At 45.2% G+C, this 71,199-nt stretch overlaps 4 protein-coding genes and 1 pseudogene across 7 annotated transcripts; 4 read left to right on the top strand and 1 right to left on the bottom strand.

Moving 5' to 3' along the window:
- The first annotated feature begins 18,615 nt into the window (after positions 1 to 18,615).
- Positions 18,616 to 24,405, top strand: LOC136485884 (receptor-like serine/threonine-protein kinase SD1-8). Of its 2 annotated transcripts, none has more exons than XM_066482695.1 (11): positions 18,616 to 19,080; positions 19,166 to 19,254; positions 19,360 to 19,817; positions 21,172 to 21,224; positions 21,648 to 21,733; positions 21,980 to 22,102; positions 22,288 to 22,385; positions 22,738 to 22,945; positions 23,037 to 23,274; positions 23,372 to 23,516; positions 23,858 to 24,405. In XM_066482695.1, exons 3-11 carry the CDS (start codon positions 19,380 to 19,382, stop codon positions 24,185 to 24,187), a joined length of 1,719 nt encoding a protein of 572 aa, XP_066338792.1. In that variant the 5' UTR covers positions 18,616 to 19,080; positions 19,166 to 19,254; positions 19,360 to 19,379; the 3' UTR covers positions 24,188 to 24,405. The 2 variants fall into 2 exon arrangements, with proteins under 2 accessions (XP_066338792.1, XP_066338791.1); XM_066482694.1 differs by having other exon boundaries at positions 22,285 to 22,385.
- Positions 24,406 to 25,702: 1,297 nt separating this feature from the next.
- On the top strand, positions 25,703 to 31,297 carry LOC136487378 (putative G-type lectin S-receptor-like serine/threonine-protein kinase At1g61610). Of its 2 annotated transcripts, XM_066484538.1 has the most exons (9): positions 25,703 to 26,175; positions 26,284 to 27,298; positions 27,774 to 27,820; positions 28,338 to 28,423; positions 29,455 to 29,606; positions 29,879 to 30,089; positions 30,187 to 30,418; positions 30,527 to 30,583; positions 30,943 to 31,297. In XM_066484538.1, exons 2-9 carry the CDS (start codon positions 26,852 to 26,854, stop codon positions 31,136 to 31,138), a joined length of 1,428 nt encoding a protein of 475 aa, XP_066340635.1. In that variant the 5' UTR covers positions 25,703 to 26,175; positions 26,284 to 26,851; the 3' UTR covers positions 31,139 to 31,297. The 2 variants fall into 2 exon arrangements, with proteins under 2 accessions (XP_066340635.1, XP_066340636.1); XM_066484539.1 differs by lacking the exon at positions 30,527 to 30,583 and having other exon boundaries at positions 25,703 to 27,298; positions 30,943 to 31,072.
- A 631-nt stretch (positions 31,298 to 31,928) lies between these two features.
- Positions 31,929 to 35,009, top strand: LOC136485883 (scarecrow-like protein 14). 2 transcript variants are annotated; one of them, XM_066482693.1, is made up of 2 exons: positions 31,929 to 32,383; positions 32,853 to 35,009. In XM_066482693.1, exon 2 carries the CDS (start codon positions 32,876 to 32,878, stop codon positions 34,703 to 34,705), a length of 1,830 nt encoding a protein of 609 aa, XP_066338790.1. In that variant the 5' UTR covers positions 31,929 to 32,383; positions 32,853 to 32,875; the 3' UTR covers positions 34,706 to 35,009. The 2 variants fall into 2 exon arrangements, with proteins under 2 accessions (XP_066338790.1, XP_066338789.1); XM_066482692.1 differs by lacking the exon at positions 31,929 to 32,383 and having other exon boundaries at positions 32,680 to 35,009.
- Positions 35,010 to 38,315: 3,306 nt separating this feature from the next.
- Positions 38,316 to 58,893, top strand: LOC136489836 (scarecrow-like protein 9; annotated as a pseudogene).
- Positions 58,894 to 59,251: 358 nt separating this feature from the next.
- On the bottom strand, positions 59,252 to 67,294 carry LOC136489835 (uncharacterized). Its single transcript, XM_066486370.1, has 3 exons — positions 67,012 to 67,294; positions 60,423 to 60,593; positions 59,252 to 59,415 (listed from the first exon to the last, which is right to left on the bottom strand). Exons 1-3 carry the CDS (start codon positions 67,292 to 67,294, stop codon positions 59,252 to 59,254), a joined length of 618 nt encoding a protein of 205 aa, XP_066342467.1.
- Between the last annotated feature and the right edge of the window lie 3,905 nt (positions 67,295 to 71,199).

Here is a 71,199-nt window from a genome sequence, read left to right as displayed (position 1 = left end):
ATATTAATAAGTTTTCTAAATTTTAAAAATGACTTTGAGAAAAATATTTATTTTGAGACTGAGCGAACAGTGCAGCTCAACCGCTCGTGGATCGGAGCTGCTCACAGTGTTTTCGCGATTCCAGGCAGCGGTCCCATGCTGTCAGACTTCCACTGTTGCCAGGTCTCGCCTGCACGTGGCGGATCCAACGTGCACGCGTGTCACTAGAGCGGAGGCAGTGTGGTGTCGGTCTGTGCCGCTGCGTCACTGGCCAGATGGAGGTACGCGCGCTGGAAGATGGACCTTGACCGGGAACGCTCCCGCCATGAAAAGTGTCTTTTTTTTTTCTTCCTTTTTTTTAATAACAGGCCAGGGAAAGTGTTTGGGGCTGGGATTCACATGTGGTTCTTTTTTTTTACAATGACTTTGCTTCGTACTCCGTCCGTCTAAAAAAAACATACGTATGGGATTCGTGCCGGTCAAATTTGCTAAAGTTTAACCAAGTTTATAGTGATTAGTATTAACAATTATGTCTCAAATAAGATTTATTACGAAAATATATTTCATCATTAATCCATTGATACTTGTTTTGTATTATAAATGTTAGTATTTTTTGCATAATTTTGATCAAAGTTAAAATCAATTGACTTCTCGGGAAGCGAGAATTGCATTCTTTTTAGGACGAAGGGAGTAGTCTTTTTTTTTACAATATGCTTTGTAGGCTTTGAAGTTTGGATGCCTGTCCTACCGACCACATAATCTAATAAACATTATCCACCATAATTTTTGAAGTTTGATTAAAATTTTCTAAAAGCATCTTCAGCATAGTCTACTAAAAGCTTTACTACTACTAAAACAACTCATTTAGAAGATTTTTGTTTATCAACAAAATTGTACACAATACTCCTTGTGTCCTAAAAAAATGCAATTCTTGTTTCTAAGGAGTTAAATGATTTGAATTTTGACTAAAGTTATAAAATATATAGTCCAACATTTATAATCCAAATTGAGAACCATTAAACTAAATACAGAATGTATTTTTTATGATAAACTTATTTGGAGATATAAATGTTAACACTATTTATTATAAATTTGGTTAGATTTGAGCTTGTTTGATTGGCATGAATCTTATAATTATATTCTTTTTTGGACAATGTGAGTACTACTCTTTCTTTGTTTTTACCTTTTTAACATTATATTAAATAAAGACACACATATGACATCCCAGCCATAACACTTTCCCTGGCCCGTTAAGAAAAATACTTTTGTCCCCGCATCCTAAAAAAACAATGCTCGTTTTCGAAAGAGTCAGATGATTTAAATTTTGACTAAAGTTATAAAAAGTCTAACATTTATAATACAAAACAAGTACCACTAAATCAATTATAGAATGTATTGTTATAATAAGCTTATTTGGAAACATAACTGATAATACTATTTACTATAAATTTGGTTAAATTTGAGCTTATTTGATTGGCACGAATCTTATAATTATATATGTTTTTAACAGTGTGAGTATTACTCTTAACAAAAGTGTACAAAGTCTCCGTGACTTTAAAGTGGATCCTACATCTACTAAAATGTACAAAGTCTCCGCGACTTTAAAGTGGGTCCTACATCTACTAAAATGTAGTGTTGTTATATATGTGCATGAAGCCTTCGTGTTTTATAATGTGGGTTGCACTTTTTCTCCTATGCAACACTAATCTCTCACCTTGTTCTCTCTACGTTATTTTCTTGTTTATGAGAAAAATATAATGTGATATAAGCAGGAGATATGGGTTGACAGTTGCCACGTCAGATTTGTACATAGTTGGAGAGAGAGAAGAGTAAAGATATAAACGGGTTACAAACTTACCACAACACGAGCTCTAATAAACTTTTACCAGAGAATAGGTGAGTCATCAGTCATGTATTAAAATAATGTAATCTGTATCAAGATCTAACTGTATATTGTATAAGCGGACTATTAGATCAGCTTTGGTGATATGACACTAGCATATAGCCCATAACCGACTAAATTAAGCCATGCCCTTAGATCCACCGCTTTAGTGTATAATGCCACCTCTAAACTTTACCACCTACTCCTACCATTTCATATTATAAGACATTTTTTCTTTTCTAGATTCGTAAAATTTGCTATGCACTTAGATATACATTACATCTAGATACCTACAAAAGAATAAAAACATCATATAATTTAGAACAGATGGAGTAGAATTAAAGACCTCCACTTGATCTATACGCCATGGGTGACATAAAAGCTACAAATTCTATTTCTAATATCTTTTAGAACACTACCAATTTTTAGTAACCGATGATATATGTTATAAAATCTTTCTTTTACGAAGAACTTTTTTGTAAATCTGAAAAAGGCATACTATGCGGTAACCAAAGTATAACTGCAAATACTTTTTTTATATATATAAAACCCTCCTCATATATCGTCACACCCAAAATTTCTGATTTTGGGTTGTGCATAGAAAACACTAATTACAATAAATGTTTTAACATTTGGATAAAATTTCCCAAGATTAGTTATAGAAAAATGTGATTTTCAAATTTCTAAACTAATTTGGCAGGATTTTGCTTGCTGTGATGTTTGCTTGTTGCATGATCTTTGTGTTGCAGATACGCATATGCTAAAACCTATCACAGATTGTCCTCGCTGCGGTGCGAAGAAGTTGAGATACGGACGAAGGTGAGAGATGATCATCTGAGTTGAATCAAATCCATTGACCTAGAGATATTGTTTTTTCTCCCGTTGCAACGCACGGACATCTTTGCTAGTTCTAATACTAAAGAGTGAAATGTTTCTTGGTCTTTGTAGCTCAGAACGGTTCGAGATAAGGTTACGATACATTCAATCTCTCGTGCCTGTATAAGTTAGAGTAATGTGTCCAAACATATATATAGTGCGGAGCATAATTCTAAAAGGAATTGGAATACATAGTGTTTCCATGGTCCAACACTCTCCCATACCTATACAAGTGTCCATGCATGGTGTGGAGTCCCAGTGGCGTAGCGTTTTGTGGTTACGGAAGGGCTAGCGTCCAGACGGACAGCGCGTCCGGGTGCCATGCCACCTCCTTCGCATGCGCCAATGCCCAAGGCGTACACAGGGACCACCTAAGCCCGCTCCATCCGGACGCAGCTCTCGTGCCTCCTCCGTCACGCACGAACATGAGAGAGCCCGCTCCATTCGGCCTGCATGCATGCGAATGGCACGGGTCCCAGTCACCTGCCCCGTCTGCGTATATGCACGCTGCAGAGGCATCTTCCGCCCTTAGACACCCGCACGGTGACCCATGGCGGCGCTCCAGCAGTAGCAACAAGCGGCTGCGGCATGCCGCTGTCCGCCAGCCACTAGCTCCATTGCAACATATGCTCCCCCAGATCTACTTTTGAACATCTAGATGAAATGAAACACTTGAAACATACATGTGAAAACAAATAAAATACTTGAAACATACGTGTATAGCCATAGCAACATATGCAACATTCAGATCTACTTTTGCAACCTCTAGATAAAACACTTGCAACATACGTACGAAACACTTAAAAACATACGCTTGAAACAAGCACGTAATGCAACATAATATACTTCTACTACATCTAGATGAAACACATGAAACATACGTCTGAAACAACTAAAACACTTGAAACTTACACTTCAACATGAAACATGCGTTTGCAACATGCGTATATAGCCATTGCAACATTCGAAACAACCTAATGAAACACTTAAAATATACATCTGAAACACCTAAAAACTCTTGAAACACGGCATCATCGGCGACCATGGCCTACCTATTGAAAAACTATGGTAACTAGTAAGCTCGTGTCAGGGGAGACGTCGAGAACAACGACCCATCGTATGCCTCCGCCGCAGGGCTCTGTACCGTGTCCACACCATGATACGGGACGACGGCGACATGGTAGGGAAGATCGGCGAGGAGGACAGGGAGAGGATGGAGACCACCCTTGCGGAGGCGCTGGAGTAGCTGGAGGAGCAGGACGGCTCCTCGAGACAAACAACAGAGGAGGACTATGAGGAGAAGCTCAGGGAGGTGGAGAGGTGTGCAGTGTAACACCCCGGTGTTACGATCCTATTTAGCGCCGCGATTTAGGCCTAAGTAAAACTTTCGAAATGAGTTTCTCAAATTTTTGATTTAAAACATACGTGAAGCGATAAGCGAATCTTGTGTGACTTAGTTTCGCGGACTCGAATTAAGCGCTCAAGTTAAATTACGCCGGGCGTAGAAATATTTAGGAATGTCGAACGCCAATTCTGGCCAATCGATAACAAACGGATCGTTCTATTAGATTAAGCATGAAAAGCAACTTTTGTAAATAAAATAAAATCCATTAATAAATAGAACGATATACATATACATATATATATATATATATATATATATATAACTTTTGAATCAAATTTAAATTCGAGCTTGCTGAAATTTTCCTGTGCCTAGACGTTGCAAATTGACTAAAGCAGTAAACCGTTATAAAAATATATATATGCATATATGTATGTATATATATATATACACCCGTTACGACAATGACTCTAAATCAAAGTACGTACATGCATGCTATCGATTGTCTCATTTCACACACACGCACACACACACACATATATATATATATATATATATATATATATATATATATATAATATATATATATATACACACACATATGGGGGGATCACATCATTTTATGTGACTTCTGGCAGCGTCGCCTGGCTCATGACGAGGCTAAACTTAACATGTGTCCATAGAACTCCGTGAAAACCACACCAGTCATCATAATTAAACGCGTCCAATGCAGATCCACACGAGTCCATGCAGAACTCATATATATATATATATACGCACACATACAGTCTACATCTACCGAGCTGCTTCTACTGCTGCCGTCCGTGCTGCACGTTTTCTCGTGCTTGACAGCGAGTGGTCTTGTCCATTTTTTTATGGAAGCACAGCAATCCTGCAGCGGTGCAGTTCCTTTTACCCCACAGTTCTTGCGTCTGCCAGGCCACTGATGTCTCTGCGCCTGCGCGTTGTCACTGTCGTTCACTCTGCGCCAAGACAAGGCCAGGACGGGTCACAGCGACAGGGGTCACCTCCGTGTCTCTGCAGCTGCTCTCGCTCTGCGCCAGCGCCATCCTTTTCCTCCTTGTGAGCGCGCCCGAGCCCTGGAGTACTGCCGCGGCGGTCACGCAGTCTATTGTTTCCCTTTTCCCTTCGTGTATGCGTGCCTGGCTTTGCCTCGCCTCCTCTCCTCTATGCACAGCGGCGCCATTCTTCTTCTTCCCGCCCGCGCGCGCTCGAGCTCCGCGCTGGTCCGCGCCTTCCCCGCGAGCGAGCCTCGGCCTACGTTGGTCTGCTCCCTACAGCACGTGCCACCACGCCACACTGGACCGAGCCGTGAGCGCTACTCCTCCGCGCCCCTCCGCATCGCCACCGCCGTACGCGCCCGCACGACCACCGTGCCCGCCTTGGCTCCGCGTGGGTCTGCTGCTCCTTGGCACACCGGGCAGCAGCACCTTGCCTCCACCCGCGCCTCTCCACCAGAGCTCCACGCCGCTCTGGTACGGCCGCTCCACCGCGGCACCCGCTGGGCCGCGCTCGCAGTCGCCGCGCCTCGCGCCGCCGGTATCGGTCTTCACCTGCAGCTGCGCCGTCGCCTCCACTACGCGCCGAGCCGCTCAACCCGCTGGTGCTGATCGCCCCGTGAGCGAGCGTGCCCGTGCCTCTTCGCCCTCGCTGGACCATCAGCCCCGCAACGCTGGACCACGGCCGCCATGGATGCGCCCGTCGCCGCCGTGCCGTGCCCGCTCGGTGTCTCGGCGTTCGTGCAGCCCCACCTCACCGCGCTGCCCCACTGCGGCCGAGGCCGCTGGCATTTCCCCGCACCGCCTCGCGTCCCCTCCACCGCCGGGAGCCACGCTGTGCCGGTGGTCGGATTTTGGGCCGGCCGCGTCCGTCCCGGCGCTCCTCTGCTCCCTGCGTTTCGCTTCTGGATTTTGGAAGGAAGGTGAGGAAGGGGTATTAATCCAAGCAAAAACGTTATACGGGGTTTTTACTGCAATAATACCTGGCACATTGAACAGTACTCTGGACCTAGGACTGATTAGTGAAAAGCGTAGGGGCCATTTCGCGTATCTGCCATGCCTGTGGGCTTGACCGGCTAGGCCAGCCTACCGCCCTGCGCCTGGGCCATTGCGCGCCTTGCTGGGCCGCCTGCCGCGTTGGGCCACCGCCTGCCCCGTTGGGCTGGCTGGTCGCCTGCGTGCTGGGCTGTCCGCGCTTGGGCTGCCCTGACCGATTGGGTGGCACGCCGGGTGCCGTGCGCCTTGCTGGGCCACCGCGCGCCCGTCCGCTAGTCCCGCCTGGGCTGCTTGCTCGCGGGCCAGGCCGAGCTGGGCCGTTTTACTGACTCACGGCTTTCTTTAGTTGTAGAGTATTTGATAATTTAGCTTATCAAGTAAGCTTGTAAAATTCGTAGAAAATCATAGAAAAATCATAAAAATGCCAAACCAGTTTTGTTAGCCTCCTAAATTCGTGATCTACCTGCTAGTATGACTTGTTCACATAGTGGATAATATTCTTAGGAAGCTATATAATTAATTAGAGATAATTAATATTACGAAAAGGTAAACTTGTAGGAATTGGTATGATAAGTGGTAATATTGTTGAATCTGAAAATTTTTATAGTAGACTCCTAGCAGTATTAGTTACCCGTCGTAATTTTTGTAGCTCCGGAATAACTAGTTGCTAATTAGATAATGATGTCTTATTTTGAATAGTGATTAAAACGATAGAATAAAATATAGAAACACCGTCGATTTATGTAACTAAAATAGTTGTTGGGAAATAACGTCTTATTCGACAACATGGATACGTAGACCAGCGTTAGAACTAGCCCATTAACTCGAGAGGCGTACGTCGTATTTTACGAGTCACGATTGCAGTTGATTAATTACATCTTCGCATTTGCATCACATGCATATCATATAGGTACGATGACGAATCAACGGATCGATTGAAGGATGATTGGGAATCCGAAGATGGTGTAATGGTATTCTCTCTAGGAGGTGATGCAATGGGCTTGTTATCCAGCTGATGGTGGATGATTTGAAGATGCAGACACTAACTTTAAATATATATCTTACCCAGGCAAGCCCCGGTGCATAACCCTACTTTTCTGCAGTTTAAATTATATTTGTGCATTAAGTTTTAAGGAGTTGAATGAAACCCACTTGCATATATATATCTTTATCCTAGGAGTCTTACTAGTATGACAGGATCGTGTAGATTGCTATGCTACAGGACTCCGGTAGAAGTCGAGTGATTGCCTGTCACTCGCGAGATATAGGAAATATGTTACTTTATGATTATCACCTGGAATATATAAAATGGTGGAAAGGAAAATGGTGACCGGGTAGGGATGTGGTTTGGGTATTGGTGGGTGTAAGAAGTTGTGTCGCCGTGGAGGCGGGTCATAGCTTGGTTACACCGTTTTTCCCTGTCTGGTCGGTTAAGGACCGATCGTTGCATATGACTCTAGGCAGGTCACAGACTTATTATCCCGAGCACATACTTGTGTATGGGCGCTTGGAAGACTTGTTGCTCTCTTGTCGTGGATCCGGCTCTTTCCGGACAGACTATTAGGGTTTTATTTTGGTGGAGGAGGTCCTTGCACCGCATTGAGTCCGGGACTCAGGGGCGGGGGCTTGGAGTCCCAGTTTGGATGGGGACCTGGACACCCGGGACAGGAGAGTGATGGGTCGGTCCTGCTTGTGCCTGGGGTACAAGTGGGGCGTGTGTTTTCGGGGTACCTAGCTGGGGGCATTGATTCGCGAATCGCCGGGCTATCCGGTACGGCTTGTCTACGGTTTAGCATCGTAGTAAGAACTGAAAGATGAAAGATGGAAGATGGACAAAGGAAATCTGATTGCTTACCACTTGCTTGAAAGGAGCACAGGTGCTTACATAGAATGGTTAGTTAATGAACCAATGCGGCTATTAATAAAAATCAAACATAAGGACGCACGCTTAGTAATGCTTTCTGCAAATGCAACCCACAAACCAGATAGCCTTGCATATCCTTGGAGTCTTTTCTTTTCTCCTATCGGGTAAGTCTTGCTGAGTACAATTGAGTACTCAGGGTTTTATTCCCCCTGTTGCAGGTGACAGGTGGATGCTAGAGCTGACCTTTGTGTGTGGATTCCTCCTGGTGGGCTCAGCGAGGATTTCCTTTACGCTGCGATCGTAGTTGCTATTTATAACTCTCACCAAATGCTTTTATAAATAAAAGTTTCATAATATGTTGTCGTAGTGTATATATCAATACTTCATCATGTCATTAATAGATGTTTATTTCCGCTGTAACTCTATTCACATGTTTCTATTTCGCTGTTCAATTAAATTGTTTATAACTCTGATAATATGATTTCATTCCGCTGTTATATTCATAAATATTATACTCTGGTGTTGTATTAAAAGTGATGTAAGAAATGGTTACGAATGATGTAAGCTTTATTCTCTCATTTGTGATCCTGATGGCAAAAATGTGGATTTTTGGGTTCTCCTCTGGGGTGTGTCCGACGGAACCGAGTAATTTAGTGTTCTCCCTTGAGTGCTTAGTGTCTAATGGAAGATAAGCACTCCTATAAGGCATTAGATTAGACGGTTCTGCCACAGGTGGTATCAGAGCATAAATGAGGAAATAAAGCTTCGAAAACCTTTTCTACACTAAAATTTGACAACCCATTGTTGCAAAAAGTTAGGACGTTTATATGCGAAGTTATATAAGTAGCCCTATTACTATGGTTATGTATCCAGGATAGATGGCACTCTATTGACTTAGGTAGACTTAATCAAGTTTCTGCAGGTACACTGACTCGAGCATAGTTCGATAGTATCGACTAGTTACAGGGAGAGAACGATGTGCCAAAACTCTGAGAACGGTTGCCCTATATGTGGCAACAGTGCAAGGACGTATAGGACGTGCATTCATGCATATCCTGTTTGTGCATTATAGCGCTCGTATTGCTGGTAGATACGCCATCTATAGGTGTCACGCGTGTCGTATTGTGCACGTCTGACTCGTTCCTGTCCTAGAGTTAGGTCTGCACTATGGCTTCGTGTTTCGTGTTTGCCCGTGGGTCGCGCCAGTCGTGACCCACGTCTCCCCATACCCCTTTCTGCGCTCTTGTCGGACTTTTGCCCTGCAGTCGTACTAGTCAGTAATGGCATCGCACATCGCTCGCCTCGAACGCGCGGAATTTGGTCAATCTGCCATAGTGATCTCGCGCGGGAACCCTAGTGAACCGCGCCAGGATCACTGAATGCTCCGCCTTTATAAGTAGAGCCTGACTTAGCCATTGGTACCACCACTCGGTGCACTTTAGCTCGCTTAGCTTTTCCTTTGAGCCAGCTTTTCGCTCAGCCTTCCTTGCAACCACCGCCAAGATGGCAGGAGCCTGGGTTAGTACCTACTGCATGAATGTTGAGGGTTTTCCCAAAATCCTGCATGCCACCCTACAAAAGCTCGGAGTCAATGATCGCCCCGAGTATGAGGGCCGTGAGTATGAGGAGCATGGCACCGAGCGGTGTGAGGTTACCGTCTACATCAGGAAGAGTGAAGAGTTTCCCGACCTCACTGAAGCCTGGAGTGTGACCACAACCGGGTTTCACTTCGTCGACACCTACCAGGTTGTGGCCCGCAAAGCCTTGCGGTACCTCTGCCAGATCTATGAAGAACCCATTGCCCGTACCCCCATGCGGTTCTTTCCTCCTTTGGACAAGAATCGGCGGGCATGGAGGGCCTGCATGGAGGCTTTGCAAGGACGAGATGTGCAAGAGGACAGTCCCACTATGGTGCACTTGACCACGTACCTGCTCGCTCTGGATGAGCAGTACGACCATCAAGCCTTGGAGCTGAGGGTGTGCCTTCGGCGTGCCGAGGAAGCCGAGATCTTCAACCGGATGCTCCAGGTGCAGCTCACCGACGCGCATGCCAGCGCTGCAGCTGCTGAGAGCCGAGAGGCTACCATGGAGGAAGCTCTAAAGGGAGCCAAAGACCGGCATGTCCATCATCTGCGGGTGGCCTATCTTGTCACCAGGGCCGAACGGAGGACGTTGGCTGCTGGAAGGCAGGATGCCCTGATCTTGGAAGGGATCCCTATCCACCCGCCAGAGAGAAGAAGAACCGGTGTTGCAGCACCACCAGCACCTCCACCCTCGGAAGTGTCAGAAGAAGAACCCTTGATTCCTCTCGCTCAGCCGTTGCCCCATGGGGATGTGGACTAGTTGCCTTGGGGCGTTGTACCCGTAGTAGTAGTGCTTGTTGTCGCTGTCCCTCGGTATTGTATTCTTACCGTTGTTGTTCGTCCGTAGTTGTTGAGATCGTCCGACCGTAGGTAAATGCTATGTCGTGAAAGGGAGCCTGAGTGTCTATACGTTGTACCCGTATAAGATCATTGGAACATGCATTTTAATTATTTCACTGTGTTTACTGCGTTCATTTACTTTAAAGTCTCATTAGACGTGCTCCAAGTTTTCAAGGGCGATGTTAAGTGAGTTACAAGAGAAGTTGCCATTCAGGTACCAGCAGATCAGCCGTGATTGAATGTTATTGGGCACTGTATCGACTAATTGTGGATGCCCCAGTAGAACACTTGAAATTCTTTAAAGCAAATCCGTCGTTGGATTTGAATTTCCTTGTCCCTTGTTGTGAAGGGAACCTTTATTGTTTGAATTTTTCCTTGCAATACTTCCCTTACTTTGTGGTCTATGACCCCACTGCCTTCATGGCGTGTAAGTTGGTAATAGTTGCCTAGGTTAAAAGCTTATGGTGCCGCGACGAAACCGAGGGCTCTCTGTGGAACAGCTGCCACATGGGACGCTGCTCGGCACGCGCTGGTATCGAGGTTTTTGACCAAGTAACTTTACCAAGTTACACCGCCGTACCGTTTTGTTTAAAAAAATTTCTCCTTGGAAAGGTTCAGGTGTTCAAACTAGAAATCCACAACGGGTGATGCAGAAGTGTTCTTTCAGAGATGGTTTGGAGAGAGAAAGTCTGACATGGTCTCAATCTGCATGAAAGACGGATGTGGTCGAGTAAAGGAAAGAAAAAGAAGAGTAGTAAGGAAGGTTAACAGTGGATAGCCAGGGGTAATAGAAAAGTCAGAGTGGACGTCATGTCCCAACCATGTTTTTAGTTGACCGTGCTACGCATGTTGGGTCATTTCGCTGCGTGCCCTGCAAACGCCGCCTGTGTCAGGATCGGTAGTACCCTGTTTTCGCGTGGCCACAGCATTATGCCGCACTCGGCGTCCTTGTGCACTGTGCGCTTTTCCTTTTCCCGGCGTCCGGTCGGCTCTCGACTCTCACGCCTCGTCCTTCGTACCGGACCCCCCCCACTTCCCTCTCTTTTCTTCTTTTGGTGACATGACCGCCCGCACGCCTGCCTCGTCGAGCGAACTCCTCTACTCTCCTTTATTTCCTCCTCCGCCGCTCGCGTAGGAAGCACGCCATGTTTTCAACCTTATCTCCACAGCATGAACCGTTTGTGTATTCCATCCCCGCCGCATCCGCCTCCGGTGTGTGGCTTCCCATTTCCGTTCGCCTCTATAAATACCCTTGGTCCTTGCTCTTCTTCTTCATCCCCATTCCCCCGTATTCGGAGCATAGCTACGAGATCAAGTCGACGTTGTGAAGCTAGGTTCGGCTGTCTAAGGTGATGGTGTGATCTGAGAAGAAGAAGGGATCCAGTTCGTCGAAGAAGTTCAAGTTCCCTTGGTTAGTTGGCCTTAGGATTCATGATGTTTTACTTCTCAGTCGACTGTTTCTGGATTTGTTGGTGCTACGCTATGTTTTGGATAATCATTATCTTGTTGTTTCTCTATTGTCCTCGTCTATCTCGACTTCTGGAGTAGGACTCGATTGTACCAAGTTGCTCGTAACCATGTATCCCTAGATCCCCGTGTGGTTTAGTATTCGAAGTCGTGTAATCTTTCGTGTAATCCCTAATCTACGGAATGTAATCGCGTTTTCCCCTTCTGGTTCTTGCTTCGAATCTCGGGACGAGATTTTTTTTAAGGGGGGTTGGTTGTAACACCCCGGTGTTACGATCCTATTTAGCGCCGCGATTTAGGCCTAAGTAAAACTTTCGAAATGAGTTTCTCAAATTTTTGATTTAAAACATACGTGAAGCGATAAGCGAATCTTGTGTGACTTAGTTTCGCGGACTCGAATTAAGCGCTCAAGTTAAATTACGCCGGGCGTAGAAATATTTAGGAATGTCGAACGCCAATTCTGGCCAATCGATAACAAACGGATCGTTCTATTAGATTAAGCATGAAAAGCAACTTTTGTAAATAAAATAAAATCCATTAATAAATAGAACGATATACATATACATATATATATAGCTTTTGAATCAAATTTAAATTCAAGCTTGCTGAAATTTTTCTGTGCCTAAACGTTGCAAATTGACTAAAGCAGTAAACCGTTATAAAAATATATATTTGCATATATGTGTGTATATATATATATACACCCGTTACGACAATGACTCTAAATCAAAGTACGTACATGCATGCTATCGATTGTCTCATTTTACACACGCGCACACACACACACACACACACACACACACATATATATATATATATATATATATATATATATATATACACACACACATATGGGGGGATCACATCATTTTATGTGACTTCTGGCAGGGTCGCCTGGCTCATGACGAGGCTAAACTTAACATGTGTCCATAGAACTCCGTGAAAACCACACCGGTCATCATAATTAAACGCGTCCAATGCAGATCCACACGAGTCCATGCAGAACTCATATATATATATATATATATACGCACACATACAGTCTACATCTACCGAGCTGCTTCTACTGCTGCTGTCCGTGCTGCACGTTTTCTCGTGCTTGACAGCGAGTGGTCTTGTCCATTTTTTATGGAAGCACAGCAATCCTGCAGCGGTGCAGTTCCTTTTACCCCACAGTTCTTGCGTCTGCCAGGCCACTGATGTCTCTGCGCCTGCGCGTTGTCACTGTCGTTCACTCTGCGCCAAGACAAGGCCAGGACGGGTCACAGCGACAGGGGTCACCTCCGTGTCTCTGCAGCTGCTCTCGCTCTGCGCCAGCGCCATCCTTTTCCTCCTTGTGAGCACGCCCGAGCCCTGGAGTACTGCCGTGGCGGTCACGCAGTCTATTGTTTCCCTTTTCCCTTCGTGTATGCGTGCCTGGCTTTGCCTCGCCTCCTCTCCTCTATGCACAGCGGCGCCATTCTTCTTCTTCCCGCCCGCGCGCGCTCGAGCTCCGCGCTGGTCCGCGCCTTCCCCGCGAGCGAGCCTCGGCCTACGTTGGTCTGCTCCCTGCAGCACGCGCCACCACGCCACACTGGACCGAGCCGTGAGCGCTACTCCTCCGCGCCCCTCCGCATCGCCACCGCCGTACGCGCCCGCACGACCACCGTGCCCGCCTTGGCTCCGCGTGGGTCTGCTGCTCCTTGGCACACCAGGCAGCAGCACCTTGCCTCCACCCGCGCCTCTCCACCAGAGCTCCACGCCGCTCTGGTACGGCCGCTCCACCGCGGCACCCGCTGGGCCGCGCTCGCAGTCGCCGCGCCTCGCGCCGCCGGTATCGGTCTTCACCTGCAGCTGCGCCGTCGCCTCCACTACGCGCCGAGCCGCTCAACCCGCTGGTGCTGGTCGCCCCGTGAGCGAGCGTGCCCGTGCCTCTTCGCCCTCGCTGGACCATCAGCCCCGCAACGCTGGACCACGGCCGCCATGGATGCGCCCGTCGCCGCCGTGCCGTGCCCGCTCGGTGTCTCGGCGTTCGCGCAGCCCCACCTCACCGCGCTGCCCCACTGCGGCCGAGGCCGCTGGCATTTCCCCGCACCGCCTCGCGTCCCCTCCACCGCCGGGAGCCACGCTGTGCCGGTGGTCGGATTTTGGGCCGGCCGCGTCCGTCCCGGCGCTCCTCTGCTCCCTGCGTTTCGCTTCTAGATTTTGGAAGGAAGGTGAGGAAGGGGTATTAATCCAAGCAAAAACGTTATACGGGGTTTTTACTGCAATAATACCTGGCACATTGAACAGTACTCTGGACCTAGGACTGATTAGTGAAAAGCGTAGGGGCCATTTCGCGTATCTGCCATGCCTGTGGGCTTGACCGGCTAGGCCAGCCTACCGCCCTGTGCCTGGGCCATTGCGCGCCTTGCTAGGCCGCCTGCCGCGTTGGGCCACCGCCTGCCCCGTTGGGCTGGTGGTCGCCTGCGTGCTGGGCTGTCCGCGCTTGGGCTGCCCTGACCGATTGGGTGGCACGCCGGGTGCCGTGCGCCTTGCTGGGCCACCGCGCGCCCGTCCGCTAGTCCCGCCTGGGCTGCTTGCTCGCGGGCCAGGCCGAGCTGGGCCGTTTTACTGACTCACGGCTTTCTTTAGTTGTAGAGTATTTGATAATTTAGCTTATCAAGTAAGCTTGTAAAATTCGTAGAAAATCATAGAAAAATCATAAAAATGCCAAACCAGTTTTGTTAGCCTCCTAAATTCGTGATCTACCTGCTAGTATGACTTGTTCACATAGTGGATAATATTCTTAGGAAGCTATATAATTAATTAGAGATAATTAATATTACGAAAAGGTAAACTTGTAGGAATTGGTATGATAAGTGGTAATATTGTTGAATCTGAAAATTTTTATAGTAGACTCCTAGCAGTATTAGTTACCCGTCGTAATTTTTGTAGCTCCGGAATAACTAGTTGCTAATTAGATAATGATGTCTTATTTTGAATAGTGATTAAAACGATAGAATAAAATATAGAAACACCGTCGATTTATGTAACTAAAATAGTTGTTGGGAAATAACGTCTTATTCGACAACATGGATACGTAGACCAGCGTTAGAACTAGCCCATTAACTCGAGAGGCGTACGTCGTATTTTACGAGTCACGATTGCAGTTGATTAATTACATCTTCGCATTTGCATCACATGCATATCATATAGGTACGATGACGAATCAACGGATCGATTGAAGGATGATTGGGAATCCGAAGATGGTGTAATGGTATTCTCTCCAGGAGGTGATGCAATGGGCTTGTTATCCAGCTGATGGTGGATGATTTGAAGATGCAGACACTAACTTTAAATATATATCTTACCCAGGCAAGCCCCGGTGCATAACCCTACTTTTCTGCAGTTTAAATTATATTTGTGTATTAAGTTTTAAGGAGTTGAATGAAACCCACTTGCATATATATATATCTTTATCCTAGGAGTCTTACTAGTATGACAGGATCGTGTAGATTGCTATGCTACAGGACTCCGGTAGAAGTCGAGTGATTGCCTGTCACTCGCGAGATATAGGAAATATGTTACTTTATGATTATCACCTGGAATATATAAAATGGTGGAAAGGAAAATGGTGACCGGACAGGGATGTGGTTTGGGTATTGGTGGGTGTAAGAAGTTGTGTCGTCGCGGAGGCGGGTCATAGCTTGGTTACACCGTTTTCCCCTATCTGGTCGGTTAAGGACCGATCGTTGCATATGACTCTAGGCAGGTCACAGACTTATTATCCCGAGCACATACTTGTGTATGGGCGCTTGGAAGACTTGTTGCTCTCTTGTCGTGGATCCGGCTCTTTCCGGACCGACTGTTAGGGTTTTATTTTGGTGGAGGAGGTCCTTGCACCGCACTGAGTCCGGGACTCAGGGGCGGGGGCTTGGAGTCCCAGTTTGGACGGGAACCTGGACACCCGGGACAGGAGAGTGATGGGTCGGTCCTGCTTGTGCCTGGGGTACAAGCGGGGCGTGTGTTTTCGGGGTACCCAGCTGGGGGCATTGATTCGCGAATCGCCGGGCTATCCGGTATGGCTTGTCTACGGTTTAGCATCGTAGTAAGAACTGAAAGATGAAAGATGGAAGATGGACAAGGAAATCTGATTGCTTACCACTTGCTTGAAAGTAGCACAGGTGCTTACATAGAATGGTTAGTTAATGAACCAATGCGGCTATTAATAAAAATCAAACATAAGGACGCACGCTTAGTAATGCTTTCTGCAAATGCAACCCACAAACCAGATAGCCTTGCATATCCTTGGAGTCTTTTCTTTTCTCCTATCGGGTAAGTCTTGCTGAGTACAATTGAGTACTCAGGGTTTTATTCCCCCTGTTGCAGGTGACAGGTGGATGCTAGAGCTGACCTTTGTGTGTGGATTCCTCCTGGTGGGCTCAGCGAGGATTTCCTTTACGCTGCGATCGTAGTTGCTATTTATAACTCTCACCAAATGCTTTTATAAATAAAAGTTTCATAATATGTTGTCGTAGTGTATATATCAATACTTCATCATGTCATTAATAGATGTTTATTTCCGCTGTAACTCTATTCACATGTTTCTATTTCGCTGTTCAATTAAATTGTTTATAACTCTGATAATATGATTTCATTCCGCTGTTATATTCATAAATATTATACTCTGGTGTTGTATTAAAAGTGATGTAAGAAATGGTTACGAATGATGTAAGCTTTATTCTCTCATTTGTGATCCTGATGGCAAAAATGTGGATTTTCGGGTTCTCCCCTGGGGTGTGTCCGACGGAACCGAGTAATTTAGTGTTCTCCCTTGAGTGCTTAGTGTCTAATGGAAGATAAGCACTCCTGTGAGGCATTAGATTAGGCGGTTCTGCCACATGCAGCCCAAACATCAAGCATGTGGGGCAGCAGGGATGGGGCGTGGCGTAGGATGGGCGTCTGGCGCGCGGCGCGGTACGGGATTAGCTTTCGGTGAATGGAGAATGGATAAGTCAGCGAATGGATACGAGAGGGAAGGTGAGCGGTGGACTGCTTTTAGTGGGATGTGGGCTTGCATCCGGATGAGGTAAGTAGCATTATTGTTGTGGTTAGGGTGGCCCTTTCACCTTGTTCGCTTGTTGGTTTCAGCCAGGTTTATTCAATCAGCCAACCGTGTTTTCCTCTCACAAAAAACCAGCATCAGCCAGTCCAAATCAGCCCAGCTACCAACCAACGAACATGCCGATTGAACAAAAAAAAATTAACCACTATAAATGTACCATGTTGATACACAAATATATCAATTACGAAACACAATTAAGATAAAAGAAAACATAAGAACTTCATAAAAAAAGATGAGTACATCTTTCCCGACGTATGGATCTGAAATATTATATACCCATAGTAATTGACGGACAGTATGTCACTCCCTGTTCGCTTGGCTGATAAGCGAACAAGTGTGTCTTATGCACTTTCGATGTCCGACTGAAAAGTACTGTTCGCTGATTTTTTATGAGAGAAAAATATTGTACCATGACCGATAAACCAGACTGATAAGCGAACAAGTGTGTCTTATGCACTTTCGATGTCCGACTGAAAAGTACTGTTCGCTGATTTTTTATGAGAGAAAAATATTGTACCATGACCGATAAACCAGACTGATAAGCGAACAAGTGTGTCTTATGCACTTTCGATGTCCGTTCCAATTGCGGATCGCCGATCACCAATCCTGGCTCCTATTTTAATTAATCGCTGCACTACTCTCACATACTCGGATATGTCAAGTGTCCATGCAATGTATGGTGTGGATTAGAGTCCAATCTCAAAACTAATTGAAATGCATGACACGGTTATGATCATTGATAAATTAGTAAACCTCATATACCCATAGGAATTAGAGCAGCAAGCGTCTAAGCATAGTACAGAGTTTGATTCTCACTTCTCGGACAAATTGAAAAGCATGATATAATTGCTAACTAAATCTCCAAGCCACAAGTCATCCAGATAAACATTTCAATGCACAAGTATATTTGCCCATAATATATATAAAGAGTAAAATTGTCGAGGGGTATTATTTCGGTCCTCGAACTTTTTACTTGTAGTTTTGAGTTCTTAAACTTACTAGGTACTCCTTAGTTTTAAATTAAATCATTTTTTAAAGTTATCTTAAGTCAAATAATCATAAGTTTAACAAATACTTTTAGAAAATAAAACAAATATCTTGGGTCCATATCGTGTTACCAAACACGGTACCATCTTTTTGTTTTTGTTTTTACGAATTACACAAGTACAGATACAGACGTTTAACACGCACGCACACTGTACATGATAAAAAATTAACTAGGATATAGTTAGGGAGCAAGTGCGTGTAAAGTTTGAGCATGAACTGGAAATATTTGTTTATTTTTTTTGTAATGATGAGACGCAATCGTTCCACTTGTTTGAGGAAAAAAAGATCTCAAGTGGATGAACAGGAACGAATGTACCATTTTTATGAACAATGATAATTAAATTTAGCAACAAATCTCATAAAATTTACATATATGTAAGTACTTTGAATGGTTTAATCGTAGGCCTATTGCCTATGATAGGAGGTGCGTTCATTGGGTCATGGGTGCATGGTTATAGCGTTTGCATATCCTTACCTTTTTTATTTATTATGATGAGGGGATCCTTACCTTGGTTTGGGCTCTTAATTATTTGGGCCGGTCACATGTTGGCCCAATGAACCCACCGAAGGCCTACCTACTGTTTTTTATCCACAAGGCCGGAAACGGTCCTAGAAAATGGGGGACCGTTGCACAGCCGCGGGCATCGCCTCCTCCCTTCGCTCCTTCTCCCCTCCTCGCCGGCGCGGCGCGGGCATGCTGGCCACCTACACGGCATCCTCGCTGAGGCGCCGCGAGCCTCGCGGCGGGGACGACCCACCTCGCGGTGGACCCGGATGAGCCGCGCGGGTCCGTGGTGGGAGGGCAGAGCAGAGGAGATGTTTGAGGAAATGCCTCAGCGGAGAGCTCCGCGTGGTGGTGAATTAGAAATGCTGTGCGGTTGTGCCCATCAAACCTAATAATCTAGACGGGTTCCTGCACCTCGTGCGGTGATCGTGGCGCCTTGTTTACTCGCCGGGCCGCTAGGCGGCGCGGGTTGGAATCATGGATGACTGAATTCTCGTTGGAGAGTGCCTATGCGTTATCTACTCGGAAATTTCGTTCAACGCCTACCTGTTGACTTACAAGAATATACTCTTGAAGACTATGTATGATATACGAGTAAGTGACCAAACTCCTTTCTGTACTGGTTTCCTAATAAATTTTAGTATACTTTGTCACTGTCAATCGCTGCTTGTGTGTCCAGGAGCCTGGGCGATGCTGAATATTTAGGAATGGAGCGCATTGTAGCCTGCACCCACGGGTATCAGCTGAAGTAAAAGTGTGACGAAAAAGGTTAGTGCTTGGTTTGTTCCACCGAGCAGCTCCACGAACCTTTGTTGTTCTCTTGGATCAGATGGACTTTAGTCACCTAGCTACATTTTGTATACATGCGTGCAGGAACAGGCGTTGCATCCAAGATGGTCCTGTGGAATGGTCTAGGCCAAGCTGCCACTGTCGCACAACTGTCAGGACTTGACGCTGGTGGGCTGATCTGGATGATCATCCAGGCTGTGCAAACTGCTCAGCGGAACAGGGAGGAGTGCAGGCAGCTTGCAAACCATGTGATGATAATCAGCGACCTACTGCAGCTGCTTCAGCAGCCAGGAATGATGAGTTCCCCACAGATTAGTAGACCACTAGATGGATTGAAGGACACACTCCGGCAAGCGTACATGCTAGTCACATCCTGCCAGAGGAGCAGCACCATATACCGCTTCTTCATGGCTGGAAATCGGGCTCAACAGTTCCGCGATGTACGGAATAAAATTGATTCATATCTCCGTATCTTCCCTTTAATGAGCCACATCGACACCAGATATTTTATGAACAGATTTTGCAGAGGTGCCCAGCCCCAGGTAAAGATGCTGAATTAGTCATATGAAAGTGTATTGTTCCTATCGTTGCTCTTGATTTTACATCTCCATTTCAAAGCAGTAGAACGCATCTAGGACCCCTTTCTGGTAAATTAAGTATTTTGTAGAAACATAAAACCACGCACACCAATCATAACAGGGTCTAGAAACTAAATAAATGGTAATATAAAAGCTCATGACTTCATTAAAGTGAATGCTTATTGAAGTGATTCAGTTAAAGGCGTGAAAGGACAGTTTATAATTGTCTGAATATTTTTCCTATCCTATTAGATGAACCAAATTTTGATCTGTATCTAGTTGTTTGCATAGATGGCAGGATCACTCCTCATCAGAAAGTCTTTCTGGAGCTTTGGTCGAGTATGTAACGTATATATGACGTGGAAAAATAATTTCCTAACTATCCTATATTTTTGTTTCTTGATTGAACCAGTAGGGAAGCCCATGGTATATATTTTCTATCAATAAAAGAGAGGATAAAATATGTACAGGTGCAAAGGATGTAGACTCAGAAAAAGATCCTAAAAAAAAGTCAAGAACAACTACTACTGGACCAAACAACTAAAGTTCTTTCATGGATGGCTTTGCTCTGTTCACTAGCTAGGCTAACTCCTCTATGAAAGCTTTTCAACATTTCTGTAGAGTCAAGGTCCCAGCATTACAATTGGCAATTTATATTGGCTATACAGCATTGGTAGCTAGGTTATCTGCTCAGTAAATACAAACTAGTTGTGGGTTCATAGGGAAAGTTAACCATGTCATTTGTAAATTTACTAAGCAGGACGTACATTTAAGTTCTGAGACATGATTAACATAATGGTCTGATAGAGTGATTTCGAGCTGCCTCAACAAAACTCTACGTTATTCCAATGGAAAATCCTAGCTTTATGCTTGGGAATTGGGATCTACTTAACCATGGTTATCGGTATCTTGAATACTGTACGAGTACAAATAATCCCTACACTAATCCTTACTTGTCCTTTGAGGAACCAAGGCTATTTTAAAAAAATTCTTTTGACTGTTACCTTTATAATGATATTGTACTATTAAAGTCCTAAATCTGTAATAACATGAAAGTAACTTTTGTAATTAATCTATTATATGATCACTTTCATTTGAGATGTTAATGTTTTCACTCATATTAGTGATCAATTTTGTAAAGGAAAAGGATCGACTACATCATTCTAGAACAGCATCTATGCTCTTCTTGAAGTAGTATTATAATAGACTGAGCTTGCTATTTCAAACCACAAATGGGATCGACTACATCATTCTGGAACAACATCGATTCTCCATATGATGGTTCTAATCTCCTATGATTATGATCTCTTTATTTCAGGCTTCAGAAGAGGCTCTAGGGTCATTTACCAGTAATTTAAGTGCTGATGCTTGGTATGGTTTTATTATATGCATTTCCTCCTTGACATGACGCCACATTTGTGCATCTTATTCACATAGTTTACATTACATCATGTGTTGAGTGAGTACAAGGATCTTGCTCAAAGCAAAGCTAAAGGTGCCACTAATTTAATTTGTCTAATGTCATTTGTTGAACATTGTTTTTAGGAAGACTTTAATACTATAGAGAATATATTCGTTCTATGGATTAATTATGCATGTCAGAGGTCAAAAGTTTTCTGTAGAATCACGAGTACTGATCCTCTTGTTCAGCATGATTGTGGCCATTCTAGAATCACAGTTCATCTCTTACATAGATGGCCTTAATAGATTTGAACTGGAAAGTATGATTGCCATTTTTTTGTTTCAAATTACTCAATTTTTAGCTTTCACTAATGAGTTACAAACAATGTTCAGGTCCGAAGCAAGTGCTTTTGATGAAAATGAATCAGCAGAAGTTCGAGAAGGAACTGAGTCACTTTCAGTTGGGCAACAGCAAGAAGGTATTTCCATTGGCAATTTCTGTGGATGAATTAGGTCTTTAAAGTAAAATAGCATATTTTTAAATATTCTGTTTAAAACCATGAATTCTCTGATGTCATATTTGTCCAACTATGTTGGTTACAAAAATGATAAATGCTTTCTCCTCCAAGATATCAATCTTGTTGGTACAATGATGAAACTTAAATTATTTTACTGGTTTGTCATGTCTTCGATTGCCGTTCTCACCGGTGTAGGCCTATCTGTAGGTTATGGGAATGCTGAATTGTTGCCAAGTATAAGGAATCCATTTAGGTGGCTTGTTTGGTGGGTACAAAGGGAGGCATCAACAGCTCAGTCCATCAATCGTCTCATTGGTCATCAAGGAATAGGTAATATTCTAGAAAACTACTTAATTATCATTAGAATGAATTCCTATCATACATGTTATGCATGCTTTGAAGTAAAAGATGAGCTAGTTATGTAAAGAAGCTCGCAACCACTGCAATCCCCTATGTGGAAAAGTTTTCTGGTACTGACTACTGAGTATGGATCCTATGGCTCTTTTATCCAGCAGGCTTTACAGTTTTCAGCTTCTCTCAGCTGGCTGCCTCTACAAATAATTTCTCATCTAGCAATATCGTTGGAAGAATCAGCCATGGTAATGTTTACAAGGTAGGGTACATGCTTGGTTCTCTGGTGCAATCTGTAGCATCTGCAGGTCCTTAGTTGGGGATATACTTATAAGTTACCGCTCACATACCAATACTACCAAGATGGGAATAGCCCCTCCACAGTATAGCAACTGGCAACATACTCACATAGACAATGCACCTACTAGTTTGCCTTTGTTGATTATTTTATACATGTGCCACTTGTTTGTATTCTCTTCATTTTGAGTTAAAGATACTTCTGTTTTTTTAGCAACCGAAAAATTGCAATATTTTCCTCAGGTCAATACACCTGTATAAATATGAAGATTAGATATAGACAGGTGATGTTTAGACTTTTCTTTTCACCTTTTCAGGGTGTATTGTCAAATGGGGTTCATGTTGCAATTAAAACCAGACGAGAAGATACATCTGGTGTATCTGATTTTCAAAATGAGCTTCAGATTGTCCGAAATCTTCAGCATGCAAATATCATTAAACTTGTCGGTTGTTGCATTGAAGGAGACAATCGGATTATTGTCTATGAATATATGACAAGCGGAAATTTATCCCATAAAATTCACGGTACATTTCACCTTAATATTCCCTTTACTTGATACTCTTTTTTACTTTATTTTGCTTAATTTGCCCACTCTAAATGCTGTCATTGTCGCAGAGGTTAGAGCAGGTTGCTCACTCGCCTGGCCTGTACGGTTTCAGATAATTGAAGGAATTGCCCATGGCACAGTTTATCTACACCAGCACTCCCGAGCACGAGTAGTTCATCGGGATCTGAAACCAACCAATATTCTCTTAGATCATGATATGACTCCTGTAATTACTGATTTTGGCATAGCCGAAGTCTTAAATTCTGATGAAGATGAGAAAGCAACGGATGCAGTAGTAGGAACTTGGTAAGAAAAGCCTAATGCTCCTGTCCATCATGAATGCTCTTGTCTATCGTGACTAAGTGTTAGTGATTAAATGGTTTCAATCTTTTTGGTCTTTCAGTGGTTATATGGATCCTGAATATTTTTGCACGAATATTATCTCAACCAAGAGCGATGTTTATGCCTTCGGTGTAACTCTTCTTGAGATAATAACTGCACTACCCGCTACATATGGCTCAGAGAGGCAAGCATCCTTGGTTGGCTATGTAAGTAAAATTGTCGAAGTACTTGGTAACTGTAATCCTAGATTGTCCTATTGCTCCTAGACCATATCTAAATGTGCAGTAATAGTTATGCACTGCAAGCACTGATGCATGTTATTCTGCTTTACCATGTAGCAAAGCTCGTTGAGTGACTTAGGACATGCATCTGGTTTCCCTATATGCAATAGCTCACAGTACTGTGGAGCTCCACACCCAACAGCATTCCCTTGTTTTAAAGACACCCCAAATTTTCTATTCAGATCTATTCTATGTTCTGCCTAATTTTGTCAGTGTTTTTTTAAATACTGGGATTTTTTAGTCATTTCAGATTATGACTTTTGCAGGCATGGAAATTATGGTCACTGGGCAGAGCAGTGGAGCTTATTGACCCCTCACTATCTGACGAATCTCGAATAGTTGAGATACTTCGATGCATTCAGATAGCACTGCTATGCGTCCAATTTAATCGTGCTGACAGGCCCACTATGTCAGATGTTCTCATGATGCTAAAATTTGAGAGTATGACCTTACCTGTGCCTAGGCCACATGAAGATCCATGGAGTTACAGAGTGAGGGGTTGGTCAGAAGATGACATTGAAACAGCAACAAGTACAAGCTATATAAGTGCAGTGTGCTTGACCGAAGAAGAAGAAAGCTCTTCATATTTCAGCTGATGTTCAAGTGACATGGATGCTGATGATACAATCATTTATCCCTGAGAAGAAGCAAAATATATAGCATAATAGCAACAATGTGGCTAGTTAACTGTTCCTCGCTGCCAGTCATGCAATGTGTTGTACTCAATATCTTTTGTGCAAGCACTCACTCTCTGTTGTAAAAATATGATAAGGATGCTGGATACTTTCTTTTTATTTTCTAGTGTCTCTGTTTGGACTCGATTAAATTCTAAAATTCATGGAGTAACCTCCTCATTAGAACGCCTCTAGTTTCTCTAGTTTGCAGTGTTGTTGAAGTGGAATGATGGATTAGGGAGTGGGACAATAGTAAATACTGAGCCTTCGATATCCACAACATCAGACAGGTTCTTCTCGATTTCTCATGGTACTCGGGGGCAATATTTGTCCTTCAGAAGATGTTGTGGACAAGATACTACGAAGTTTTGGAGGGACGACAGCTCCTTATGCTTTTATTACCATGCATGCTGTAGGTGGTGATTGCCCTGCTCGATATAGTTTAGCACCTGGTGTAATTTGTATGGAATTAGCATTAGCTGTGTGACTCTACAGTGGTAAGAGGAGGCCACGGCGCCACCACGCCTGTGCATGGCGTGGCGTCATCCGAGACTGACACGTGATACGGCGGGCGACGACTTCGGCTCGGCAGTGCTCGGGCAAGCCACACCTGGCTTGGAACTGCTTATCTTAGTAATCTAATCAGGATTTTTCATAATCTGTAGTCTAAAAACTTTAGAGCATGGTAGAACCGGGATGTTTGATAACCTTGATTATTATGGCAATTCTAAGTGTAAAAAAGGACCTTTGTGTCCTTCTTTCTCCTTTCCGCTATCCGACGAGGAAGGAAAAGAGACTGAGTGAGGTAGCCCCGAGCAGGCGAGAGGCGAGCGGCTGAGAAGGGCCACGGTTGAGTTTTGCAACCAAGCGCGTGCGCGAGAGAGCTGAGGGATGGAGGAGAGCCGAGCAAGCGACAGAGTGGTGATATGTATAGTGAGCGTAGATTGGAGGAGCCCGTGACGGAAAAAACACAGTCCAAACCTCACGGTACATGATTCCTGACTCCCAGTTCAATTTTAGATTATTTTTTTCTTCTTATTCTCACTTTTCGAGGAGAAGTCAAACGGTTTAAAGTGTGACAAAAATTATAAAAAACATAAATATAACATTTATGATATAAAATAAGTATTTTTAAATTAATTATGTAATATATTTTTATAATAAATTTAAATTGAAGACATAATTGTCAATATTATTTACTATAATTTTAATCGAATTTAAGCTAGTTTGACATAAATATCACAGTTATATAATTCTGTGGATGGAAGGAGTAGTTTTGATGGGATTCTGGATTATTTTGACGGAGAAACCGATTTGGAGCGGTTGCGGCTCCAACCAAGTGGTGGGGACGGCTGGACGCACCGTTTCTCTCAAACACCGTTGACCCCACTGGGTGCCAATCTGCCGTCCGATCAAGCGCGTGCGGCCCAGGTCGTCGCGTCGCAGGAGAGAGTTCTCTTCCTCCTCTGGCTTTCGCTCGCGGGACCTCCGCTCCGCCGCCTGCCCGTCGGCCCGCTCCTTTCTCTGGGGCTCGTCGCTGGCTCCTGCACGCGCCATGTCTGCCGCGCACGCGCGCTGCACCTACCTACGGTCTCTCGAGTGGCGGAACAGAGCCGGCGTGTGCTAGCCTGCAAGGTAGGCAGCACATCGCCGGAAGGGGAGAGCGCCAACAGTGGCCATGGAGACGCCGTGGCCGCGGCGTGGTGCTGGTGGAAAGCGAGCGCTTGGAGCGGATTTCGCTGGGGGGCGCGTTCATCTGGCGCGCTGCCTGTGCCCAGAACCCCAGACGGAGCAGGTGCCGGTGTACCTTGTACTAGTGTGTACAGGGGAACGGGCGTAAGGTGTTTGCGGAAATGCCACGGCCAGCGAGAGCCTTCATTCGCTCTCCCAGCGCCTCAGCATGCCGTCCAGTACGTACCTTCTTGTGCTCATGTAACTGGTTGTTCTGTTCGTCATGAAGTAAATCAACTTGGCCTGCCACGCTGCTGGTGTCAGTTTTATTGGAATTTGGTCCACAGCGCAGGTGTTGTGGAAATGCCCACGAACAGGAAATTGTCCTTCAGAGCGCAGGTGGTACCGGGGGTGGCAGGGCCCTGACCTCAACGTGTTTGAACAAATGCTGCAACGTGGCAGATTATCCATGGAGAAGAGACCCGTTGTTTCTGATGTCTTAGTGCAGCGGAGGTGGGCTCAATAAAGTCTTCCTGGGAAGACAACAAGCAATAATTGCTGTTTTGCAATAGCCTGTAGTCACACATTGGCTCGTGTCAACAGCTGCGAAGTGTGTAGTCACTGGAAAACTCCTAGCCTCATGTTCAGTGCATGAAGATGGAAGACCATGCAACCTAGTGGAAGACTCACTGGAAGCTACTGAGAAGTTTCGATACCGTGTTCTTTCCAAAGTGGCCCATATTGGCCTGTCAGAGTCACTGCAAATTTCGTGGAAATTAGTCCTCAAGAGTCAGGTAAAGTGGCTATTATCCCGTGATTTCTCTTCAAGAATGGAGCTCCGCTTCTTCTCAGGTTTAGCTGTTTGGAGTCTCTGAGGACTGAGGTAGATCAGGTAACAAACCAGCCCCCAAGAGCATGGCACTCTCGAATGGCGTGGGTCAGGTAGCCAGCATCGCGCAGCTCGCTGGTGTGGATGCGTACGGTCTGATCTCAATGACCGTGGAGGCCGCACAGACAGTTAAAAGGAACCGGGAGACCTGCCAGCTGCTGGCACGGCGTACAAAGATGATCGGAGATCTTCTGCAGCAGCTCCAGAGCACGCAGCTGATGCAGCACACAGAGACGAGGATCCCTGTGGAGCAGCTGGAGGAGACGCTTCGGCACATGTACTTGCTCATCACGTCATGTCGGGAGGGCAGCTACCTGCACAGCTGCTTTATGGGAGGGAGGCAGGCTGATCAACTCCGTGAGGTGCAGAACGAGATCACCTTCTACCTTCAGCTCTTCCCCCTTGTCAGCTTTGTTGACACCACCCGTACATGGGAGCGAATTCTGAACAGAGATCGTCCTTTGTGTACAGAGGTACGGATTTTTGACCTTGTCATGTTTCAAAATTCCATGCCTGCAACATGTTCAGATCAAAAAAAATTAAAAGTTGCTGTTCTAGTGTAACCATGTGCTCAGTGCAACTCTTAACTTTCAGTTTGGCTGATTTTTTTGGTCAATCAGAGAATAGCATTATGTGGAAACCTCTGAGATTAGTGATGGTTTACGCAACTCAAGCCTCTTGGTCACAAAACTGCATAAGGCTTAGTAGTTGTCTAAAAATCTAGTTCAAAGGAACTTAAATATAAGGAGCAGCATGTAGCCAATTTACATGCTTTTCATGGGGAAATATTTGCTAACATCGACCTCCCATTGTGACATACCATGTATTGTATAAAATTTAAGATTCAAAATGTCGTCGATAGCAGTTTTTCCTGGGGTATTTTCTAATTAAGGGAAAAGTTATGCTCCAAGGATCTTATTGCTTTTATTCTTAATTTTCGTTTGCAAGGAAACTGAAGGCGGGATACACACAGTGCGTTCGCAATATGACAGTAGGTATATTATATCAATGGTTTCCCTTTTTCATGTCACATTCTTGATGTATGATCCCCTTGTTTATTGGGATTTGGGACCGCTGTAAACCTGCCTCATGTTACCTCCATTTCATCACAGGTTTACACTGAACAATTCATAAATATCTTAGCTAGTACTCCACGAAATAAAATTTGTAGAGCAACATAGCTCTGCTCAAAATATGAATATGCTAAGGTTTGTAATATGAAATTTATGCACTGTCTATGCAGTATTTGTCGTGGTGTACAACTCTGGTGGAGATGATTAATTAGTCGAACTCGACCTATTACATAGTCAACATGTGTGATACTAGTTATGTGCTACATCAATCAACAAAACTTTCTTCTCATCCGCCCTGCCCAGTGCCCATAAATACAAATGAAACATATTGCCTCTGATTCTCTGAATAGAAGTCTTGATTGTTCATGAAAAAACAGCCACGTCTTGATGTCATTTATTCATATAACCTATCATTTCTGTATATTTGGTACTGTATCAGCCTCACAACTAAGGACCTCAAAGCATTTATATTTGAAGATTCAGGTTCTCATCCTGTCCTAAAATCTAGGGGACAGCAAAATCTAGGTATGCCCATGCACGTACCCCACAATTTCTTGTTTGTTTCTAACTGTGGCACTGTGCTATATATTTGCAGTGCAGATTTAAAAAGTGCAATTTTCACGTAAATATACATCAGCAATCCTGCAGCATCCTTCGGCAGAGAACATGTTTGAGAAAAAAAAAACTTCATCGAAGTTTTGATGCAGATTTTCATGAAACAACCTTGTTCAATATAGTAATAGTTAAACTATCTTCTCAAAAAAATTTAAGCCCATGAAGGGCGACTTTAGACAGATGATTGCCGTACTATTTTCTTCCAAAACCGTTTTCTTATGCACTCATAAATGATTGAGCCTCTCATTTTCTCGTAGGCTTGAACCTCCTGATACCATCAGGATCTTCATATTTTGTTTCCTCCTCTTTACTGGATGGAGGGTTGCAAAGTATTTTTGTCATTTGCGAAGTGCTAACATGCACATATTATGCAATTTTATCTAGCAGCTATGTTAACTTTGTTGTATTAAGTTCATGTCACACATATTGGGTCACTAAGATTTTATTTGTTCCTTACTCTCTAATACATCTATGTAACTCTGGAATACAAACATGTCAATTGCCAATATATTTGAATGTACATAATTTCGTCATATTTGTCACATATTGATGCCTTTTATTTTGATGAAAAGGTAGAATAGAGCATAACCTTTGATGTAATCAATGCAGATTTTGTGTCACCAGGGCATGGAAAAATTACTTTCTCGTTCTATCCAACAGTCTGTCAATTTCATTTTAAGAAATTATAGAAGTTAACCAGAATGAGGACCCCTTGATGTAGAAAATCCCCTCATCTGTTCTTCCATAACTCTGTTGAATATGCAGTTATGCACTTTTGATTTTAGACTTTAAGGGAAGCTTTGAATTATTACTCTACTTCAGTTATACTCTAGTTTGCATTATTACTAGGAGGATGATATCTGTAAGTTAGTCTTTACTCTTTCAAACACATATGACTGCTATTTATAATCAGTGACTTGGTGGGGTTTCCTGTAAACCAGGCCACGGCATGAACATGGGAGATGTAGCAAATACCATTTGTGATCGAGAAGAAGAGTTGCTGCATTTTAGTTTCTCTCAGATTTTGGTTGCTACAGACAATTTATCAGAAAGAAACTTGGTTGGAATTGGTGGATTTGGTCATGTTTACAAGGTAATGTTTTGAGACAATCTTTATGATCAAATGAGTTCTTGAACTGTTCAAGTATGACATCCAGGTCAAAAGAATTCTCAGAACACACCCTCCACGTGGTGATAGGGCCCCTCATGTGGCACCTTGCTCGTGTTTAATGATCAAAAGCATTTGCTCTCTTGGTTTACCATTCAGTAATACCAGTACTCCAGCAGCCTACAAGCTTGAAAAATTTATAGTCCCCTTATACATCTTTAGATTTGTTCTTCAACACTGGCATTTAATTTCTTTAGGGCAAACTGTTGAATGGTCTTGACATTGCTGTCAAAAGACGCAATAAATCTTCAACTCAAGGTCCAGAGCAGTTCAGAACTGAGATTGAAGGCATTCCAAATCTTCAGCATAAAAACATAATTGCTTTACTTGGTTGCTGTGTTGAAGGAGGAGAAACGATACTTGTCTATGAATACATGCCAAATAAAAGCTTGGCATCTGTCATTGCTGGCAAGTTCTCTAAGTCCCTTTCATTTTTTTTTGCTCATTGTGAAGCAATGGTACGCTCAATGATTGCTGTTGCAAATGTCTTTATGTCTTTTTGTAGATGAAACAAAAAGGGAGTTGCTAAATTGGTCTAAACGTTTTCAAATAATTGAGGCTATAGCTGATGGTCTTGCTTATTTACATGGGAATTCCCAGATGGGCATTGTCCACAGGGACAATCATCTGGATAACATCTTGTTGGATCAGGAAATGAACGCCAAAATTTCTGATTTTGGTCTGTCTATGAAGCTAGCTCCAAATGCAATTGAAGAGGTGGCCGTGTGTGGCACATAGTAAGATCTCATCTCAGGCATCTGATACAACAATTAAGTTAGAGAAGCAACTCTCCTTTACACTCCATGTTGGCATGATGAACTAATGAGCCTATCTTCATCTTTTAGTGGCTATGCAGCTCCTGAATATCTTGCTACCAGAGAGATCTCACAGAAGGCAGATGTGTATGGCTTCGGCATTATATTTCTTGAGTTAATAACTGGAAAGCTGATCAGGGCTTATAAACAGCAAATATCTAGGGCTGCTACTTCCTGATTTTGTGTGTATTTTTGTTAAAAAAGTGCGTTCCATTAAATAGGTTACCACGTTAGCGTCATCATTCACAACATGGTTATTGTCTTATTGATAGTGTAAAAATGTTCCTGCCAGATGTTTTTCTGAGTTGCCTTGAACTTCCTGGTCGCATCGTTATTATTCCGGACATCATTTCTTGTTTATAATTGCAGAACTGTGACTGAGCTGTATATACTTCAAAAGTTGCTACTAAAGACTCTAACATATACCAATTTGTGAATTATTTCAGGCACGCACATATCGGAAGAGGCTGCACAAGCTTATTGATCAATTACTATATGTTACAAAGCATGCCCGAGCTCAGATCACAGAATGTGTCAAGTTGGCGCTGTTGTGCACTAGCAGTTTTGAAAATCGACCTAATATGTCTGAAGTCGTTACCATGCTTCGCAACATCAAGGGCATGCAGCAATAGAGAAGGGTAGTGGAGTCACATTATCAGTTATATATAGTTCTGGAGGAACCATATGTAAAAATGACCATGCAAACTGTGAACTAATGTTTTCCTGTGCAGTTGATGTTTTTCCCATAGTCTTTTATGAAGATAATAATGATAGTATGTGAATTGTGACAATAGTATTGTAAACGCCACATATACAAAATTGCAACAAATAGAATCTCTTTTCGCATCGGTACATGCAGTGATGCAGAGGGAGATTGAGCCTGGCAACTGGCATGTTGGTTAAAGGCTCAACCAAAGCACACAGAGCTGATCCTAGGTCCCTTCCATGTCTTCTGTTTCCAGCCGAGCTTAATATGCATCTTGTGTACAAAATGTTGCAGAGAAGAGGAGATAGGAAGCTTTCTTTCACATTTGCAAAAAAGAAAAGAAAAGAAAACACCTACCGACGCTGTTTATTGCTTGCTTGATTACGTCCAAACTCAGCTCATGGAGGATGATCGCTGATTTTGGTTCACCGCCGGAAATTCTCATGGTCGTCCACAGTGGACACCTGGTCCGGTGGTGCCATGCTGATGCTGTTTGCTGTTGCAGAGGAGACCACGGCGTCACCACGCCCGTGTGTGGCGGAGGCTTCCGAGACGGACACGTGATGCGGCGGGCGACGACCGGAATTCAGCTCGGCAGCGCTCGGGCAAGCCACAGCCACGGCGGGGGGTGGACGCACGGTTTCTCTCAAACACCGTTGACCCTACTCGGTGCCTATCTGCCGTCCGATCGAGCGCGTGCGGCCTAGATCGTCGAGAGTTCTCAGTTCTCTTCCTCTTCTAGCTTTCGCTCGCGGGACCTCCGCTCCGCCGCCTGCCCGTCGGCCCGCTCCTTTCTCTGGGTCTCCTCGCTCGCTGGCTCCTGCAGCACGCGCCACGTCTACAACGCACGCGCTCTACACCTTACTACGGTCTCTCGAGAGGCGGAACAGAGCCGACGTGTGCGAGCCTGCAAGGTAGGCAGCACATCGCCGGAAGGGGAGAGCGCCAACAGTGGCCATGGAGACGCCGTGGCCGCGGCGTGGTGCTGGTGGAAAGCGAGCGCCTGGAGCGGTTCTTGCTGGGGGTGTGTTCTTCTGGAGTGCTGCCTGTGCCCAGAGCCCCGGAGCCCCAGAGCAGGTGCTGCCGTACCACCAGGGGAGCGGGCGTAAGTTGTTTGCGGAAATGCCGAGGCCAGCGAGAGCCTTCCTTCGCGCTGCGGGCGCCTCTAAGCTTGCCGTCCCGTACGTACCTTCTCTCACATTTGCAAAAAAATATATAAACACCTATTGAAGCTGTTTATTGCTTGCGTCCAAACTCCAAACTCAGCTGTTTTCCTGATCACTATTACTTTACGTTAGCCTGTAAAGCTTATTTAAATGTGCTTCGCATTGCACAACAGCATCTTCTTGCTTTGTTATTTTCAATAGGGGAAAACAAATGGGGATTGATTCGACGGTCTTTCCAAAGTAATAGCTAGCTTTTTTTTTTTTTTGAATATAAGTAATAGCTAGCTTTCGGAACCATTAGCCAAGCAACATTGGAAAAATCGCTAGCCATCATCTCCACACTATCCATGCAGCATTGGAGTTACAGGTAGCCATCATCTTTTGCATTCCGTAGGAACCACTGACCAAATTAAAAGTCCTCTGTTCATCTTGGCTTCTGATCCACTGATTGCACTACCATTGATCACCATGGCCACCACACCAGAGGTATTCTTCGGCAAGGGTCTCATGGAGCAGCCACCACCATCCCCACCTGTCTTCACCGACGACCTTCCCCAGGAGCCCAATGGCAGCAGCGAGGGCCAGCATCATGTCCCTAATGAGATGATGCTTTCTTACATCTCACACGTGCTCCTGGATGATGATATTGACGAGCAGCTCAATAATCACCCTGCGCTACTCCAGGTGCAGCAGCCCTTTGCTCAGATCCTGTCTTCCCCTTCCTCTGGCACTAACACTGGCAGCAGGGAGGGGTCCAACGATTTCTTGCATGAAGGCAATGTTGATGAAAGTGAGCTCAATCCGGCTTTATCCAAGGGCACAGATGCTGTGGGGGCGTTTTTCAAGGGCATGGAAGAGGCCAACGGGCTCTTGCCCAAAGACAACTTCAGAAGGGATGAGCTGGTGAATCAGACGGTCAGGGAAAGCAGCAGTCACAGCGGGGTGAAGAAGAGGCATAGCAGGGATGATCATCTACAAGTGGAGATAAGAACCAGCAAAGCTATGACAGTGATCAAGGAGCCAGAGGAGAACTCGGCCAACGAGATGCTTGATGAAATGATGTTGTATGGCTACAAGGAATGCATCAGGGACATGGACAACCTCCATGTCACCTGTGACAATAATGAAGTGGAAAAGAAAAACAGGAATAGTGGTAGCAAGGAGACGAGGGACAACAATGTGGTGGACATACGCAGGTTGATGATCTCTTGTGCACAGGAGGTGGCGGTGAACAATCACTCGACGGCACGAGAGCTGCTGAAGCAGATCATGCATCATGCATCAGAAACAGGGGACGCCACTCAAAGGCTGGCCCAATGTTTCACCAAGGGGCTAGAGGCACGGCTCGTGGGCACGGGGAGTCTGCTTTGGGAGTTGCAAATGGCAGAGCGACCGTCTGTTGTGGAGTTCATCAAGGCCTCCAACCTTTACGGTGAAGCCTGCTGCTTCAACAAGGTGGCACTTGCTTTCTCTGAGATGACCATCATGCAGGCCATGGTGGGTAAGAGTAGGCTACACATCATTGATTATGGTATGCAGTTTGGATACCAATGGGTAGGCTTGCTCCGCTCGTTGGTGAGTAGAGAAGGTGCCCTGCCAGAGGTGAAGATCACTGCCATAGGCCTCCCCAAGCCCAAATCCTACCCAACCGAGAAGATCGAGGAAATAGGGTGCCGGCTCGGCAGATGTGCCCATGAGTTTGGTCTGCCTTCGTTCAAGTTCCACACTATCAAGACAAACTGGGAGGACGCTTGCATCGAGGACCTGAACATAGAGGCCGATGAGGTGCTTGTCGTGAATGACCTCTTCAGTTTCAGCACCTTGATGGACGAGTGCATATCCTTTGATGGCCTAAGCCCCAGGGATATCGTCCTCAACAACATCAGCAAGATGCGACCACATGTGTTCATCCAGAGCGTCTACAATTGTTCATATGGTTCGTCCTTCCTGTCACGGTTTCGAGAGATGCTGTTCTACTACATGGCACTGTTTGACATATTTGATGCAACCATCCCAAGGGAGAGTAGATCTCGAATGGTGCTAGAGCAGATCGTGCTTGGACGCTCTGCGGTGAATGCCCTCAGCTGCGAAGGCGCGTACCTAGTGGAACGCCCTGAGAGGTACAGGCAATGGCAGACGCGAAACCAACGGGCTGGCCTGAGACAGCTACCACTGAGGACAAGCATTGTAGAGGTAGTGAAAGATATGGTCATGAAGCACCACCACAAGGACTTTCTGATCTCCCAGGATGGCCAATGGCTTTTGCAAGGATGGAGGGGGCGTGTCCACTTTGCTCACTCGACATGGGTTGCAGCAGATGCCTTTTCTAGAGTTTAGGTTCTTCCAATGCTGAATGATACAGCATGGTCTTCGGAAACTGCTTGTGATAGGAGAATTTGCTCACTCAGGCTACGACTGCTGGCATTTGTGGTTGCGTGTTGTTGTGGTTCTTTTTTTATAGCAGAAATGCTGCCCGACATGTATTAATATAGAAAAAGTAATTCTTGTATTTTTGCATTGTGGACTTACAGTAGACGTGATACTATAGAAAGGTCTAGCACCGTTGATTCCGAAGGCTTTTTACTTCCTTTTGTTGGAACCTACAATACACGAGTGCGAATAGAAATTGCCTTGACTACCATGAGCTCCCCAACTGACGGAAATCAATCTGTGGTGTCAGTTCTTCAAAAACAGATGGTACAACACATTTGTAAAACATGATGGTCAGAGGCCCCTTTCATGCTGTCTGTTTCGAGCAGACCTCAATATAAGCACATAGCTGATCTACAATATGAAAATGCTCTGCAGTGCAGTTGTTTGTGTAAATGCCGCAGGAGGCAGTCAGCTGTGTTACTGACGGTGCCAGGAAAATATAGTGAGCTCGAAGTGTTTGGGAAATGCCACAGCCTGAGCGACAGATGTTGCGCGAAGAGAAGAAATGCCTGGCAGTTTTTGCTTTACTCTGGTTCAGTTTCAGTCTCTGCTATGAACAGAATTTATACTCCATGGTGGTGTGATGGATTGATGACTCTGTCTTCATCCTCTAGAGTAGCCACACGAGGCTTTGCTGGGAGTGTTTCTTCAAAGGTGACAGACTAACAGCTCTCGGTTTCCTTGTTCAGTTAACACCATTCTTCTATGTCGGTCGTTCTGGGCGTGTCACCAGCTTCTCTAGCGTCTCCAGAATTTGGAGACTACAACGGTGTTCCAACAGACCCTTCACTGGATACAGAACTCCCCAGCTTTTGAACATCGCACTGATGGATGCAGTGGCGAAGCCAGAGATTTGGATTAGGGGGAACAAATGTCAATTGGGGTGGGGGGGCATTTACTCTTTAGTTATATGGCATTAACTAGATCATTAAGAGGTATAGTGGAAAAGCATCTAAGTTATGGAGTGCTGGGACCCCTCTAGCCCACTCACCGCCCCGGTCTTCACCCCTAAATGGATCGCCATAGTCGCTACTAGTGTAAGAAAACAACAGAAGAATGGACGGTGACGGACGGCGCACGATGAGACGGCTCACAATGGATCCTCCACGTTCAAGAGGATCGCCATTGCCACTCCTCTGTCATGTTCTACCATCTCACATACCACGGTGACACAAGGTGCACGATGTCAAAATCTAAACTTCGACTTGGACCGCGGACCAGATCATACTGGCAGCAAACACCATGCCCATCCCAACCTTTGTGCAACGACTAAGAATGCGCTTTTACAGTGACATCATCTCGCAGTCATAGCGCGAGCGCTGCTGATGGTGAGACTGGAGAAGAAGCTGACAAGCTAACATCCCCCCACACTCGTAACAGTCGATGTGTCGCGTATGTTGTGGGCTACTACAAAAATGATTTTGCGAGGCGGTGCCCTTTTATTAACCGAGGCGGTCACAAAATTCCAACCGCCTCGTAAAATGCCTGAGGATTTTTGGAGGCGGACATTTTTATTTACGGAGGCGGTCACAATTAACCACCTCGCAAAATGCATTTATGGAGGCAGACATTTTATTTACCGAGGCGGTCAAAAATGTCCGCCTCGGTTTTACGGAGGCGGTTACAAATGTACGCCTTGGTAAATCATTTACGGAGGCAGTCATTTATAAGGCGTCCACCACCGTAAATCAGGCCTAGCCCACTAACCCACAACAGCCCTCTACCATCTCGACTATATAAACAAACACTAAACCCTAGCTCACAATCATCCATAGGCATCCGCGCCCTCTGCCCCGAATGGCACTGCCAGTCACCTTCTCCCCACTACAACCGAGCGCACCCGCTCCCTCTCCCTCTCCTTTTCCCCTCCCCAAGCGGTGCCGCCACACTCTCCTTCTCTCCTCCCCGAGCGGCGAGTGGGGCTGTGAACCTTGGAGGGAGTGGGGCCATGCGCCCCGGCGATTGGAGGCCGTGCGCTTGGCAGCGACGGTGGACCCTGGCACCTCTCCGGCGTGGCCCTCTCCGGGAAGGGGCGGCTCCAGGCAAGGGCAGCACGGATCCGACGTGGGGCGTCGCCAATCTCCTCCTCCAGCGCGGCCATCTCCAGGCAGGGGCGGCGCGGATCTCCTCCTCCAGGGCAGATCCACTCTCCCGCACCCTCCCTCCCTTCCTTCTCTGGCGGATCCGGCGAGCGGCGGTGCAGATCCGACGAGTGGAGTGGCAGCGCGTGGATGGGCTCGGCGGGCCCATGGATGGGATCGCTAGGCTTGTCCATGAGTTTTCTTTTTTTTGTGTCTTTTATTTGATTTACCAAGGCGGGCATTTGAACCTCCTCGGGAAAGATTGATTTACTGAGACCTTTAGACCGAGGCGGTTGTGATGCCTGCCTCGGTTAACCCATTTCGCTCGCCTCCAAAAAAGTTTATGTAGTGGTGGTGGTTGGAGAAGAAGTCGATGAGTCCTAATGCAAGGCGTAGCCCTTTGTTCCGATGTCGAGGTAGCCGAGCATGAGGGTGCAGTAGCCGTAGTAAAAGAAGTTGTGATGTAGATGGCCGAGGTTGACGTAGTTGTGGTCAGGTTGCAGTGTCGATGGAGCTGCAGGCACACAAGAGGCGCCATGATGATGACAGAGACGCGTCGAGGTACTTGTCGTGGGAGGAGATGTTGCCAAAGTCAACACAGTCAGGGTCATCGTGGACGTAGAAGAAAGGCAACGACGCAATCGAGGCAGACGGAGTAGGAATGGGAGGATCGATGACAAGTCGATGTAGTCAAGCCTCCTGAGCGCTGAGGCGCGGGCTAGGTTTGCCAGGCCCAAATCGCGTCGGGGACGAAAACACGCGTCGGTGTTGCCAATACTGGGCGTACAAGTTAGAGGGCCCGAACCATTCATTAGATTAGGAGGGACTAGCAGAGAAGGTCTCGACGACAGTTGCGGTGCGTAGAACAGCGGTGTAGAAGGTGCCGACGCAGCACGCGGTTGTTGGAGCGAACGAAGTAGGAGGGATGAGACGATGGTGATGCTGAAAACGTGGTTTTGCTGGATGAAGAAGAAGCAGTGCGGGAGTAGACGCGTTGGCGAGTAGGGTTCAGTGACAACACGAGGGGGCGGCCGGCAAGCAGGGCTCAGCGATGACATGGGTGGCAGCAGTTCAATGACAAAGACACAATCAGCAGGATGAAGACCTTGTGCAGATGGATGACGCAACAATGATTGCGCTGAACAGTCATCGATGCACAAGGGACGGTGATGTAGATGCAACGACGAAGCGGACACACGAGCGGCGGTGTTGCAACCCAACGAGGCGTCACAGGCAGCAAGCCAGCAACCCTGTTGCCCGGAGAAGATGCGCGTATGACTCGACAATGGACGTCACGGGAGCCGGTTGAACCGTGCATAATCAGTTGTACGAACCGAGTACGTGCGAGGTGGAGCGATGATGGAAGAAGTCGGTAGAGGCATCCTGATCAGTTCGTGGCGATGATGAACCAACGATGTAGACGTGCAGACTGAATGACCAAGAAGCGGCGTAGGAAGGTGTCCCCTCGGCATCGCATGCCTCGGCCAGGCCGCACAGTCGAAGATGCAGATGCTAGTGAAGTCGATTCAGATGCCGGAGTAGTACACGTGAGCTCGACGGGCGGTGGGCGACTCAATCCCGATCAGTGATCGGGCAAACCAAAAAGATACAACAGCAGGGGATCGGGTGTACCCAACAATGCAGCACCTAGCCTAGCGGTAGCAGTGTGACACGATCGAGTAGCACGGGGCGCACGATGAGTCACGATTGCGCGGGGTCGAAGGCGCCGACATAGATTGGCTAGCCATCACCCTGGCGGCTCGGTGTTGGGGTCGACGTGGCCCGGGCCACCATCACGGCGGCGCGTGTGAGTTGATGCTCAGCGTCCTCCACAGCAAGCGCGAAGATGTCGACCAGGTGGCGTGCCATCGTGGGAAGGCCTGATCTGCTGCCTGACGACGATAGCAGCCGCATCAATAGGATCGGGCACCTAAATAGGGGCGCTACCCCCGAGTGCGCGAGGTGCGGAAGTGGCGGCGGCTAGGGTTAGGATCTAAACCTAGACAAATGATACCATGCAGAAGAATAGAATTGGCAGGATAGTTGGATGTATTGTATTGGGCCTCATGGGCTAATTATATGGGATATATAGGACTAACATCCCACTTGGTTAAACAATATGATAGTATTCCTATTTACTCTAACAGTAATAAAATGCGGAAACTAGGTCAAACCAACTTATTTTGACCTCTAATTTTGTTTATTTGAAAAGCGCTTCTTTGACCGTTCTACCGAATAGGCCACAGTATTGTAAACACCGCAGAGAGAGATCGTTGCAAGAAAAATATCTTTTGCATCGGAGCATGGCAGTGGGAAAGCGGTTCCTTTCATGGCGTCTGTCTCACAGCTGACCTGCGCTTTTACCCATCTTGTATACTAACTAATGTAGCAGAGCTCAATAGTCGCTTCTTGAATATTGGCATTTCATGTCCGTGCTTCATTTTCTTTCACATTTGCCAACAATTATAAACACCTAACTAAGCTGTTTATTGCTGGCGTTCAAACTCTGCTCCTCTATTTCTCTGTTTTCCTGTTCACTATTACTTTACGTTAGCTGTGAAGGCCTATTTAAATATATTTTGCATCAGACGACTGTATCTTCTTGTTTTGTCATTTTCACTAGGTAAAAGAAATGGGGCTTGTTACGATGATCTTTTCTAAAATATTTTTTCGATGTGCCCTGTGTATAGCTAGCTTTTGCAACCATTATCCAAGCAGCATTGGAAATATCGAGCCATGGTGTCCCCATCCAAGCAGCATTGGGGTTACAGTCAACCATCGTCTTTTGCACTCTGATCGTAGGCATCATTAACCAAAAGTCTTATGTTCTTCACATTATGATATAAATTAACGAAAAGGCTACCACGCTACCATTGATCACCATGGCCACCTCACCGGAGGAATTCTTCATCAAGGATCTTATGGAGCAGCCACCAGCATCCCCACCAGTCTTCCTTGACCTTCCCCAGAAGCCCAGTGTCAGCAATGAGGTCCGGCATCATGTCCCTAATAATGACATGATGCTCCCTTCCATCTCACGCATGCTCATGGAGGACCACATTAACGACACTACCCTAGATCTGGACATCACTGTCGGTTCAAAAACCTCTTTCATTGTCGGATTTTGAACCGACAGTGGCATACCGACAGTGATGTGGGGTTGACATCACTGTCGGTTCTTAAAAACCGACACTGATCTACATGAAACAGTGTCGGTTCCTGGCTCCACCCGACAGTGTCTAGTTGAAAACACTGCCGGTTTGTAGTCCCAACCGACAGTGATAGTTGCTTCAAGAGTGTCGGTTCTTGGCTCAAGCCAACTGTGTTGAGCAAGCCTACACTGTCGGTTCATGGCTCAAGCTGACAGTGTTGAGAAATCCAACACTGTCGGTTCATGGCTCAAGCCGGCAGTGTTGAGCAAGAAAACACTATCGGTTCATGGCTCAAGCCGACAGTGTTGAGCAAGAAAACACTGTCGGTTCATGGCTCAAGCCGGCAGTGTTGAGCAAGACAACACTGTCGGTTCATGGCTCAAGCTGGCAGTGTTGAGCAAGACAACACTGTCGGTTCATGGCTCAAGCCGGCAGTGTTGAGAAATCCAACACTGTCGGTTTGTTGATAACCGGCAGTGATGGTTACGACAATACTGCCGGTTCGTTGCTAACCGGCAGTGATGGCCCATTCACATTTTATTGTTTTATAATTGATTTTAATTTATATTTTTTCGTGGAATCGGGTTTCGCTTTATATACGCTACGTAGACTACAGGTCCATCAATATTAAACATTACAAATGTTACGGTTACAGTTCAAATGTTCTTATCCAGATCTCGATCCCTCAAAACAAAGAAGAAATGTTCTCGGACTTCACAGATTGTACAATGCTTCTCGGACTTCTTACAATAATCTGGCGAGCCGCTCTGGGCCATACTGGTCCTTGTACCTCACGGATTGTGCAATGGAAAATACTCCATCTTTTTCCAATACCTCGGCTAAGATGAACTTTGCGAGCTCACGGATTGCAGTGCGACGATCTCCATGTCTAATAGCCTTTGGTGGTTATATTTCTTGCGCTGTCGTTCAAAATAGATGATATCCAAAGAGGAACAGTAAATCATTTTGTTGAATTATTAACAGACATAAATGAAATGGGGATTATACACACCAACTTATCGGCTTCTTCCGATTTCCCACCGATGTAGCGAAGCATTGCCCACATTACATAAAACCCGCATTCATTGTTTCCCGCCGGTTGTGACATGTACTTCCCCTCCATTTCGACAACCTTGAATGGGACCGGCGTCCCACCGATATGTCTTCTTCGGACACTGAGCAACATTAAAGGGAAAAACATTAGAAAGCGGTATGTGTGATTAGAAAATAATATGTTATTAGGATCGCTTACTAATTCAGCACTGCCACCAGTGCATCCAGATAATGAAATGGTTTTTTCTTCGAGTCCCACACCTCGATCAGATTTTTGGCAAGATTGACACAAATGAAGGCGAAATGGTTGCTACAATCACAGAATCCTAATTATCGAATAATCTTAACGAAAAAAGAAGCATAAAATTAAAAGCCGAGAACACATACTCACAGTTGTGGGCTAGAAGTATGTGGGTTTTTTTTTCATCGTGAATTCATCGAAAACAGCAATCAATCTTTGTTTCAGGTCTTCCACGTCACATGCATAGAGGCCTAGACGTGTCCTCTCATTGACTCGCAAGGGGTCCAAGAAGCCTATGTAAGGATGGCAACGGATCGGGTTTGGTGCGGATATCCACGGGTTTCGGGTTCTGCGGGTTCGGATTTGGGGATGGTTTTTAACCCACGGTTTTCGGGTTCGGGGCCCCGAAACCAATCGGGTTTGGTTTCGGGTTTGGTTTTCCACCCGTGGATATCCAATGGATATCCGAAATAAATCATTTGGAATTAAAACTTATGTTTTATAATATACTAATAATAATTTGTTTACTTAGATTATTAAATTTATTTAAAGTTGACTCATGAAAATATTTATTATTTGTTGCCTCTTATTTATACATGTGAATATGTGTATATATATCCGCGGGTTTCGGGTATCCATTCGGGTTTCGGGTATCCGTTCGGGTTTCGGGTATCCGCGGGTTTGGTTTTGGTGATGGATTTCCACCCGAATTGGTTTTCGGGGCGGGTTCGGGTTTCGATTTCGGGTTTCGGTTTTGGGTGCACGGAGACTCCACCCGATCCGAACCCGACCCGTTGCCATCCTTAAGCCTATGTAATCCCATTTGCTTTTTACAATGAAAAATTTTTATATACACCTACATAAAATCATGGGAAGTGCTCAAAAGTTAACAATTTGTCTCGAGAGAGTAGTTAATTGTAATATCGCGCGTGTAGGGTACTTACATAGTCCACAGCGTCAACATTTGAACATCGAGATCATGTTTCTAGTATAGCTGGAACAAGCACTCCCACTCGACATCGAACTTCTCTTCTTCGGGATAATGGAAAACATGTGGCGAACGGATAATAACCTCAAAACCAAAGTCGTCCGTCTCTGTTGCTTGAGCCATGTAATATTCATGCAACTGGCGCATATATGTTGTCAGATTTTTATACTCGTCATCGGGAACCAAAAGATTGCCCCTTTCATACTTCATTGCCGGTGTTCCCGTCCCTTGTACATCATAATAGATGTTCGCGGCCTCTTCCATGGTTAATCCTGGGTTGTCTTCGACATACTTCTGTATGTTCCTTAAATCTTTATTATGTATTTCTTCGTCTCTTGTTGTAGCGTATTTATTCTGTGTTTGCCTTTCGAATTCGGACTTCAACATATACGAAGGCAGTGAGGCACAGAGATTGAAGAAACTAACACAATCTTCCTTCGAGATGTGTGCTGTAAATTTTTCTTTCATCAAGGTGGTAACGCTGCCACTGAACGACCTTTTTCTTTTCTGTTGGTCCACTTTGGGAGCATTAGCGACCGAATCCAAGGATCTTTTCTGCGATTGTGAGGATGTCCTTGATCTTGTTTTGGGCTGAGGTGGTGGAGGAGGAGGATGACGACGAGAATTCTATTTTCCCGGCGCTAATGAAGATGGAGGAGGGGGAGGAGGAGGAGGAGGAGTCTCTTTTCTCGGGGCTGATGAAGATGGAGTCGGACGAGGAGGAATAGAAGGAGACCTCTGTCTTCTCGGGGGTGATGGCTCCGGATGAGGAGGGGAGTGATCTCTGTTTGGAGATGGTGAGTGATCATCGCGGGTGGGCGAAGACTCGTAGTCGTCCTCATCATCAGAGGACAATTGATGGTCAAGCTTAATGAAGCGTTTGCGCCAGGCCACTTGAGATCCCTTGTTTTGACCAAGTTTCGGCCTGTCTTCCGCTACGGGGTACTCAATGGGTATCTTGTTAAACTTCTTATCAAGTATTCTGTCAATGGTGACGCGAGCGTACCCTAGTGGAATTGGGTGGCCATTAATTGTCCCATCTCCCACAGGCCAGGCCTGGCCGAGCGCCACCTTGTCCTTTGTCCATTCCTGATGGATGTACAACCTGACATTGATGGGTTCAGTGATGTCATCCACTGGATGAGGCACATTCGCCTCTTCTTCGTCGAGCGGGGTCGATCCGCAGTTGCTGCGACCCCTAAACTGTGGGCTAAAGGCACTAGGAGTAGGGTTTTGTGGTACTACTAACCCCTTGGACAGCAAAATTTGCTCGACTCACGCTTCAACGGTCGCCTCAATCCGTGCTTCCATTCTGTCTTCCATCTCTTTTAGTCTCCTCAAATACTCTGCCTCATGTTCCACTCTACCCCTCGAGCGGCTCCGGTAAGTGTTAGATTCTTAGGGGAATGCTAGTTTCCAAGGAACAACACCGGTTCCTCTAGTGCGACCAGGGTGCTCCTTGGTTCCGAGTGCTTGGGTGAGCACGTCTTTCTCCCTATTAGAAGTGCGAGTCCCTTGCCTCACCTCCTCAGTTACTTGGGAGATCCTCTGGATGAGTTCGCTCATGGGTTGATTTGAGGAGCTAAAGCTCCCGTCCTCGGCGTGCCGTACATTTCTCCCCATTAAGTATAATACCGATCTAGGCTCCCAATCGGCGGTCTCAACCTAAACGTCTTCCTCAGCAAGGTGATCCATCTTTTGAAGTTCTGCTTCAAATTCTGGCATCTTTTTGGCGTAGCCATGAGAGCCGAGATGATGAGGATTCATCGCTTTATGTGAATTCTCCTTATTCTTCCTGCTTAGTTCTAAGTACCCCTCGGATAACCTGTATTCCTTGAAATTCTACCAGAAGTCCTTCTGCTTGCTAAACTGTCCACCATCGAAATCTGGCTCTTTATTTTGGAGGACAAAATTCTTGTACAGTGTCCCCTTAAAATTCTTGAAGCATGTCCCCATGATTTCTTTTGCTTTTTTCTTAACTAACTTCCTATCATACTCGGCTGGGAAAGTGAAATACTCTGGGATCTTGACATCCTATATGTAATCCTTCTCGCTTTTGGGAACCCTCCACCGGTCATCATCTTTCCCAATCCACTTCCTATACTTAATCGGGATGAAGTCCCTAACAAGTAACCCGAGGATAGTTTTGTATTTGGTCAAAGCTATAGGTGGTGAGAGTGGATCCCCGAATTCATCAAACTCAGTAATGTGCCAGTGTGCATTCCTACCAACAGGAATCTTTGACACGCCTCGCTTGGATCTGGCCTTCCTAGTACGCGAACCCTCTGGCTCCTCGGCCGACGGAGGCTCCTGCTAGAGACACCAAGTAAGCTATGACCCTCTCAATTGATTAGCGTGTGTGGCTACATAGTGACATGATACCAAAGTTACCTGGCCATCTTGGTCATTTTGACCCAGATCGAGCAGGCTGGACGGGGTCCATGGCTGCTTGTTCTCACCGACCTGATTGACACCATCACCATTTGTCGAATCTTGTGGCTCTCCCGTCCCAGCGATATCAGCCGCTTCTTGTTGCCGATCAGTTCTTCAGCGACGGGATAACAGGCGACGATGAGTCATTGTTGTGACATGATCATGGTTAGTTTTGGCCGCGGACAACTACTAATAGCATATGTTCATATATATAATATGTTTAATGCAAAGTCTAATAATAAGTCCACATACAACAAAGTCAAATAATAGCATATGTTCACCTAGAACAAATTCATTGTTTGATTGACCACATACGACAAAGTCCACCTACTCTTCTATGAAACTAAGCCTACATCAACTTCCAAATAAGAAAAACGATGACCATAGCCAAAAATAAAAGCATGACATCTTTCCAAGACCAAGGAGCAATTATCCTAATCTTCACATCTCCGGCGGGTGGCTTCTCTTCGATCTCTAGTGCCAGCGGATGGCCATGGTTTACATTCATTGGATCATAGTAGGCTGGTTGGCCATGGTTTGCAAGGTAGGCCGGATGACTATAGTAGGCCCTCAAAGCTTCAACTTCTGTGTTGTATTTTTTTGTGCAAATTACCAGGGTAGCGATTGACTTGAGCATAGCAATCTTCCCAGGTTCGATAAATCTCAGACATGTGACCAACATGCACTACATACCATGCCATGGTTGCCTATACATTTAAGTAAATTAGGCATGTGGTAAGTGGTAATGGTAACTCACTGAACAAGAGTTATTATTCAAGTTATATGGTCTATGAAAATAGCATTATTTTTAAAACATACTAAAACTTATATAAGAAATAAATAATTTCTTGTAGTATATATAAGAAAATATTAGATGAAAGGTCAAAGCAAAACATCTACAACAGAAAGGAAATAGGCAAGTCATTGTAATTAACCAACATGACCAGTCAAATAAAGTAGGACCCTATCAAAACACCAGAAAGTTTCTACAAACATATTTCAAGGACCATATCAAGGTCAGATCCTAGCTAGGGATTCAATAAACCTAAGGATTGTAAAATTAATTAAGATGAGATTGTAGATAACACCAGAACCAGACTAGCTATTACGAAGTGAGATTAGATTGTAGATGGTAGTGAACCTGTTTTATCTGACTATGGACTAGCTATTACAAAGTGAGATTATCTCAAAAAACAGAGGTGATTTTAATAGCCTGCAGACATGAGGAATAAAAAATGTGTTTGGATCAGTGACATTGCATAGCCTGCAATGGATAGAGTTGCATACATTCTTCATCTTTAAAACTATTTAAAAAAAATTAAGTCCATTTCTTGTGCCTCCGAAAACAATAAAAAATAGCTGTCCATTTCATCAAACACTTAGCGGGCAGTGAGCCAGCACTCACCGTGGGGGTGGGAAAGCAGCTGTCCGCGCGCTCGTAAAGGCCTCGATGGTGCTCCGACGTGGGGCGGTGGACGGCGTGGGGAGTGCTCCAGCGTGGTGGGGAGTGCTCTGGCGTGGGGCGGTGCACAGGCGTCAGCATCGAAGAAGAGGAGCGCGTGGCTAGGAATGGCGGCGCGGGGGTCGGTGGACGGGTGCTCCGGCGTGGGACGGTGCACGGGTGTCGGCGTCGAAGAAGAGGAGCGCGGGGCTAGGAACGGCAGTGCGGGGGGCGATGGACGGGCGCTCCGTTGTGGAGCGGTGCACGGGCGTCGGCGTCGAAGAAGAGGAGCACTGGGAATGGTTAGCGCTGGGTTGAAATTTGGATAATTTCAACCCGCGGCGGCCTTTTATACCAGACCTCATCACTGCCGGTTCTAATTAGAAACCGATAGTGATGTGGGTACATCACTGCCGGTTGTAAGTTGGAACTGACAGTGATGGGGGTACATCACTGCCGAGCCATTCTTTAAACCGGCAGTGATTTCCGTGTAGCGGTTACAGCATAAGTAACTTATCATTTCCACTTCTTTCAAATACCTGCTACTGGCTCAACGGTTAAGACCCCGCAACTTAGCCCCCGATACCCGTGTTCGAATCCCAGGTGTCCCAATTTTTTGGTTTAATTTTATAATTTATTAAGCGGTCTAAAGGTTAAAAAGATAAAATAAATGTGTTGCATCCCTGAATCGAACCGAAGCCTACAACTTCCAGAGCAGCGGACAAACCATTGAGCTATCACCTGATTTCGGAAAGTTTGAAGGAATTTATTCCTTTGAGTGATTATCTGTCCCTGCTTTGCGCGTTGGCCCTTCAACTCCCCGGCCACGTTGGTCGCGCGGTTCCCATGAAGAGCCGCTATTTTCCTGGTCCTTAGACTGGTCGCGGCCCTTCAGCTCCCCATGAAGAGACGCCGCGTTTTCCCAAGAGTCCATCGGCTGCTCGCGCCGCCGGTTCCCAACACAGGTGCGCTCCATCTTCCCAACGTAGGCGCAATGGCGCGTTCAATGGTGGTTCCCAACGCAGGCGCGCTCCGTCTTCCGAGGGGTGCGAGTTATTGCACCGTGATCAGTTCCACCCACCGACACACCTATATAAGCCAGGCCCCCATGCACACAGTCGGCCGCCATTGCACCACCGCGCATCAAGAAAGCGAAGCACCCTTCCCACGCACACCTTGCCTCGGCCCTCGACCCACCGCCACAATGCCTCACCACTTGAAGACAACATGGGCGATGCTAAACCCATCGTCCTCACATCGGCCCCCGATGCCTCCACCGACATCATCATCGTCGTTCGAATCGGACCTCGAGGTGAACCTCGAGGACGATCCGGACCGTGAGACCGCATCAGAGGAGGAATCAGAACCTCTTCTGGTGGAGGAGGTCGTCTTCAACTCATTGGAGACGGCACGGAAGGAGGAGGAGGACCAGCACCTCCGCGCCATCACACAGAAGGACACCAACGACTGCATCCTGAAGCGCGTCATCGAGATATCTAAGGAGGAGGAGCGCCGCCGTGAGGAGGAGGAGGAGACCGAGCGGCGTCTCGTGATGGACGTGGAATGGCGCCAGCGTAGGGCTGAGCTAAAGAAGCGCGAAGAGGAGCACCGGCAGCAAGGGGACGACGCATGCAGCAACACCGGTAGTAATTAATAGCACTAGTGATTAATCGATGTCTTAGGTTGATGTAATAATTTACTGGTGCTGAAAAAAACCGTGTCGTCGAATCCTTTGTTTGATCATCATCACCTTGCATGACCTCGTTTTATTTGCTTACATATTGGATGTTGCATTGTATGACCTCGTTTTGCTTACATCGTCCCTTGGATTATATGTGGCGATGCATCTTGGTCGTTGTTTCGTTGTCATGAAGACCGTAGTATATGATATGCTACGTACCAGAGATCGAGGGGGCCAACAATACTGTTGCTCTTCTAGACATCACTGTCGGGCCATTCTTTAAACCGGCAGTGATTTCCGTGTAGCGGTTACAACATAAGTAACTTATCTTTTCCACTTCTTTCGAATACCTCCTACTAGATCAATGGTTAAGACCCCGCAACTTTGCCCCCGATACCCGTGTTCGAATCCCGGCGGCCCAATTTTTTGGTTTAATTTTATAATTTATTAAGCGGTCTAAAGGTCAAAAAGATAAAATAAATAAACCTTGGCACACATCCTATACTAGCGCAGCGGTTAAGTGTCTGAACTATGTAGCCCGAGACCCGAGCTCAAACCCGAGGGTTGGCACATTTATTTTTTATTTTTTTATATATCACTGCCGGTTTTCAAAATAAACCGACAGTGATAACAAGCATCACTATCGGTTTCTTCTCATCACTGCCGGTTTTTTGAAACCGACAGTGATGTTTATATATATTAAAAAAATTCTTTTATATACTGAATAAATAGAAGCATATGTATTCCTATGTCAAAATGGCTTGAATTTTTTTGGCAAGCGTGTACACCCAAATTAAGATCCCACACAGGATCTTAGGTTTTTCTAATCAATTTTATTAATTATATTTTTCTGTGTGCCAAATGAGACAAAAGAGGGTGAATTTCATCTTGGATCCAATAGATTTTTTCATCCACCTCCACAAAATTCTTATCCTTAGGGCACATTAGAGCCTGTGTAAAAGTTTGGCACCATTCTGGATCTTTTCGTGGGTAGACTCAGTTCAACCTATAATTAAACGGTGTCATTGCGCAGAAATTCAATTAAACCTCAGAAAGTAGCAAACCATCTCCGAAAAATCCCAAACTTGGCGTTTCCTTCACACGTGGCACGTGCAAGCTTAAGAAAATGTTTGAGACCAATACGACACCGGAATGCCTATGAACCACAGAAACCTTGATAACCTTTGTGTATAGTCATGGTTTGATGAAAGGGCACATGTACCTCTGTGAAGCATGTATACTCCGCCTATGTCGAAATGACTTGAAATTTTTTTGGCAAGCATGTACACCCAAATTAAGACCCCACACAGGATCTTAGGTTTTTCTATTCATTGTTTTATTTATTATATTTTTCTCTATGCCAAATGAGACAAAAGAGGGTGAATTTCATCTTGGACCCAATAGATTTTTTCATCCACCTCCACAAAATTCTTATCCCTAGGGCATATTAGAGCTTGTGTAAAAAGTTTGGCACCATTTCAGATCTTTTCATGGGTAGACTCAGTTCAACCTATAATTAAACGGTGTCGTCGCGCGAAAATTCAATTAAACCTCAGAAAGTAGCAAACCATCTCCGAAAAATCCCAAACTTGGTGTTTCCTTCACACGTGGCACGTGCAAGCCTAAGAAAAAGTTTGAGAACAATATGACACCGGAATGCCTATGAACCACAGAACCTTGATAACCTATGTGTATAGTCATGGTTCGATGAAAGGGCACATGTACCTCTGTGAAGCATGTATACTCCGCCTATGTCGAAATGGCTTGAAATTTTTTTCGCAAGCATGTACACCCAAATTAAGACCCCACATAGGATCTTAGGTTTTTCTGTTCATTTTTTAATTTATTATATTTTTCTCTGTGCCAAAAGAGACAAAAGAGGGTGAATTTCATCCTGGACCCAATAGATTTGTTCATCCACCTCCACAAAATTCTTATCCCTAGGGCACATTAGAGCCTGTGTAAAAGTTTGGCACCATTCTGGATCTTTTCGTGGCTAGACTCAGTTCACCCTATAATTAAACGGCGTCGTCGCGTGGAAATTCAATTAAACCTCAGAAAAGTAGCAAACCATCTCCGAAAAATCCCAAACTTGGTGTTTCCTTCACACGTGGCACGTGCAAGCCTAAGAAAAAGTTTGAGATCAATACGACACCGGAATGTTACATGAATTACATGCATGATAATAATTAAACACACAAAGCCGTACATATTAAAATTAGAACCCGATTAAACTATGACCTTAAAAACCTAGCTAAATAAACATTAATTACTATCGGAATCACTGTCGGGATCGATCAGGCCACGTATACTAACATGCCTCTGTAGCCATATATGGTAATTGTTGTCACGGATCATGTATCCGCTTGTATCAATGAAGTCCAATGCCCGTATGAGTGCACTCTCTCTTGCCTCACAATACCGAAAGAATGGTCGGTCATAGATGTAACCTACTGAACGACCACTGCCCCTGTTAGTAATCCTTATGCAGTACTGGCGTCCTTCTATAGTGACCTGGCCGAGGTTTCCATTGTAGAAGTCCCAATTGTACCCGAGTTGCTCCGTAGCTTGGTCTAGAACGGCCCACAAGCCACATGCAGCATAGGTAAGGTCCTGTAGTGCAATCTGCATGTGGAGAAAAAGAAAAAAATTAGGGAATGTTATTACAATAATAAACAACAAATAACCACGACTCAGGTATAAGTGACCATTTTACCACATCCGCATGGTTGTAGCTCGCAAACCATTCGCTTGCTTGCGGGACGGGGATATCACCAGCATTCAAAGCAAGTGCCTTGAAGTGCGAGAAATCAGGCACATCATAGCAAATACGTCGAAGTGCCTCTAAACAAATGCGCACGACACTTAATTGGGCGCTTATCATGTCCGGGCTCTGTATTCCCGTCCCGTGGATATGGTTCCGATGGTTTGAACCCCTCACAGGGATGAAAAAACTGAGTTTACACGTCCATAGCCGACCACTTGCATTAGATGCCGTGTTCTCGACGATGTCCGAGATAAAGAACTAGCTAAGTGCTATTCGCAGCCAATCTATTGGGGATATAGTCTGCGACATATATGCATGCAACAATGATATTAAACTAATTGCAGTTATTTGTTAGCATAAAAAAACAAAAGATGTTGGAAAATATTTCATACAATAGCGGGAATAGGGAACCGTGGAATGGCCACATTAGGAGCGAATGACTCATCGCCAGGGTGGAAACCTGGTTCTTGTGGTGGGGGAGGTCCGTTGTTCGTACCACCTGATCGATAAAATGCAAAAAAATGAACATAAAATATATGCACAAAAAATTCTTCCAAGTAAAATGTGGCAACATAATTAAATATAGATCGAATGCAAGGAATAAGAATATATATAAATGTAGAATGCAAAGAAACATGAATATAAATATAGATCAAATGAATATAGATAGAATATTGGAGAAGACAACATATCAATACCATTGAAAAATACAGGAGCCATGACCAAATCACGTAGAGAGAGAGAGTGGATGTCTTGAGAACTGAGAGTGAAATGTGAGAAATGAGACTGAGAGAGTTCGTGGGTGGGTGGGATCGATGTATGTGGCCGGTAGTTTGTTTTATATAGGGGGGCATGGACATCACTGCCGGTTTTTAAATAGAACCGATAGTGAAATGTACTATCACTGCCGGTTTTTAAATAGAACCGACAGTGAAGGTGACTATCATTGCCGGTTTCTAAATAGAACCGACAGTGAATGTGCATATATATAAATGATATATTTATTTAGATACTACAGTGGGAAAGTTTTAACAACAATGATATATTTATTTAGATAGTAATGAAATACATCAAAAAATTACAAAAAATTAGAAATAAGTTACATATACGATAACAAAGACCTTACACTAAAATTCCATATACGATAACAAAGACCTATTTGCATACAGGTCAATGTTACCATCAGTGTGTATCAACACATTATAATTTAACCACCTCAGTAGCATTCTTCGAGCACCAACTAGGGTCAAACAACAGCATCGAGGTGGTCTACGAGCTATACCGGTTGGAGATAATAAGTGGCATCGATGAATCCATGCCTCTGCTATACATGGCCTTTTTCTTGGTACAGTCCAGAGCACATCAGATTCAACTCGGCACCATAGCAGATGGCTCTATGAACCTCATGGCATCTCCAATCTTCGGCGTTGCTCTATCTTCAGAATATATATAACGATATCTGTGGTTTGTTGTGAGAGGAGAACATTGTATCATGGCTGATAAGGCCTGGCTAAAACTAACATGCATGGAGAGGCTAGCTCCTGGCCGAGGGCCATTTTATAGGGGCTAGCAGTCGTGGTACATTTTTATTTCTGAACTAAAGTTGTTGGGATAGGTGGGAGCAGTGTTCCAACGGTTGTGGTCATGGGAGCACTGTTGGCATGTGAGGAGCATCTACACATCACTATCGGTTTTAGTTTAAAAACCGACAGTGAATTGGGCCTTCTGTGTCGGTTTGAGCAACCGACTATGATAGAAGATATCACTACCAGTTTTAAAACCAAAACCGGCAGTGAAGGGCCCTGCCGCAACTTTAGGTAAAAAAATAAAAAAAACAGTATCGGTTTGGAGCCTGCCAAAAATATAAAAAAAGTTTGGCCCGCTTGAGATTCGAGCGCGGGTCACGGGGTCGAGAGTGCGCGGCCTTAACCACTGAGTTAGGATAGGGAGTTCGGTTTATTTTTTTTCTTTTATCCCATTGTAATGCACTACTAAATAATAAATGCAAAATCAAAAAAGTTTGGCCCGCCTGGGATTCGAGTGCGGGTCTCAGAGTATAGAGTGCGTGGCCTTAACCGCTGAGCTAGGATAGGGAGTTCGCTTAGTTTGCTTTTCTTTATTTATTTATTAATAGAAATAATGCAGTTAGTTTATATTCTAAAATAACACAAAAATTTGTGTCTTGATTATTTAATTCTATGATAATTAATTAATGGTCTATAATTATCAAATAATAGTGTTTGTGAACATCATCTTAATATTTGATTACATAGTCAATAATTAAATTATAGAGATGCGCACAAAATATAAATTAAATATTCAGTGCGAATTACTGATACAACGTCTGCATAATGATTACATAGTTAACAATAATCTAACTATCTTTAGGTGCATCAACAATGAGGGCCTCATTGTGATCAATTCGTACGTAAGCAGGTTCGTCACCCTTTTGAAGGATAGGTAGGGGTACGTTCGCCCCGAATGGAGGTATTTCCCGATAGCCCCTGTAGTCTTCTTCGTCCGTCACTCCATCGACACCGACAATCTTCCTTTTCCCTTCTAGGACTACTTTTAGCCTTCCTTTTGTCTTGTTGTCCCTTGCATAGAAGACTTATATAACATCTCTTGCAAGGACGAAGGGGTCGTCTCTGTATGCGGTCTTAGTGAGATCAACGGTAGTGAACCCTTCGCTGTTAGTGTTGATTTCCTCGAGCCGAACCCACTGGTAGCGAAAAAGAGCTACCTTCAACGGACCATAGGCTAGCTCCCATATCTCCTCTATGAAACCATAGTATGTCGCCTGCACGTTGCCGTTCTCGTCGTGAGCATCAAAACGAACACAATTTTGGTATGTGTTTTTTCCATCTTGCTTTTTTTGTGTAAAAAGTGAATCCATTGATCTCATACCCTTGGTACTTAAGATATGTACTCGAAGGTCTCTTGGCTAAGGCGTCCAGTTGATTACCCAACTTTATTCCAAGCAAGCGACGTCGCAACCAGCTGACAAATTCCTCCTTATGTTTTTTATCCAGTCAAGCCTATGACCTGCTCGGATACAGAGTTTGCAGCGATTGCCTGTGCTCATCAATGTATGGCATCACACCCTCGGCTTGCTGGAGAACAACGAACTATGCCCGTCTAAAAGAAATAGGGTCGTCTACTGTAACAGATTTCTCCCCGATTGTTCCTTTGCCACGTAGTCTTCCCTCATGGCGAGATTCTAGAACTCTGACCCTTTTGATGTCTAGATAATATGTGCAGAACTCAATGGCCTTCTCCGTTGACCATCCTTCAACCATGCACCCTTCTGGCCTAAATCTGTTCCTAACATACCTTCTGAAAACTTTCATCAATCTTTCGAAAGGAAACATCTGATGTAGGTACATTGGGCCAAGGGCTCTAATTTGGTCAACAAGATGAATGAGCAGATGCAATGAGATATCAAAGTAAGTCGGTGGGAAATACATCTCAAGCCTAACAAGAGTTTTGGCTATGTCCCGCTGCAGCTACTCTAGCGTGGACACATCAATGACCTTTTTTGAGACCGCGTTGAAGAACGAGCAAAGCTTTATGATTGGGGCGCGGACCTTTGGGGGGAGGATACCACGTAGGGCAATAGGGAGCAGTTGAGTCATAATGACATGACAGTCATGGGCCTTCATAGGGCCATAGTTGAACTTGAGTTCTCTCATGTTCACTAGCCTCTTCGGGTTTGCACAGTAGCTCGTCGGGGCTTTGAGTTCATTGAAGAAAGAAATAAGCGCACGCTTTTCTTCCTTCTTCAATGTCCATGACGCAACCGGAAGTTCGAACTGGCCATTCTCTAGCTCCATGGGATGCAGCTCCTTCCTGATTCCCAAGTGTTGCATATCTAGGCGTGTGGCTAGTGAATCCTTCGATGTCCCCATGGTGTCCATCAAGGTGTTAAGAGTGTTAGCGCACATGTTTTAGTGATGTGCATGGGATCAAGACAGTGGCGTACACTCAGAAATGGCCAGTAAGGTAGTTTCCAGAAAACCGATTTTTTTCTTCCAAACGCTCCCATCAGGCGCTGCTACTGCATTGCCCTCCTTCCCAAGGACAACCTCTAGTTTGTTGAGTTCTCGAAGTATCGTAGGCCCGTCTCGATATTTTAGAGCTAAGCGTTTCTCAACAGTACCGTTGAAATCTTTTTTGTTCTTGCGGTAAGGGTGATCCTTAGGTAGGAACCTATGGTGTCCCATATAAACTATCTTTGAGTTATTTGGTAGATTTACCGCATCGGTGTCATCCAAGCACTCGACACATAAAGTATAGCCTTTTGTCTTCTCTTCGGACAACGAACCTCGACCTGACAGGTCGGTGATTGTAGCAATAAGTACTCCCTAGATCGTGACATGTTCCTTTTTGTACTCATCCCAAACATCCGGCACACCCTTTTCAAACATCTCCACTAGTTCATCGATCACTGGTTCCAGAAACACAATCGATGTCATTCCTAGGCTGTCTTGGCCCTTGGATCAGTAGTGGCATCTGGATGTACGACCGCTTCATACAGACCCAAGGTGGAAGGTTGTATATACAGAGCGTCACTGGCCAGGTGCTATGATTGCTTCTAACCTGGTCGAAAGGATTCATCCCATCTGTGCTCAAAGCAAACCAAAGGTGCCTTACCTCTCCACCGATGTCCTTATAGAACATAGTATTGACAGTCCTCCAGTCATGCCCATCGGCGGGGTGCCTCATCATTGTATCTTTCTTACGCTCTCGCCATGCCAGCGCAACAGCTTGGCTGACTTTGCACATGCAAACACCTATGCACCCGGGAAGCTATAGGAAATACCAAACGACCTTTACGGGACCTCCTCTGGTCTTGGTACCCTCATCTGATGGGCCCTTCCTTATACTGTGGAGCTTCACACTTGGGACACTTGTCCAAGTCTTTGTATTTTTTCTCCACGGTACAATATGCAATCATTGGAACACGCGTGGATTTTTTCAACCTCGAGGCCGATGGGGCAGATCATTTGCTTGGCCAGCATGTCTTTTCTGGCAACTGTTTTTTCTAGGAGCATTTTCCTTATTATACCTAACAACTGATCGAAGCCTTTATCGCTCAATCCGTTTGTCGATTTGAACTCTAACAGCATGATGTCGGCTTCCAGTTTGCTTCATTGGACAATTCCTATACAATGGTGTTTTGTCATCTTGTCTCATTTTCTCTAGCTTTCTCAGCTGTCTTTCACTAAGACATCCGGTCTCTACATTACGTAGCAGCTGAGAAATGCCATCGTTATCCTCGGTGTCGTCCGCTAGCGTGTTCCTAAACACATTATTAACTGTGGCCATAGGTTCCGTGTTGACACCGGATTCCTCGTCAGCATCGTGGATGGCTACGTCACGCATGTCCACATCATCATCGTTTTCCTGCAGAACATTCACACCAACCTCGCCATGCATAGTCCATATCGTATAGTTTGGCATGAACCCCCTGGTAATCAAGTGCGATCGTAGAGACTCAATTTGACGAAAGTTCCTATGATTCTTGCAATCTTTGTATGGGCAGAAGACAGGGTTCCCATTCTCAACATGGGCTTTGGCATCGGTGATAAACTAGCTGACGCCATGCATGTACCGCTTGTCCGTTCGGGACAGACGCATCCACTCTCGATCCATCTCTGCACAAAAAAATACTAAGACAGTAATTACAAAGAATTAATAAGAAATCGAGCTTCATGAACAACAATTATAGCTCGAAAGTACCATTTTTGGAAAACATTATTGTACACTAATTATTGAAAAATTGAAATTGGTAGCCCCGGCCCTGTAATTTGAAAATCGTAGTAAAAAACAATTATTGCACAATATTGAAGAACAACTATTCTACTCTACTTTTAAGGACTAATTATAGCATCACATACTAACAATGATGATCTTGACCACCATGGAATAATTAGCTAGGAATTTAAATGTGTTCATAGACACCAACCTTTTGGATGATGGATTCACCATAATTTGTGCCTTGCACAAATGTCCAATTGGAAAAGTGCTCTCTAGAATGGAGAAAGAACTAGAATGAGAATCAAGCAATGCAGCCATCAAAACGAAGCTACTTAAGCAACAAATCAAAGGAGTGGAAGCTTGTTACTAACCTTAAAGCAAAAAGATCAAACCATTCTTCAAAATCCAAGCACTAGCTTCATGGTGAAGAGCAGCCGTAGCAATGGAGGGAAGGGTCCAAACGTGCGCCTCTGTTCTCGGGATGGAAGAGAGGAGGAAGGAGAGGACGGCTGCAACCTTTTTGTGTTGTAGGCTTATCATCGTCGGTTCTTGGCTAGAACTGACAGTGATAGAGCACAATCACTGTCGGCTCTTGGCTTAAACCGGCAGTGATGAGTGGCCGCCAAAACACTGCTGGTTCAAGCCACAAACCGGCAGTGATGTGGTCCTTCACTGCCGGTTTTTAGTCCAGCCCCAATCATTTTTTTATTTTCAAGCTCATAACCGGCAGTGAAGGTACATCACTGCCGGTTCTCACAAATCCGGCAGTGATGATGCCGCAGTGATGTGCAAATCTGGCGTAGTGCGATGAGCTCAATGACCACCCTGCGCTACTCCAGGTTCAGCAGCCCTTTGCTCAGATCCTCTCATCCCCTTCCCTTGGCACTAGCACCAACAACAGCGAGGGGCCCAGCGAATTCTTGCATGAGGGTCATGGTGACGAAAGCGCCCTCAATTCGCCCTTATCCAAGGGCAGCTGTGTGGTGGGGGCATACTTGAAGAGCATGGAAGAAGCCAACATGCTCCTGCCAAAGACCCACATCTTTAGAAGGGATGAGCTGGTGAATCAAATCAGGGAAAGCAACATTATTGATAGTAGGGTCAAGAAAAGGTGCAACAAGGATCACCTTCTAGAGGAGGAGGTAAGAACTACCAACAAAGCTGTGATGATGAACAATGAGCTAGAGGAGAAATGTGGGCAACGAGATGATTGACAAAATGATGTTGCATGCTTATGAGACCTGCATCAAGGGCATGGAGCGTGTCACCATTGACACTACTGAAGTGGAGAAGAGAAACAGGAATAGCGGGAGGATCAAAGCGTCGAGGAACAATGTGATCGACATACGCAGGTTGTTGATCTCTTGTGCGCAGGCTCTTGCAGTGGACGATCACATCAGAGCATGTGAGCTACTGAAGATGATCAAGCAACATGCTTCAGCATCAGGGGACGTCACCCAACGACTAGCTCATTGTTTCGCCGAGGGGCTAGAGGCACAGATACTGGGCACAGGGAGCCCGCTTTGGCGGTTGCCTATGTTAGAGTACCCCTCCACTATGGAGCTCCTTAAGGCCTACAACCTTTACTCTGAAGCTTGCTGCTTCGTTAACGTGATATTCATTTTTTTAGCAACGACCATCATGCAGATCATGGCAGGTAAGAGAAGGTTGCATATCGTGGATTATGGTACGCGTTTGGGGTTTCATTGGGCTGGCTTGCTCCACTTACTAGCGAGTAAAGAAGGCAACCTGCCACAGGTGAAGATCATTGCCATAGCTCGCCCCACGCCTATTTGCTACCCACGTGAGCAGATTGGGAAAGTAGGCAGCCGGGTTCATGAAATATGCCCATGAGCTTGGCTTGCCTTCATTCAAGTTCAACGCGATCATGAAAAACTGGGAGGATACTTCTATCATTGACTTGCACAAAGACGCTAATGAGGTGCTCGTTGTGATTGACCTCTTTAGTTTCAAGTTCTTAATGGAAGAGAGCATATTCTCTAATGCTCCAAGTCCTAGAGATACTGTCCTCAATAACATCAAGCAGATGAGGCCAGTTGTATTCATATAGAACATTATGAATCGTTCATATGGTTCCTCCTTTTTGTCACCGTTTCGAGAGATAGTCTTCCATTACATGGCACTGTTTGACATGTTGGATGCAACCATCCCAAGGGAGAGTAAATCTCGATTGGTGTTCGAGAAAGTCATTCTTGGATGTTACGCGTTTAATGGCATTTCTTGTGAAGGCATGGACATAGTGGAACGCCCTGAGAAATATGGACAATGGCAGAAAAGAAACCAACGAGCATGCCTAAGGCAGCTGCCACTGAAATCAAGCTTTGTGAGATAGTGAAAGACGTGGTCATGAAGCATTACCACAAAGATTTTATGATTTGCCAAGATGGCCAATGGCTTCTGCAAGGATGGAAGGGGCATGTCCTCTCTGCCCCCACACGACATGGGTTGCAAACGAAGACGCCTCTTCTGGATGAAGTTGAATGATGTCGCATGGCGTTCAACAGCTCTCTATTTAGCTAGACCAAAGACCTTTTGGCCCCCCCTTACAAGTTATGTTTGCTGGAAACAAAATAAGTCTCAAATATGAGGAAAATTCATGGCCGATCCTCAAACTTGGCATGTGGTGTCACCTAGATCCATGTACTTTCAAAATGCTAGTTTTGTCCCTAAACTTAGTTTCGAGTCTCATCTAGATCCAAATGCATCTTAACCCTCTCGGTATGCTGATGTGAACGTTGAATGTGAATTGAAGTGAACCTGACATGTGGAGCCCACTTGTCAGGTCCTTGTCTCCTCACTGTTTCTTCTCCTTTTTCTTCCTCCTTCCCTCTCTCACCGTCGGCAAGCATTGCCGGTATCACCGTTGACGCGGAGGTGGAACAACGTGGGCAGCAGGAAGGAGAGTAGTGCGCACACCGTGATGATGTCCTTGTTGGCGTCGTCAAAGTCGAGGTAGCCGCAGGCCCCAAAGGCGAGCTGAGGACACCGGTGATGGCCTGGTGGAGCACGGAACGAAACCTGCTACTTGTACAGAAATGGGCTTTACCTCCCGGTTGGGAAACCCCTTCAGTCCCGGTTTCCCAACCGGGAGCACGAATCCGGGACTAAAGGGCCCCTCCTTTAGTCCTGGCTTTTCGCCCGGGACTAAATGTTTCCTTTTTTTTCCTTTTTTTGTTTCTATTTTCAATTGATGATTCATTTTGGTTTTCGAATAGGTTTTTGAATACGCATTCTACGCTGCTAGTAATATACGTATTCTACACGTTTATAAGGTTCGAACATTTTGTACAAACTAAAGTATGAAACTAACGTATATATTACATGCATATACATATATTGTACGTTATTTTATGTACATATAATTAATATATATATATATATATATATATTATACAAATAAAAGCTTGCATTGTATATTCTATCATCACTACTACAGAATATTTATCCGTGTCGGGCGTTTTGCGTTTTCCGCGGCGGGCAAACCGGTCCGCCGGCGTCGAAAGGGCATGGTAAATCGTGGCTTCCCGCGGCGGACAGCTTTGCCCGCCGCGGTTATTCGATTTACCGCGGCGGCCACATAAGAACGCCCGCCGCGGTTATTCGATTTACCGCGGCGGCCACATAAGAACGCCCGCCGCGGCAAATTGTTCAGGAAAAACAAAAAAAGAAAAAAAAGCCCAAACGGGCTTGGATCCGGGCCGCACTGAACCTAGATCCTGCCGCCGCCGTCGATTGGATCCGCCGCAGCTCCAACCCGCCGCACCGCCGGAGGGAGAGGAAGGGCCGGGGTGGGCGCCACGCCCACCGGATCTGCGCCGCCGTCGATTGGGTGGGAGGGAGACGACGCCCTGCCGTGGATCCGCCACGCCGCTGCTCGCCACCGTGCGCGGAGGAGCACCCGTCACCCGCTGCTCGCCACCGTCGTCGGGGATCTGCAAGGGTGCGAGTGTGAGAGGGACAAGATCCACCATTGATCTGGGAGAGAAGAAAGAGGGCTCCACACCTTGCGCCGGATCCGCCGCTGCCACCGGGGCCTCCATGCCGGCGTCGGGGCCTCCACGCCGGCCGGAGGAGGGAGAGGAAGGGGCGCCGTCGGGGCCTCCACCGGCGGCCAAAGGAGGGAGAGGAAGGGGCGCCGTCGGGGCCTCCACCGCCGCCGTCGGGGCGGCCTGACCTGGAGCGCATGGGGAGGAAGAGAGTGGGGAGGAAGAGAGGCCGACTGCGCCTAAGTGTACCTATATATACGTGTAGGGCTTTTCCGTGGCGGGCTTTCAACGTTGTCCGCCACGGTAAATTGATTTACCGTGGCGGACACCTTACGATGTCCGCCACGGTAAATAGGGTATTTACCGCGGCGGGCATCTTAATATGTCCGCCACGGTAAATCGATTTACCGTGGCGGACACCTTACGATGTTCGCCACGGTAAATAGGGTATTTACCGTGGCGGGCATATTAAGATGCCCGCCACGGTAAATCGATTTACCGTGGCGGGCAAAAGTGACCGCTGCGGTAAATAAAAAATGCCCGCCGCAGTAAATCGTGGGATTTACCGCAGCGGGCAAAAATAGGTGCCCGCCACAGAGTGTAAAAGTGCAACGCTGCGCATATTCGTTTGTGTAGTAGTGCATATCCTTGGGATAACAAATTCACTCCATCTGGTTTGGCTTCCATGTTTCGTTGACGTCATTGTAGAACTCGCCGGCGGGGGTTGAGGACCTGGTCATTAAGAAATCCTGCTATGGTCTCTTGAATTGCTTTTAGTTGGGCACGTCGTATGACTTTTTCCTTCAACCATAGAGTCTTCAATAAAAGTTAAAGGAAAAGTATTAATATATATATATATGTGTTGGTCACGTGATTACTTATATATATGAGCAACAAAAGAAATTGTGAATATATGAATATATTTATATAACGTACTTTGAGGATCTCTTCAGGAGTTCTTTTTGCGTATGCCATGATGAACTCGCAAACATAGTATCCGCAGTAGTTGTTCCCCTGTTCTTGCCTCAGAACCCACTTTTACGAGAAAAAAGATCCGGTGAATTGAAAGCATGCATGGTGTTAATTGAATTATATATATATATATATATATATATATATATATACACACATGTAGTTAGTACTTACTTTGTGTGCGATTACATCCAGTGGCGCTTTGCAATATTTCATGTGGTGTTCCTCAATGAAACTTTTCCAAACACTGTGTCCAATAAAATAAAAAATTAATTTGGCCGTTAATAATTGTTGTAGTTAAGAGATTGGGGTATATATAGTTGCTAGAGAGACCAAATTACCCTTGGATAATATCTATCATGTCTTGGTACTCTGTTTGCTCTTTTCTTAACGAGTCTAAGATGCTCAACCGACTATTGGCCATATCGATGACCATCAATATCCAGTGATTGCTGCATATGTTTTTATACACAAATATGATCGACATTAACTAGAGTCAACATACATATATATATATGGGAGATAGCTTAGCTAGTAAGCAAATAATTGAACAAATGTCTCCATATGATCGACATTAATTATTTAACACTCACTTGAAGTTGTAGGGGAAGAGTATGTTCTTGTTTTGCTGGTTCACTAAAAACCTCATGAGATTTTTCTCGAGTTCCGCTTTCCATTGAGGCAGGGGTTAGGGTGTTTGAATACGACATTTGGATCAATGAAACCAACATCATTATCATTTGTGGTTGTTAACAAAATGAACAACCTATCACGCAGGCTCAAAAATACTAAGTCATAGTTCAATTGGTCAGAATCTTTGTGGTGAAACATGTCCATATAGTTTGAGTCTCAACATGAATGCTAGTATTTGTGGTTAATTATTTTTTAATGGTAAACAACATACCCAACAACGAGATAACTTTGGTTCTTTCGTTAATTTTAAGATATGTTAGCTTAGCACCTTGGAGGTACTAAGATATGGTTTCTATGTACTTATTCATCGGACGTGTGCAGTTACATACATATAGTTGTCTGCGTTTATACCGTTCTTTAAAAAACAACATGAACTAAGAATGCAACTATTCGGGCTCTGATTCTACGAATGAAGAGCTGAACCATGACCGATAAAACCATGACCGGCACCGCAATCAATGGAAACGAGCAACGCAACCGCAAAACCATGACCGACAGAGCTGAACGACGACTGATGCCTGCCTGGCGCTCCCGATGGAAATGAGCCGCACCGCTGGGCACCGCAGCCGCGTGGAGTCGGCATCACAAGTTCACGTCGCGTTTACAGAAACTCAAACACGCTCAAACATACAATGCTACTGATAGGCACATACAAGAGAAACTAATTACAAGGCTCGACCGCGCTCCGGTGAGGCAGCGCGCGCGGGGAAGGCTCGGGCGAGCTCCGGTGAGGCAGTGCGGGGAAGGCTCGGCCGCCCTTCGGTGAGGCAGCGCGCGTGGGGAAGGCTCGTGTGAGCTCCGGTGAGGCAGCGCGGTGAAGGCTCAGCGCGCTCCGGTGAGCACGAGCGAGGTGGGGGCCGGGGACGAGGACGGCGCGCGCTCTAGCGAGGACGAGCGAGGCGCGCTGGCCGGCCAGAGAAGAAGCGAGTTGGCCGGCCGGAGAAGAGGTGCGCTAACGAGGCGAGGCTAGGGTGGTGGCCTAGGAGCGGCGACACTACTGGATCGATCTGGTGGAGAAGATGAGGCGACGGCGTGGCGGAGACAGAGAGGAAGAGAACTAGGGCGTGGTTTATAAAGGGATACCTTTAGTCCCGGTTGGAGATACCAACCGAGACTAAAGAATATTTAGTCCCGGTCTATTATTAGAACCGGGACTAAAGGTCTGAGCTTTAGTCCCGGGTGTACCCACGACCCGGGAGTAAAGGGCATTTGGGCGGGCCGCGAAAACTGCAGCTCTACCTTTAGTCCCGGGTGGTTGATCCACCCGGGAGTAAAGGGGGATCTGTCCCGGCTAGTGGATACACCCGGGACTAAAGCTCCACCTTTAGTCCCGGGTGGTTGATCCACTCGGGAGTAAAGGGGGAGCTGCAGTTGGCTTTCTCCAATTACCATAAGTTTTTTCCTTTTTTATATATTTCTTTTATATAAATATACAGAGAGTTATTAATTGCCTAATAAATAAAATATTATCCAAAAAAATTATAAAAAAAATTCTTGGACTTGGTTTTGCATTATTATACGCAACAAAAATTTGTAAACTAAACTCTTTTGTTTTACTATATAAATATTTGACATAGTATAAATAATAATTACAATTTACACCATGCAAAAATATACTACTTAATTAAAATCATTAAAACTATTGTTTTTCGATAGGAAATTAGTTTTCACATCTTATTAACGTTCATCATTTGGTTTTTCATCACACATTCTCCACGGGAAATCCACCGTCTAGCAGAAAATTCATTTAAACCGTAGAAAATATGAAAACACGATAATAAAATCTGAAGTCACAATTATTACATAATAGGTCTAATACATCACTATATATATCAAGCGGGCACAGTAGTGAACTTCTTCTTAACATATATCCCTTGGTTATGATCGCGCCGTAACCATGGAGTGTCCTCATCATTTAGCTGGATGCTTGGGTCTTTGTTCACTGTGAAGGGTGGAATTCGGTCATCCTTTTCATAATCTTCTGATATGTCTGACTTGTCTTCAATTCCGACGATGTTTCTTCTCCCTGAAAGAACTATGTGGCGCTTTGGCTCATTGATTGAGTACATCCTCACCAGTTCGGTTGCCCGGCTTGGTCTGGTGGTCTGCCTTACCTTTAAAATGCTTGCCTTTCTTTCTTAGGGGGTGATTCGTAGGAAGAAATCGACGATGGCCAAGGTACATGACCTTTCGATATTTTTTCAAGAATATACCTTTAATATCATCGAAACAGTGCGTGCACGCATTATATCCCTTGTTTGATTGTCCTAAAAGATTACTTAGAGTAGGCCAATCATTGATTGTTACAAACAACAATGCTCGTAGGTCAAAGTGCTCTTGTTTGTGCTCATCCCACACACGTACACCTGGTTTGTTCCACAAAAGTAGAAGTTCTTCAACAAGTGGCCTAAGGTACACATCGATGTCGTTGCCAGGTTGCCTTGGGCCTTGGATGAGCACTGGCATCATAATAAACTTACGCTTCATGCATAACCAGGGAGGAAGGTTGTAGATACATAGAGTAACAGGCCAAGTGCTATGACTACTGCTCTGCTCCCCGAAAGGATTCATACCATCCATACTTAAAGCAAACCTTAAGTTTCTTGCGTCATTTGCAAACTCAAGGAATTCTCTATCGATTGCTCTCCACTGAGACCCATCAGCAGGGTGTCTCAACATATTGTCTACCTTACGGTCTTCTTTGTGTCATCGCAACAACTTTGCATGGTCTTTATTTCTGAACAGACGTTTTAAGCGTAGTATTATAGAGCATACCACATAATCTTGGCAGGGATTTTCTTCGTGGGACGTTCGCCCTCAACATCACCAGGGTCATCTCGCCTGATCTTATACCGCGATGCATGACATACCGGGCATGCATCTAACTTCTCGTACTCCTCGCCATGGTAGAGGATACAGTCATTAGGACATGCATATATCTTCTGGATTTCTAATCCCAAAGGGAAGACTACCTGTTTTGCTTTGTACATAGTGGCGGGCAATTCGTTATCCTTCGGAAGCATCTTCTTTTGGATTTTCAGTAACTCCCCAAATCCCTTGTCAGATACACCATTCTTTGCCTTCCATTGCAGCAATTCCAGTGTGGTACCCAACTTTTTCTGCCCCGCATCACAAGTTGGGTATAGCAATTTCTTGTGATCCTCTAGCATGCGCTCGAACTTGATCTTCTCCTTTTCACTTTCGCATTCTCTTTGTGCGTCATGAATGGCTTGACCAAGATCATCAGCGGGCTCATCTTCTGCCCCTACCTCTTCTTCAGCTTCCCCCATTGCAGTATCATTGAAGGCCCCATATTCAGCAATAATGTCATCATTGTCCCATTGTTCTTCTTCACCTTCTTCCATTACAACCCTGGTTTCTCCGTGCTTCGTCCAACAAATATAGTTTGGCATGAAACCCGACTTCAACAAGTGTGAATGAAGACTCCTTGAGCTAGCATATTCCTTCAAATTCTTACATATGGCACATGGGCAGCACATGAAACCATCATGTTTCTTTGCCTCGGCCACACGTAAGAAAGAATGCACGCCCTCAATGAACTCTTGAGAGCGGCGATCAGCATTGTACATCTAATACCGTCTCATCTGCATTACATGACATATATACCATATTAAAACCTAGAACATAATTAGTTAATTATACGATATGCATGCCACCACACAAGGTATTAATTTATGAAAGTCTCGCTACAATGTAGACAATCCCAACTATCACTAAAAAAACTAAAGCTAAAATGCACTTCAGCAGCATAAGGATTTTGTGACCAATCCCAACTAAAACAGACATATCATGCGTTTGTTCAACATCTATGGGCTTCTTCCGCAGGATCACTGCCTCATCAGCCACCGTAACCGCCTGTGCAAGAGAGTTTTGCACGTGTTCAACATACTCTTCCTCCCAGTACCAGCCTGAACATCCAGTGCCATCCCACTGAAATTAAAACAAAAAATTAGAACTTTAATCACAATCATAATGAAAATAAGTATAAATTAACCATAATCATCAAATGCGACAAAATAACTCACATTGCGATCCGGACACTTGTAGAAGATACGGCCCTTGTTGGGACACTCCTTCCTCACCCGATACTCCATCACAATCTTCTCCTCACACTTGCCGCATGCAATGAGAGGGAGGTCCGGCCTCAGTCGCTTTGTAACCCGATGAGAGGCCGAGGACCCGGAAGCAGTTGCCATCTACTCTCTATACTCATTTTTAATATAATATAAATTTCTCATTTTATAAACAAATAAAATTAAAAAAACTCTAAAATTCTCTATATCTCTAAAGCATGAAGTGGGCTATGCATGCTAGAAATGAAAGCTCAATACTAGTTTTGAATAACTACTTTAACCTTCCTTCATCCAAATATGCAAACTTTAAAATGATTTTGAGCTTAAATGGCTTACAAATAAAAAAAATCTACCATAAAAAAACCACATATATCTAGTCCACAAAATGAAATAAACTACTGATGAAACATGAGAGTATAAAGTTGGTAACCTTTAGAACCGAAGAATCGATGGAGGAATGGAAGAAATCTTGTGATCACCGGTGATGAGGAAGAAGAGAGGCCGGCGATGAAGCAAGAACACTGAGCTCGAAGTGGCTCGGGCTCGGGGAGGAACAAGGGGTATATAGGAGGGGACCCTTAGTCCTGGTTGTAGACAGAAACCGGGACTAAATGTCCCTTTCTAGTCCCGGACGGATCCTCCAGCCGGGAGTAGACTTTTACTCCTGGTTGGAGGTACAAACCGGGAGTAAAAGTGAACCTTTAGTCCCGGTTGGTAGCTCCAACCGGGACTAAAGGTCCCCTGCAGCAAAAGCCTGCCGCAGTAGCCGATGGGCAGGGACCTTTAGTCCCGGTTGGAGCTACAAACCGGGACTAAAGGTCTCTCTAGTCCCGCGCACGAAAAATACCAGGACTAAAGCCAAATTTCGAGGTGGGATCAAAGGTCGTTTCTCTCCGGTCGGCCATGGATGTCTCGAGCGCCAGCGTCATGCAAAAGCCTTCGAAGCAGTAGACAGCGTCCTGGCCCTGGAACGGCTGCTCGCCGCGCGCGGACAGGAGCAGGTCGGGAGGCTCCGAGGTGGCGACCAAGAGGGCACGGGAAAGCATAGAGGATGCCAAGGTGGCGGGGGCGGGGGCCGAGGCGGCGGCGGCGGCCGGGGCCGGTGAGTAGGCTGGGATCTTTGCCGTCATCCCTGCATCGCACTAGTCATCTCCTTCTCTGAGTTGCTGCTCTGCTGGATCGTGGATGCATCCACTCGCAGGTGTGAGTGCCGATGGCGGTGAGGGCTGCACGCGCGGGCCCTAGCTCGGCCCACGCGAGTGGCGGCGCCGATCAGCGTGAGGCAACGTGAGCGGCGACAAGGGTTGCACGTGGACCTCGCGAGTGACCCAGCGCGCAAGGCAATGCGAACGTTTCGTGGGCTGCGCATGCGGGCTCCGCAAGCGTCATTTGGGGCTAGGTGCAGGGGCGGGAGAAGGACCTGACAAGTGGGCCCACATGTCGAGTTCACTTCAATGCAGGTTTAGGGTTTGGACCCAAATGAGACCTGAGACCAAGTTTATGGACTAAAAAATAGCATTTTGAAAGTACTGGACCTAGGTGACAACTCATGCTAAGTTTGAGTACCAGCCATGAATTTTCCTCCTCAAATATATATGTTTGCTGGGATACAGATTCATTGGTCTCAAAAGTTTACCACCCTCAAGCAAAGAAACACCCCCTCTAAGCGTTATAAGCATAGATAAAGCGAACGAAAAGCATGGACGTAGCCTTGAAACTTAGAACTGCTGCACGTCATCTCAATTCTGGGCTGACAACTCCTCCGTCACCTTCATGGCCTAGTTTTTGTCCCTAGTCCTGAGGAGCAGAGGAGGTTCCATTTCTCCTTGGGTTTCAACTCAAGATCTCAGCGTTCATGTTCTATCGAGTGTTCATGCTAGTTGAGTTACGTGACACTTGTAACTACACAACTGATGTTTCTTTTACGATTACACAGTACAATGTGACACAACGAATGCGGCTATGCTGGCAAATCCTCGAAGTTGACAAAGTCACTGGGAACGTCGCCTACCATTGAAAACACAAATGTTGTTAAATCCTGAAATATTCGCTCTCATAGGGAGTCAAACCCAGAACCTGAGGTGCTACTAAGTCTCTTATAACAACGAGGCTACAAACCCTTTGGTGACTACACAACTGATGTTATGTCAACACAATTCCAAATCTTATATTGTAAATTGATACTCTAATGACCTCAATGAAAAAGTTGTTAATTGCAAAGTTGTATCATCGAGTACTACAACTTTGGTGTTGACCTCGTTTTCATTCGACAATGATAACCATTTCAAATCCAAATCCGATCCGAGAACTTATATTTAATATTTAGAGATGTAAACCATCTTACCTTAAAAAATTGTCGCACAAAAATTTAGATCTCTTTGATCTCACAATTTTCATATAGAATTTATCTTGATCCAACCTCATATGAAAACGTTATGAGTTTTTTATGCAAAATAGCCTATCATTGGCAGTTCAATTCAAGAGACTAGCAGTAATAGGTAGAATATCACTGTGCCGGTTCATGGCTATATCGGTAGTGATAGTACGCAGCCTATTGCTGTTGGTTGTAGCCACATACCGACAATGATAGTCTACTTGTCACTGTTGGCTGTGCTATCACTGCCAGTAATACCCACGAACCGGTAGTAATATTCCGGCTGTGATACCGTGTTACGACATTAGGAGAAGATATTGTTACGTTTGCAATATCAATCTCTTGAGCCATAAACTCCAAGACCATTTAGTGGCTCCTTATGAGGCACACGTACATGTGGAACTGTGGATACCAGTGATTAGGCAGTTTGTTTGCTCAGAGCATATCATAATTCGTGGCTAATGCACGGCCGGCGGTAATATATTTCGTCCGCACGGCCATGCCATTTTTGGTAAAGTGCACTTATTATATTCCTTTTTTGGCAACAATGCTAATCGCTGGCTTTTTGGTACCCGGAAGAAAAGTTTTCCCGCCGTTTTTCACGCTGGCTTGTTGGCTTGTGCGGCCCAGACCCAGATACTGACAACGGTTAATTATGGGAAAAAGGCAAATTAGGCCCAGACATATGATTTTAGGCACTGCATGTATACGTTCACAAAAAAGGCAATGCATTCTGAAAAGAAAAATATGCAGTAAGCTTCCACATCTCCAAAGAACACATTTGCATCTGTAGTTTTTTTAGAGCACAACACCACATCTAGTCCCTAGGAAAAAGCACACATTTGCGCAGCTTCTCTATACATAGCCTGCATCTTGCTTCTATGTACATGGCCTGCATCCCTGCATGTTAAAAAGGATAAGATGTGTCATAAAATTGTTGCTGGATGCGGATAAAAAAGGATGCATATGTTAAAAAAAACCTAATGTTGCCTATTTGAGAAGACATTATTGTCTGAAAGTAGTATTATTATTGCTTAATTAAGGTGCCTATGTTGCCCAAATCAGTACTGCTCTTGATGCCCTGACGCCCTGTCTAAAAAACATAAATGTCAATGCACTAACACGTTCTCTTTTCATTGTAGCTGACGAACAGAACAAGCGTTATGGACTTGAATAACCCTCCACCAGGATTTGACTATGATTTCCTAGATGCAATGTTTTAAGAGCCAACAGATGCAGCTGACCCAATATTTTGCACTCAGCAACCACCAAACCAACAGGATGTGCCAACTGCATCTGAAATCAGGCTATCTCTTCAAAAAACAAGAATAGAGGATGTTCCTGGAGCCTCTATTGGTGATGAGCAGGTTGTTGCAGGTAATGCTATAGTGGATTGCATTTTCTTAGGCAATTTAAGTGTAATTCATTAGGCAACAATGTTTTCCGAAATAGCAATTTATGTATACTGAAAAAGCAAGTATAGTGTCTGTGTTCATTTGCAACCTACAGCCCCACCCCCACCCCCACCCCCGTTTAATTGCAAAAAAAAAAAGAAAAACAGATCAAAACAGAGGCAAGGTCATGATGTCAAAAAACTAATTTTGTACAAAAAACAGACTAGTTTATTGTAGCTGGGAATGCAATGCAGGGATCCTGATGAGCTATAGAGCCTAGTACTAGCAACGACACGGTTCTCTGAGCAGAGCTTGCCCCAACCTGGATAGCTGGGCAACCAGCAACCATGTAGGAGTAGTACCAAATCTGTAGGGCACTCTCAGTCGTTGCTCAGAGCCCCACGGAAAATCCGAAATTACAGAACACGGTTTTGCCTAATTAACCATCTAGGATCTGCGCTAAGGATCATGGGAGCACCAGGCACCAGCACCTACGAGTACGACAGAATAACCTCCCGGCCAACCGGCGACCGGAGTTGCTAGAGACGAAAAACTTAGCGGCGTACAAGGGAGCTGAGAAGAGAAGGCAGTATGGTAGTAGCAATACCTTGGGGGACTGGCTGGCCTTGAGAGGCTCGAACAGCTCCGGCTTCTTGCTGCAAAAAAAAAAAAAAAACAAAAAATCAACAGGGCACAGGATCAGTCGGAGCTCTCAGAGTTCCCAAAAGAAAGAAAGCATCATGGGGTTGAAACTGAAATGATTAAACCAAACGCCTGCAGTTCAAATTCATCATTCTAATTCCACCGCGATTCTTGCTGATTCTACTAGAAATCTAGAAACAATCGAGACAACACAGCACAGAAATTATATTGCTAACTGAAATGACTAACTGATATTGCAATCTGCAAGCTAACTGAAAGCACATCGAAATTAAAAACTGAGATTACTAACAAATACCAGACAGATGGCCCCGTTCGGCTTGCTGAATCTTGGCTGAAAAACACTGTTCTGGCCGAAATGTTGTGAGAGAAAAATACTGTTCCGGCTGAAAAAAGAAGCCGAACAAGCTGGATATAGGGTAAGCCGAACGGGGCCAGAAAATACAATTAAAAATGACAACATAGCTACCAAAAACTAAAACTAACTGATATTACAAAATTGTAAGCTAACGGAAAGCACATTAAAATTACAAACTGAAAATACTAACAAATACAAAAAAGAAAATAAAACTGAAATACTACGTGGAATTGCAATTTCCGAGCTGAA

This window comes from Miscanthus floridulus, chromosome 10 (genome assembly GCF_019320115.1).
Source record: "Miscanthus floridulus cultivar M001 chromosome 10, ASM1932011v1, whole genome shotgun sequence".
Lineage (NCBI taxonomy): Eukaryota > Viridiplantae > Streptophyta > Magnoliopsida > Poales > Poaceae > Miscanthus > Miscanthus floridulus.
Note: the sequence above shows the minus strand (reverse complement) of the source record. Positions and strands in the feature narration are given on the sequence as shown.

Coding starts and splice junctions, on each gene's coding strand:
- LOC136487378 (XM_066484538.1), top strand. CDS start 26,852: ATGGCACTCTCGAATGGCGTGGGTCAGGTAGCCAGCATCGCGCAGCTC. Junction 29,607..29,878: donor GATTTGGTCATGTTTACAAG/GTAATGTTTTGA, acceptor TAATTTCTTTAG/GGCAAACTGTTGAATGGTCT. Junction 30,419..30,526: donor GTGGCCGTGTGTGGCACATA/GTAAGATCTCAT, acceptor TTCATCTTTTAG/TGGCTATGCAGCTCCTGAAT.
- LOC136489835 (XM_066486370.1), bottom strand. CDS start 67,294: ATGACGGCAAAGATCCCAGCCTACTCACCGGCCCCGGCCGCCGCCGCC. Junction 60,594..67,011: donor GAAATTTGGCTTTAGTCCTG/GTATTTTTCGTG, acceptor CATGCGCTCCAG/GTCAGGCCGCCCCGACGGCG. Junction 59,416..60,422: donor AGCGGCGGATCCGGCGCAAG/GTGTGGAGCCCT, acceptor GTGCTCCACCAG/GCCATCACCGGTGTCCTCAG.
- LOC136485884 (XM_066482694.1), top strand. CDS start 19,380: ATGGTCCTGTGGAATGGTCTAGGCCAAGCTGCCACTGTCGCACAACTG. Junction 19,818..21,171: donor GCAGAGGTGCCCAGCCCCAG/GTAAAGATGCTG, acceptor TCTTTATTTCAG/GCTTCAGAAGAGGCTCTAGG. Junction 22,386..22,737: donor GCCATGGTAATGTTTACAAG/GTAGGGTACATG, acceptor TCACCTTTTCAG/GGTGTATTGTCAAATGGGGT.
- LOC136485883 (XM_066482692.1), top strand. CDS start 32,837: ATGGCCACCACACCAGAGGTATTCTTCGGCAAGGGTCTCATGGAGCAG.